The sequence below is a fragment of the Benincasa hispida genome, chromosome 9, assembly GCF_027475165.1.
Source record: "Benincasa hispida cultivar pf3 chromosome 9, pf3_genome.v1.1, whole genome shotgun sequence".
NCBI classification, from domain to species: domain Eukaryota; kingdom Viridiplantae; phylum Streptophyta; class Magnoliopsida; order Cucurbitales; family Cucurbitaceae; genus Benincasa; species Benincasa hispida.
This window is the reverse complement of record NC_143486.1, coordinates 13,952,938-14,021,180: the sequence shown is the minus strand read 5'-3', so window position 1 is coordinate 14,021,180 and position 68,243 is coordinate 13,952,938. Positions and strand designations below refer to the sequence as shown.

Sequence of the window (68,243 nt, the reverse complement as noted above, 5' to 3'; positions counted from 1 at the left end):
GATTGAAGTCGTGCCACCTATGGTCGTTTAGGTGAGATGCAAGTCTCTAGTATCAACAGCGCTATATACGGTCTAATCATCTCGTGGTCCAGGTCTTATACAAACTATTTGTATAGGACACCCCGCTCCATGTCTCCACACGAATGGTCAGGATTAACCATCTATAGTAGTTTACAATACTTGCAAACCTCTACAAAGCGGGCCGTATCTGTAGTGTCACCAGGATCAGGTATCCCACTTTAATCCTTATATTACAGACCGATTTAGGTTATCACTTAAGGCATGATCCACTTATATATCACATATACATGTTTAAGTTCACATAAGATAACCAAGAAGCTTTGTTTATTGGATATGAGTAGATGCCAAAATTAAATAACACTTATTTTATTCATTGAATAATGTGCATCTTTACAAAACAACGAGACTCCGGGAGAATTAGAGCATCAATCCCAACAATCTCCCACTTGTCCTAATGACTCGAGAGACTAATGTACAATACAATATAAAAATGTACAATATACAATAAACTAGGGCATACCTCAGTATCATCTCCCATTTGCCCTAGATAAGATGCCGCATGTCCCGCAGACCCAGACTCTCCAGGTGACCTTTGAACACTTTAGCCGTGCGGGTCTTTGTAAAAGGATCAACAACTTTGTGCTTCAATGCGATCTGCTCGACTATTACATCACCGCGACGCACAATCTCCCTCATCAAGTGATAGTTTCGTTCTATGTGCTTACCTCGACGATGACTCTGAGGCTCCTTCGAATTTACCACAGCCCCACTATTATCACAATAAAGAGTGATAGGCAAATCCATATTTGGTACAACTTCCAAATCTGTAAGGAACTTCCTCAGCCAAACAGCCTCTTTAGCTACTTCACAAGCCGCTATGTATTCGGCTTCCATAGTGGAGTCCACGATACATCCTTGCTTGATGCTTCTCTAAACTACAACCCCTCTATTCAAAGTAAACACTGACCTCGATGTCGATTTGCGAGAATCTCGATCGGTCTGAAAGTCAGAGTCTATGTATCCTGTAAGGATCAGATCCTTATCTCTATACACAAGCATGTAGTCCCTCATTCTCCGAAGATACTTGAGGATCATTTTGACTGCCGTCCAGTGATCAAATCCTGGATTGGATTGATACCGAATGACAATCCCTATTGCATAGCAAATGTCGGATCTGGTACACAACATAGCATAAATCAAGCTTCCTACAGCAGAAGCATAGGGAATCCATCTTATCTCTTCAACCTCTTGAGGTGTCTTAGGACATTGATCCTTAGACAGAACGATTCCTTGCCTGAAAGGTAATAAACCCCTCTTGGAATCTTGCCTCCTGTACCTGATCAATATTTGATCAATGTACAATGCTTAAGACAGGGCTAATCGTTTGTTCTTGCGATCCCGAATGATCTGGATCCCTAGAACATACTCTGCCTCGCCCAAATCTTTCATTTGGAACTGGGCAGCTAGCCAACTCTTAATGTCAGTCAGATATCCTACATCATTCCCATTGAGTAAGATATCATCCACATACAGTACCAGAAATGCTACTAAGCTATTGATGATCTTCTTGTAAACACAAGGCTCATTAACGTTCTAGTCAAAGCCAAGCAACTTGACAGTAGTGTCAAATCTGATGTTCCAAGATCGAAATGCTTGTTTCAGCCCATAAATGGACTTATTAAGCTTGCAGACTCTTTGCTCTTGATCTGGAACTACGAACCCCTCTGGTTGAGTCATATAGATGGTCTCCTCAAGATTACCATTAAGAAAGACAGTCTTGACGTCCATTTGCCATATTTCATAATCATAAAATGTGGCTATGGATAGAAGAATCCTAACAGACTTTATCATGACAACAGGTGAGAAAGTTTCCTCATAGTCAACTCCCTCAACCTGGGTATAACCCTTTGCCACGAGCCTAGCTTTAAAGGTTTGCACCTTTCCATCTACACCTCTCTTTCGCTTATAGATCCACTTACACCCAATAAGTCTTACCCTATCAGATGGATCAACAAGATCCCAGACGTTGTTGAAGTACATAGACTCCATTTCCTGGTTCATGGCCTTAGCCCATTCATCTTTGTCAAAATCCTCCATTGCTTTCTTAAAAGACAACGGATCCTCGACCCTATCATTCGTAATGAAGTTTTGGGCTTCAGTCAAACCCATGTAGTGATCCGGTGGGTTCAAAACCCTCCCACTATATCGAGGCAGTCTCAACTATTGAGCTGGTTGACTAGACGTCCTGACCTCAACAACTCTTGTTGATCCATCAGCCTGTTCAACAACTCTTGTTGAACCCTCAGCAGTCTCAGTCTCACTAGAGATCTCATGTAAAACGAGCTTACTTTGTGGCTTATGATCCCTCATGTGATCTTCTTCCAAGAAGATAGCATTAGTGGAAACAAACACTTTGTTCTCACTTGGATCATAGAAGTATCCTCCTCTCGTTTCCTTTGGATAGCCCACAAAGAGGAAAACCTTCGAACGTGGTTCCAACTTTTTTGGGTTAGTCACTAGCACATGTACCGGACAACCTCAAATCCTGAAGTGGCATAAACTACCTTTATGACCTCTCCACAATTCAATAGGTGTTTCAGAAACACTTTTCAAAGGAACGTTGTTCAAGATATAACATGCAGTCTGCACTGCATAACCCCAAAACGAGTCTGGAAGATGAGCATAACTCATCATAAACCGAACCATATCCAATAAGGTCCTATTTCTCCTTTTTGATACACCATTCTGCTGAGGTGTACCTGGGACCGAGAGTTGGGATGCAATCCCATGTTCTATCATATAGTTCTGGAATTGGAGGTCCATATACTCTCCATCCGATCAGATCGTAGTGTTTTTATCTTCTTACCTTACAAGTTTTCAACTTCAGCCTTATACTCCTTGAACTTGTCAAGAACTTCAGACTTATGTTGCATTAGGAAGAGATACCCAAACCTAGAATAATCATCTATGAAAGAGATGAAATATTCATACCCACCTCGAGCTCTAACATTCATCGGATCACAGAGATCTGAATGTACAAGCTCTAAGGCTTCCTTGGCTTTATAACCTTTTCCAGTAAAAGGTCGTTTGGTCATCTTACCTTTGAGGCATGATTCACATATCGGTAAGAAGTTTTCTTCTTAACTCTTTAGAAGTCCACTCTTCACCAATTTTCTAATCCTATTGAGGTTGATGTGACCTAACCTTAGATGCTAAAGATGGGCGTTTTCCTTTGGAGAAACCTTTTATCTTTTAGCTGTTGTTGCCGTACTGAACATTTCGGTGTTAAACAAGGCTTTTATGACTAACGACCTTAGTACATATAAATTATTTTCCATTGAACCAGAACCAATCTCCATTCCATTCTTGAAAATAAACTCTTTATTCTCAGAAAAAGAGACGGTATAGCCTTGTTCAATGAGACAAGAAACCGAGATTAAGTTCCTCTTAATATGAGGAACTACAAAAACATTATCCAGTAACAGATAACGTTTCTTGTCAACAAATAACTTCAGTCTGCCTACAACAATAGCTAAAACAACCTCTCCATTACTGACTTGAAGAGTCATCTCTCCCTGTGGCAACGTTTTCCAGGAACTAAATCCTTGGTAAGAGGAATTGACATGATTGATAGCACCTAAATCTAGGATCCAGGCAGAATCATCATTCTCTACTATACATGTTTCCAAGACCAATAAATCATATTTACTGTCTTGTCTCCTCTTTTGGAGAGTAGTGGGATGGTGGTCGTTTGCCACAAAATTTGTTTCACACGATTCTTTCCACTATAATAAATCAGTCATTTTTAAAAGCTTTATACGAAAATACTAACGAGTTGTTGAAAAGAAAATCACATTGACCTACATTATGTTTTAAGCAAATACCCATTGTAAAACAAAACAACATCCAATAACGTTTTAGCAAAACTAACATGAACCCAGTGTGACATATAGTTTTGCAATGACGCTTCAAAGATTTAGGACAAAAGCCACCGAAGGGAGGTCAATTATCCCTCCTCTGAATTGAGAAGTTCTCACCAGTCATTAATACTAGAACAACTCTTGTTCCTATAACGACAAGTCATCATTGATTTGGCCAAGAGATTATTAACTTACTTAACAATCTCCCGTAAATGTGACCTGCCATTTTAAGCCCTAGAGGTCCGTCCCAAAAGGCCAATCCGAAGGGAAAAAATCCGATAGGGACAAAACTTAAAGCGACCCTATCCATTTTTAGAGTTTACCTCGATATTGACCAACTGCACAAAACCCATCCGAAAGGGGCTGCATCGAAGGTGACACGAGGGCGTACAGAATGATCTCACGGTGTGAACCAATGACAGAGACCATAGGACGTGTTGGAACACACCTTTCACCCACTTACTATAAATACTCTCTCCGTCCACCTTGATATTGACCATGCAAACACCATCCGAAGGGGGATGCATCATGGGGCATCTCGAGGCCAAGCATGAATCTCACGGTGATAGACATATCTGATACGCCTCCTCCTCCCACTAAGTATTTTATAACCTAGGGTTTAGTTTACTTAGAAAAAACACGGCTAAGGATTTTAACTAAGTGACTTTTAGGTTTTTCCCAAGAGTAACTTTTACTTTGAATAGTTGAATTTTTTTTTTATCATCATCCATTAAACTCTTTAACGGAGTCTTTGACCAAATCGTGGCATGCTTGTTGAAAATCTATCTAATTTACCTTTTCAGATAGGTTCCCAGATAGGGGTGTTACGTTTCCGTCAACTTAAGAACCCTAGCCTAGCCAGAACCCGCCTTAGACAAAAGGTCTCTTATAGATAGGTTTACAACAAATTTAATCTTTTATTCCAACCAATTTAATCCTATTAAACCGATCTTAAAAGATTATCTAGGTTACTAAACTCTTTAGAACCACTTGAACTTAGGTCTATCTCAATCCAATTTTAAAACCCTTTTAAAAAAAACTTGAATTCACCCTAAGTCTGCATGCAACTTTGAATTATTGATTTTAGGTCTAATTTCCTTTATAATACTTATAAATGGAAATAACCACAATGCGAAGCTAACACATGCAAGGCATTCATAACGCTTATAAACGGCCTAAGTGTCATGCTCAATGCATTGTCCATTCATTGCTACTTCTTTTATATAACACTAATACAAAAGCTGCAATGAAACAAGCAAAACATACTTCCATTCACCCTTAAACTATAACATTTATAATAAAAGGATGATGCATGATAATGCTTAATGCATGCAAAATATAACTCTTATATTTCATGATGCATGCGCATGCTTTCAAGTAATTTCTTCATGCAATATTATAACATTTATAATACATGATGCATGAGTAATTTCACAATCTAAGGTGGGTATTTAATTATATGACAAAAATTTTGACATATGAGAACCATACATCACATGTATAAGCAATAAAAGTTGATGAACTGGGTTAAATTGCCTTAAAACACAAAAGGGAAAGCTAACTATTACAAAGACAAGGAGTCTCTAGTTCAAACAGGCGAACCGGGTCTTGAACCGTTCGACAAAGCATCGCTTCTTCAGCCATCCATCATGTACAAAGCACCCCGTGATCGTTTACACCATAAAACAAACCCTTCGTTCTATTGCTTACAGCACTCCCAAAGTTAAACGATCGTTTAGCATTACTATACGATCGTCTAGAAAAATCCAAACAATCGTTTAGCCATTACAACACGATCGTGTACCTTTACTAAGCGATGAAGCCTGAAGTACACGATCGCTTAGAGCACTCCGCACGACGCCTGCCTTCCGCGATCCTCTAAGCGACTACGATACCACGAAGCACCATCACCTAAGTGATCGCTTAGCTAGCATCTCCGTATCGCATACGTGCGATCGCATAGGTAGTAATAAAGCGATGAAGCTTGCTAACTACACGATCGTCTAACACGCGCCTTCTACTAAACGACGAGCATCGCATGCTCCCACTACGATCGCCTACCTCAAGTGCCTACGCGATCACACAACCAACGCTACACGATATGGTAAATGATTTACCCCATCGCTTAGCATTAGCTAAACGATCGTTTAGAAAATACTACACGATCGTCTAGAAAACTTATCTAAACGATCGCTTAGTTAAATCCCAACGAACATTTACCCGAGGCTACATGACCCCATCAGCACTTGATCTTCTTCTTCGTTGAGAACTGCATCGCCATGCGCCAAAGCTTCATCACGAACGACTCGACGAACTCGAACTTTTCGAATTATAGACTCGATTGTAAAGTTAATTTTGCCCAAAAACACAGGGGCCCTTACAATTAACACTTTGTAATAACGAAAGCTTTAACAAAAAGGCAATTTAAACCCGAAACATCCATCAATTCATCCACAAATACAGAAAACGGTTAACTACAAATGCAGAAAACCCACTGCGACTGTAAAAATCGTTCGATTCAAATCTGTAATTTGAAATATCAGAGAACCTGGCTCTGATACCAATTGAAGAAAATCGGAAACCCGATTTCTGTGAGCAGCGGAAGCAAGATTATTCCAAATTACAATCATGAATCAAAAAATCATTTACAGTCAACTTCAATACAAATAGTTATGCAAATATACGGAGAAATTACTGCATGACATCAAATGTTCAGAAGGAAAAACTGTTCTAACACAAGTAGAAGCGTCTCTATGCTCCGATGCGCACTTTGATTGATCACAGCAACCACAAGCGCTCGATCTACACGACCACAACACCGCAGAACACTTCGCGCTCGTCCTCAACGATCTCCTCGGTCACGAACTTCTCCGCAATAGCGAAGGCCTCCGCAGTACCACGAACCACCTCCGAAAAACCTCGATGGTGTTGAGTTGAGTCTGAGACCACCAACAAGGTGACCTTGGTATTCTCGTTATGAGAATCTAGTGGGTGGGCTCTATTCGGACTTAGTGTGAGGCAGACGAATGGAGGAAAAAACGATCGCGTACACGACTGAGTAAGTGGGAGAAGTCAGAGACATATCGTATAGGTCGATGCCCAATCGTTTAGATAAAATTATGCAATCGTCTAGCAAAAGCTATGCGATCGTTTAGCTTTATCGTTTAGCTCGGTCGATTCTACATGATCATTTACCTTGGGCCAGCGATCGTTTAGTAAACATTGCATGATCGTTTAGCTAGCACCTGCACGATTGTTTACCTAGCCCAGCTGTCATTTAGTAAATCTATATTTACTTGACGACTTCCGTGAGTTTCTTTTCGCCGGAGAGAAAACTCAAATTCTTTTCAAAATTTTGTAAAAAAATCTTTTTTTTTTTTTTTTTTTTCAAAATAGGAAACTGATTTCCTTTTAAAACCTCACGGTTACCATGATCAATATCCACCCACTACATTTGGTTATTTAAAAGAAAAAGTATTAATTATCTAATAATCAATATTATTATAAATATAAATGATAACCAACTTATCATACTATATTTATAACCTATAGTTTTAATATTTTATCTCATGAAACATATAAACCATAGTTCTTTTTCTATTCCATGGTACTTAATATAAATCTCATTTAGATCAATCCTCTACTAGATGTATCTCATACATCATACCGATTATATCACATATAATCAAAATACCTCTTGTCAATTTGAACATTTCAAATCAACACCAAGAACTTGATCCTTCAACATAAATCCAAGCTACCAAAGGGATTGGAACTGTAGATCTGAAGCTCTAACGGTACGTGAATAACTGACTAAACTCTTTAGTCACGGGATCCACCATCTGTTAATTACCAGGAACTCCGCTAAAGACCGACAGCTGAACTCTTCTCACTATAGATATATTATGTGTCCATCGTAACCAATCAGCAGTGCGACAACCCTTTACAGATCGCTCGTAAGTACAGTTGGGCCAATAACCGTTATGCCCTTATAGTTACATCTGTCTCCTTAAGTATCAATGATCCATCTAATGAACATAAATCATAGTCTTACTATAATTAAGTCTTCTCTTCCAAAGAGAAGTTGTGGCCACTATGTTCAAGCCTCGGAATCAGCTCTTAAGGGAGCAATCTCTCTACTTATCCCTGCTTCGAGAAAGAAGTGAATTCCATATTGTGGATTGAGTTCCCAGCTCCCTGATCAGACAAGTCTCCAAAAAGGTAGGCATGTTTAGTTGGCAATTTGGCCACTCTCACTCATACTAATCAAAGGATAGCCCTTAAAGACAGGAGTTCATAAAACACTCAGGATTGAGGTCGTGTCACCTATGGTCGTTTAGGTGAGATGAAACTCTCTATTATCAATGACGTTCTATATAGAGTCCCAGGTCTTATACAAACTCTTTGTATAGGACATTCCCGCTCCATGTCTCCACACGAATGGTCAGGATCAACCATTTGTAGTAGTTTACAACACTTGCAAACCTCTATAAAGCGGGTCGTACCCGTAGTGTCAACAGGATCAGGTATCCCACCTTAATCCTTATACTACAAACCAATTTAGGTTATCACTTAAGGCATGATCCACTTGTATATCACATATACATGCTTAAGTTCACATAAGATAACCAAGGAGCTTTGTTTATTGGATATGAGTAAATGTCAGAATTAAATAACACTTATTTTATTCATTGAACAATGTGCATCTTTACAAAACAACGAGACTCCGGGAGAATCAGGACACCAATCCCAATATCAACAGTACGATGACCCTTCACAAATTGCTTGTAAGTATAGTTGAGCCAAAATTACCATTTTGATCCTGTAGTTACATATCACTCCTTAAGTACCATTGATTCCTCTAATGAACAATAAATCATAGTCCAACTATGACTGAACCTCTCTCGAGCCAGGAAAAGGTGTGGCGTCACATTGTTCAAGTCCCAGAACCAGGCCTTAAGGGAGTAAGTTATCTATTTACCCCGACCTCGGGAAAGGAGTGAATTCCATCTTGTGTAGCTGCGTTCCCAACTCCCCATTTAGATGAATCCCCAAAATGGTAGACTTATTAAGTCGGCGATCTGGCCACTGTCACCCATACAAATCAAAGGACCGTCTTCATAGGTAGGAGTTCACAACTCACTCAGGATTCAGGTCATGTTACCTATAGTCATCCTGGTGAAACACGAGTCTCTATTATGAACGACGTTATATATTGAGATTAGACATTTCGTGGTCTGGTTTTATACAAACTCCTTTGTATAGAATATTCCAACTCACATGTCGATACATGAATGATCAGGATCAAATCATTTGTAGCACTTTACAAGAATTATAACACCTACAAAATGGGCCATACTCATAATGTCACAAGGATAAAGTACCCAACCTTATCCATCTACTACAGAACTTTTAGGTTATCACTTAAACATGATCCACCCGTATGTATCTTCATACATGTTTAAGCTACAAGATAACCTTGGATATTAGTTTGTTGGTTTATGGTTAATGAAACAAAAAATAGAGTAAAATATCATATATTTTATTAAACAAACAATGAGTTTGTACATTTACATTTATAAACTATAGGACCCTACGAGATTTAGGGCATCAACCCCAACAGTAGCATTATCATAAAATATTGGATTTATATTAGAAATTTAATAGATACTAAATATGTAAAATAACGTTAAAATTTACGACATATCTTTAGGACCAATCTTTAGCAAGGAAAATGATGAAAGTTCGTACTGATAACATGTTGTGAATTTGAGGAGCACAACGATGCACAATGAGAACACAGATGTGGAAAAAATATAATATAATAATAATAATATATAATAAAATAAATATATTATAATATATAAATATATTATAATATATAAATATATAAAACAAATAAATAACAAAAAGTAAAGAAAATAACAAAGAATAGATTTTTCCACTTTTTCCAATCTTTTTGGATTGATCACCTGTAAGCCCCTAAACCTATTTTACTAGTTATACATGTTTAAGTCCCCTTAATTAGTGTTTAGTTACTCTATTATATATTTAAATTCTTTAAGCATGTGGTTATAATGTTAGTGGTAGCTAAACTATTATGAAAGTTGTAATGAGTATGCGTGTGACGTAGAGGTGAGGAAAATTTTTCTAAGTCTTAAAATGGGTACTTTCGAGTAGTAAAGGGTAGTCAACACTTAGACAAATTTGGGGAAGTTAAGACATATGAAGGTAGGTGTGACGCCAGGTTGAAAGGGAGGTAGGATTTTGCCTCAGTATTGGAGGTTGTGCTCTCAGGTAAGATAAGAAAGCTAACACTTAGAATGAAATCAGACATGTAGAAGTGAGGAACGCATGAGCAATTGCAGGCTTAAGAGCCTAAGGGTGAAAATTGGCTAAGTCTAACAGAAGGTATGCGTCAAGGGCCATATGGAGGTTAGTAAAAGCCTAAGATGGATAGTATGCAGACATTTAAGGTTGCCTAAGTGAACGCATGGTAGTCGAGGAGTGCTGAGGCGTGTTGGAGGTAAGGAATACGTTTATGAGCAGCAGGCCTAAGCACAAGTGTCTAAAGGTAAAATCAATGTATGCATTGAATAGTGATGCATGAGCAAGGGAATGCAACATTAGCTGTGGTATGCGTTGGCTGAGGAAAAAGACTAGTGGGGATGCCAACCTGAGCGTTGGTAAAAGACTTAAGCATTTAGCTTAATCACCCAGTTTATGGCTATGTGGCGTGCTTAGAGGCTCTAAAGAGGGGTCATTGCGCCAGCTGTCAGTTTAAGGAAGTTTTACAACCATGCAACCTTAGTATAAAATGAGAGTTTGATTTTTAGTGCTTGGTTTGGGCATTCTACTCGAGCTAAGGAAAGGAAATTTTTGCCAACTTAATGCTTGGAGGTTGAAAGAGTTGAAACAAGGTTGCTAGAGGAAAAATTTCCATGGAATTGAGTTGAAGATTGAAGAATCTCTTTGAGTGTTCGAGGATCTTAGGCTACGCGGACGAGTTGTAAAGATTGGTGAATTCCAAGTTTGGGGAAAGGAATCAGAAGCTAGAATTATAAGGTAAGTTGGTTGAGATTTCTAGGAATAAGTTCTTAGAAGAAAATCTCATGATTTTAAGTCGGGAATTTAAGTCATTCAAGCTAAAAGTGAAATCTAGAATTTTGGTTAAATGAACAAGCAGACAACTGCAACCCACGCACAAGCAAGCAGCTGATCAGCAGATGCTAAGTGTGGGCGAGCGTCCATCACATGGGCGAAGCCAGCACGTTATGACGCCTAGGAGTATCTTGTACGAGTTTCCACACACTAGCTAGTTATAAGGTAAAAACTTGGTTAAGTGTGGTAATGCGTTAAATACCAATACTCTGAGAATGCGTCAAATAGAAAAGGCATGAGATGATGTGTTGAACTAGATTTAAGGTTTAGCATGCATTACCTTGAATAATAAGTTAAGCTCGAGAGAAAGCTAAGGCATTAACCAAAGGTTCTTATCATTTTTACAGGGCAAACACATATAGGGGAGACTTACAATCTTTTAAGGAAGTAACCCAAAGACAGTGAGTGAATAGTTTTTAAAATATTTGCTAAGTGTTTTACTTATGCATTTCCAACATGTAGTTACTTTTATCTTGATATTCCAATGCACGCTTTAAGTAATGGGAGTCAAGTATGAACACATGTTAATGATTTAAAGAGTCTTTTTTTACATGTAATTTCCATGCGCTCCACTAGAGTTTTATGCCATGACTTTGCATTAAAAATGAGCTATTTACTGATTCCTTTAAGCATGATAAGTATGATGTTTTATGATGTTAACATGTATGTTTGATATGTAAAACCTACTGCTAAGCTATGGTACCGAAGGTATGGTAAGGTATCCAGTTATATCACGATCCTTGCTATCAAAGGTATGGTAAGATAAGCAGGATCCTACTCAATTCTACATGTACGTAAGATCTATATTATTGACGTTGATGAGATCGAGAAAAAGGGCTCTCTCTCAATTAAGGTTTTTAGGAATTGAGCAAAAGGGCTCTCCCGCATGTTCATGCAAAGGAGTAGAGGAATTCTACAAGGAATGTTGATGAGTTTTAATCCAAGATTTTACATGTTATGAATTCATATTTTCTAATTTTATATCTGAACCTTGGAATGTGAATGTAAATGTTTTATTATAAACATGTTTATATCATGAGTTTATGAAAGTATGTTTCTTTTAAGGAAGTCACTCACTAGGCATTTTAAGCTCGCCCTTTCTAATATTTTCCTCCCCAGGTAGAGGTCGACGTCCCAAGACCTAGCAGTTCCAGTCAGTCACTTCTCAGAAACCTCATGGAATTTGAAGCTTAGGTGGCTCATTATGTCTTGTAAATTTGGATCTTATATTCAAACTGTGGGAAGTCAGAGTAGAGTTTTATGGTTGTTGTAATGAAACTTACTGGACGCTTAACTATGATATATGTGACTAAATGTTCTGATGTATGAGAATCTGTATGTTTAAGTTGTGTTATCTATTTGGTAATAGTCTGTTATAAGATGTAAACTATTTAGCAGGTACTAAGAGCATTGGTTCATGGAAGTATATTGGCAGTAATTGTCATAAGAAGATTGACAATCAGTGTCACTATCTTCACATTTTTCTCAAATTAGGAAGGAAATTCGGGAAGGGGTGTGACATCACCAATATGTGTATCTTTCAAAACCCACAAAATGCAATTATTTATAGGCAATTTGGCAAGTAGAATGTGAATTACATAGACATTAATAGTGTGGAGACACATGAGCAATACGTGAGCTGATGGATAAATGACACATGGCAAATGAACATTAATAATGGACATCTATATTACACCTAATTTCACATATTTATAATATCATGGATATTTTGAAATCTAAAAGCTTATTAGAGACCAAATATAAGGAAAAAAAGGTAAAAAAGTTGATCAAAGTCTCGAACTCATAATTTGCATTGTGTAATAAAAATAAACTTAATAATAAAACTTGTAATTTAACGCAGAGAAAAACAAATAAATAAATGCCTTTAATAAATAATATGCCTTGAAATACGAGCCCAAATCTTGAACTCCTCTCTTTCCCACAGCTCTCTGAGATTTTGTTCAGGCCATCGGGAAGAACTCGTCGCCATGGATTCACAGAACGACGGCGACGTTAGTTGCAGTCCTTCATGGAGCCCCGCCGCGAATTGGACGGTCGCTGGTGGCTGTTTGGAGAATACAGTTGCTTATGAATCCTTCTATTCTCCAATCAACGGCGATGAGACGGTCGAATCCGGCTCCAAGTCGCCTCTAGTTCTGCGCTGTCCCTCACCGGAGTCTGGTCCATGCGAGATCACTCGTGAGTTCCGAATTCATTGCATTCCTCTGATTGTTTGGTTTGATATTGAGTTTGAGTGATTTCAAGTGTTTTGAGTGTCGTGAACATTTCCTGAACAAATTAGGATCATAGAATGATACAAGGGAAATTTCAGTAAGAAATGATAAGTTTTTATTCATTTATGTGTAGGTTGTTTCACCTTCTGTTTTACTATAGCAAGAAAGTGACAATCAATCGATAATCTTAGGGCTGTAAGACTAAATAGAGAATCGATGATCATAAATCAAGATTAGTGATAGCTGAAACTTATCTAATATGATTTGGTTATCAAAGACGGGAATGATGACCTATATGTTGCTACAATTTCCGGTTTCTGGAAGTTGGGTGAATTTAGCAAATTCTTGTTTATCGAGTCACTTAGCTAAGTAACTTTAAAAGTGGTTTATTTTCGGAGTTGTTTATTTAAAGGAGATAGGCTATACATCATCAGTCCGTTTCCAGTTTGTTTGATCCCATATTTTTAATTAAAAATTGAGTTGGCCACATTGCGTTGAGCATTTCAGACTTTCAGTGATGCCTCTTGAGAGGGTAACTAAAGATCATGGTTTTGCAGTTCGTTTTGCGGAAAAGCACGAAATCCGACAGGTTTATGTTAGAAGCACTGCCCGAGTCTACGAGATGTACTACGCTACCAACTCTCAAAATGAAAATGAGTATTTTTGTACCGTTCGTTGTGGTGCTGCTTTGAGAGACGAAGAAGTGCTTCACACAAATGGAATTGAAGGTGTGTCTGCACATCTAAATGGGTCTAATGGAGTTGTGACTGAGGCAAATTCACAACGTGGCAGTAATCTGAACACGAATGAAGATGAATGGGTCGAAGTTAAAGCGCCTGATGGCCTGGCCCTTGATCATAAAAACAATTCTTCTACATCCAAGTCTGGTGCTGATTCAGTGAGGATTAAGCAGGTTGTTACATTGATCCCTGCCAATATTTTATTGACAAAAAGCTTTTATTTGGATTCTCATGTTTATGGTGTTCTCTCCTCAAGGTTCCTGGATATTAGTTTTCCAATCATTTTAATAAGCTGGATGAGAGATATAAGTTTTAGTGGAGCAAACTTGGACTAGTTTCAATTGACAATAATTGATCTTGTACAATTTTCCCTCTTAATGCATGGTTGTTGAATTGAAATATTTTATTTGAAGATAATAATGTAAATGACCAAAGTGTTTATTTAAGAATGTATCATTATCTCCTAGATTTGGTGAGTCTCCCAAATCTTGAAAGGGATGCTACCATTGGACTTGGAATGTCAGTGCCTGGTGATCTTTGATACATGTTTCTCTTTAATTTCATTCCATCCATTAATTTTGACATTGATGTGTACTGACTTTAGACCTGATCAGTGACTACTGAGGAGGAAGGAAACTAATTGTGTACATGGAGGAATTCTACCTAGGAAAGGAACGAAGGTTTAAAATTTAAACTGCAAAGTAGTTGGAAGAGGTCAGGATATTTAAACATGTCCCTTTATGGACGAAATCTACCAATGGAAGGAAGATTCACTGTGCAAATTAATAGGGACAAAAATAAAATCTGAATATCTAAATGGTGATCTGGATTCTGTTGTCTAATCTACGCAGTATTCTGACTAAATCTGTTTTTACTAATTCTTTACTGATGCCGACCTTTTCCCCAGGACTTTTATGAGGCTACCGCAGAAATAACGGATGCAAATCCTTGCACATCTCTTACAATCCGTCTTCTTTCACTTCAGAATAAAAGTCTTGTATATGTAGATGAAATCTATGTGTTTGCCAATCCTGTTGATTTAGAAGAAGAGAGCCCAGTGGAGAACTCAGTTCAAAGTTCTCAAAGTTCTTTGATGTCCATGCTTGTTCCAACCCTTCTGCAGTTATCTAAAACCACTGGCAGTAGTAAGAACAATGATGGTAGTAATTCTAATGCGGAGGGAATTCATGTATTACCCAAGATTGGGTCAGAAACTCTTAATTCAACCAATAGTGTAACTGGACTTCAGCAGCAAGAAAAATCTCGCGCAACCGATGATGATGAAGTGAAATTGCAAGAAGAAAAAGAGTCTGATAGACCTGTACGTCAGCCTGAGGTGCATCTACAAGTTCCTTTTGAAGATAGAATGCATGATGAAAATGAATCTCTTCATCGTATTGAAAACATTTTGGGCCAGCTTGTTTCTCGAATGGACAGAATAGAGAATTGTTTTCTAAGGTTTGAAGAAAATATGCTAAAACCCATTAACAGCATTGACGGAAGGCTAAAGCAGGTTGAGCAGCAACTTGAAATTTTAACTAAGGAGTCACATGGTTCAGAATGGCCATCTTGCTACAGAATGTCTGCTCCGAGCTTTTCTGCTAACGAATCAGGTTCTAACTCCTTCTATAACAGTGGGAACGATCATCCCAGTTGTGGACCAATTGCCCCGGATCAAAAGGAACTACATTCAGGTGCATCACCCATTGCACTGGATATATCCAACTCAGTGAGTTCTTCATTGTTGCGTCCAAGTCTTGTGGTGACTGCTCCTGAATTTTCAAACGGTGATGAAGACGATCAGGAGTGTGTTGTGGTTACTGCTCCTGAGTTTTCAAATGGAAATGGCGACGGCCAAGAGAATCAAGTCCCAGAGGTTCCAGTGGATGTGCCAAAGAATAAACCAAAACCATCCATTGATGATGTATTGGCATCTGCTCTCGCTCAATTCACGTTATCATCATCTTCAATCAGCACTCCGGAACATTCAAAAACTGTGGCTGTTAGATCTCCAGACCTTCCAAATGAAGCTGGAAACAACCACAAGAAATCTTTATCAAGTGATCTGTCTGAAAGTGAAATGGATCATTCAAGCTGTTCCCATGAAATTGATAACACACAATGCACAACAAATTCAGCTTCAGCCTCTCTGTACTCTGCCAATGGCTGGAACTTGAGCCCTTCTGCGCAAGATTATTCTTTCAAAATTGCTGATGGAGATGGAGAACAAGTTTTGGAGACATGGGAATCCAAGTGTGAGAGAGTTGATGCCGATGCTGATGTCAATGTCGGAGTTGCTTTGGATGAACACAATTTGGAAGGAATGGAGGAACTTGTAAATGTGGAAGTTATTGATGAAACAAGTGGAGATTCTGTTTCAGAGAAGAGGATTCCTATCCACCCTCTTTCCCATCATCCCGAAAACGAACCTGATAGAACTAATGCTGATGCGAACACCGATACCATAGAAGTTACAAAAGGAAGCTATGACATAGACATAGTCCACGATGTTCTTGGATTTTCTCGTGACACATCCATTGTTAATTTTGAGATTCCAATCCTAGACGTAAGCTTCACCACCACCATTGCAGATTCGTCTTCGGACGACACCCTCAAAGATTTTTTTGGGGGCACGGCAGAATCGAGCTACGGAGCTTCTTGTCTCAAAGAAATTTATGACGTTACTCCTGTTGACGAGCAATGTGAGCTCATTTTGGTTGAGGAAGAGAGCCAGGAGAATGCTACCTCAACAAATGGTCCCATATCGGTTGATATGAACTACTATACCATCATGAGCGACCCTCTAATTGCCACTGATGGCGAAAATCAGCGGGTCATCTGGAGTCTTATATGATTAATTTCTGGTATATTTCTTATTGTGGACGTGGATGTGAATTTGTAAATAAATCCTTTTTAGCCCATAAATAATTTTAGTTTAACTTAGTCTTTGTTTTTGTTCCTTTGTCCCTGGTTTATCTTTTGATTTTAAAATTTTCATAAAAATCTAAAATCGTTCATTTCATTTTCATTTTTTATCTTTTTATTCAGTAACATTTCTAAAATATTTTTGGTCATTTGTAAATTTGATATTGGATTTAATACGTGTACTATAAAACATCATAAGAATGTATGATAGCATGTAATCTTTTTATTATTAGGAATCAACTGATCAGGATCAACTTTCTTTATAAACTCTTCAAATGACATTTTAGAAAAAAAGGCCATTTTGATAAAAAGTTTGTGCATTTGGTTTAATTTTTCAAATGTTTTTTTTTTTTTTTTTTTTTTTTTTTTATAAAAAAAACTCATTTTGGAAAATATGTGTCATTGGAAACCACTTAAGATAGTTTTTGAAAAGATGAGTTTATGAAATAAGTTCGTTTAAGCGAATTACTTTATTGTTACAAATTTATAAACATTTGAAAAGTTAAACTAAATATTTGTTACATACTAAAGTTTAAGAATTAAATTATTAAAGAAAAGAAAAAGATAGTGAGTACAACAAACGTGGGGTACAGGAATTTGAACTTTTGACCTCAAGTGAAGGAGGCAATGAGTATATATCAATTACCAATAAGCTATATTCATGTTGACAAAAATTAAATCATTATATAGTAAAAATTAATTCTTGATTTTGATGAGATTTATTATAGTATGAACTAGATTGTTACACATTTAAAAGTATAGAGACCAAATTGTTACGTCCTAAAGTTCAAAGGTATTCTTTCACATATTTAAGTGCGAGGACTAAAACGTTATAAACTAAAGCTTATGGATTAAACTACTACTTCTATAAAAGTTCAAGAACCAAAATATTTTTAGATGATAATGAAATATTTAATATCAAAGACAAGGTACTTTCTTTTTTTTCAAAAAAATAATAATTGAGAGGATGAAGTATCAAACCTTCTACCTAAAAAAATGAAGTGTATGCTAGTTATTGTTGATTTAAGCTTAAAAATGCATTTTTAATCTCCAAGTTTTGGATCTAGTTTCAATTTAGTCTCAGGTTTCAAAATGTTACATATTTAGTCTTAAGTTTTGAGTTTGGTTTTAATTTAGTTTTTACAGTTCAAAATGCTATAATTTTACCCTTGACATTTGAGTTTTGCTTCAATTTGGTCATTATGTTTCAAGATTTACACTTTTAACCTCGATTTTTTTACTAAATATTCATTTTCTATCTTTAGAGTTTAATAAATTAAAAAACGTTAAAAAATTATAATTAATTAAGTTTCACTATTTTTTTTATCACTTTCAAAATTAAATTTAAAATTTCACTTCATAATTATTGTTGCGAAATCGACAATTAAAGAACACAAAAAGGAACGTAGAGTAGGGAAAGATCGACACACAAATATACGTGGTTCACTAACAGTGTGTTAGCTACCACGGGCACAGGGAGAACAATATTATTTCGAGAGAATGTTTTCAGAATTACATCAAAAACGACGCCTCTAGGTTAGAGAGTTTATATATCGTACTACTCTAAACCCTAGGGTCAAAATCGTAAATAACTGAAAATAAATAAATATGCTGAATACAAAATCTGAATAGGTTTCGGGGGCGTTGTCCCTGAACCCCCTCCAGGGTGCGCCACCCTTGGATCCTGGCTCGCTGACCGGTCAACGAGACCCCGTTACTAGATTGTTTGAAGCACCAACAAACAGATTCAAGGATTTCAACAATTATTTTTAACTAACTAAAAGAAATTGACGTAAATTATTGAAAGTGAATATTTGAAATTAAAAATATCAAATCTTGAAACTCATGAACCAAATTGAAACAAAATTCAAATCTCAAGGATAAAATAGTAACATTCCAAAACTTAGAGACTAAATTGAAACAAAACTCAAAATTTAAAGACTAAATACATAATATTTAAAAACCTAGAAACCACCTAGAAACTAAAGTCAAAATATAGGAATAAAAAATATATTATTATTTTATAAATATAATAAAATAGATGCCCAATGTTTAGTGTCTTAAAATCCATGTGTCATTTTTCATATTGTCCATGTGCCTTCTAATAATTCATGCTTGGTGTCCATGTAAGTCCACATCCTACTTAGCATTTTGTCTATGAATAATGGCATTTGATGGATCTCAATAGAATGCACATTGTTGAGAAATTCACTTCAAAATTCCATTAATTGTCATATTATCCAATTTTAAGATTTTTAGTTATTTTATTTTATTTTATATTATATTTATTTATTATTATGATATAAATATATTATTATATTATATTTTCTCTATATCCGTGTTCCCGCAGTGCTCCTCAATGTCACAATACGTTATTAGCACGAGCTCCTGTTGCTTCCATCGCTGAAGTATTGCCTTGACAAACCTTACAAAATTAGAATTTGCAACCCTTGACATTAATGACAATAATTATTTGTCATGGGTGCTCGATACCGAAATTCACCTGGATGCTATGAACTTGGGAGAATCAATTAAAGAATAAAATACAACATCCAGTCAAGACAAAACAAAAGCTATGATTTTCCTTCGCCATCATCTCCACGAAGGATTAAAAGTGAAATATCTTACAATAAATGATCCTCGTTTCTTGTGAAAAATTTTGAAAGAAAGGTATGATCATCAAAAGATAGTTATTCTTCCTAAAGCCCGTTATGAGTGGATATATTTGAGGCTACAAGATTTTAAATCAGTAAGTGATTACAATTCCTCATTATTTAAAACCACTTCAAAATTGTTGTTATGCGGAGAAAAAATTACTAATGTTGATATGTTAGAGAAGACATTTTCTACATTTCATGTCTCGAATATGCTCATGCAGCAGCAATATCGAGAGAAAGGTTTTAAATAATATTCTGAACTAATTTCATGTCTTGTCGTGGTCGAACAAATAACGAGTTATTGATGAAGAATCATGAATTTCGACCAACTGGAACAACACCATTCCCTGAAGTGAATGTTGTGAACATTAGTAATCGTGGTCGAGGTCATGACCGTAGTAAAGGAAGAGATAGTTATTATTTTCATGGTAGTCGTTCTAATAATTTAAATTTCGAAAGAACTACACAAAATGATGCTCTCACAGGAAAAACTCTACAAGATAAAAGTTCAAAGAGTGTTGAAAATAAATGCTTTCAATGCGAAATGACTGGGCATTGGTCATGTACTTGTCGTATGTCAAAATACTTAGTTGACCTCTATCAAGCCTCCCTGGAGGAAAAAGAGAAAAATGTGGAAACAAATTTTACATACCAGAATAATGACATATTTGACCCATCCCATATGACAAATTTAGATGTGGCAGACTTCTTTGAATCTCCTGAAGAAAAGATTGACACAGTTGGTGGAACATCAAGTGTTTCTTTTGACTTTGAGAATATCTAGACTTAATGTTGTTGTTTTCTTTTATCTATCTTCATGTTTTTTTAAAGTAACTTTTGTATATTTTAAGTGTTGCGTTTCTATTTTGTAATTATTTTCTTTTAATGAAGAAACATAGATCATTTCATATATTTGGTGTTTAAAAAATGAGTAAAGAAGATCTATGACTGGCAGACAGTGCAACTACATACACAATACTTACAAATAAAAAATACTTTTCCAAATTAACAATGTTGAAAGTAAAAGTAAATACAATATCAAGTTCTGTAAACTTAATCGAAAGTTTTGGAAACCAAATATTATTTTGCCTAAAGGAACAAAAATTACAATTGAGAATGCATTTCTCTAGTAAATCAAAGAGAAATCTTATAAGTTCTAAAGATATACGTTGCAATGGTTATCATATTGAGACTAGTAGTAAGAATAATGTGGAATATCTATATATTATCTATATTGTCTCAAATGAAAAATGTATATTGGAAAAATTGTCTGCTTTATCTTATGGATTGTATTATACTTATATACAAGTAATTGAAATATATGCAATAATGAACCTGGAGTTCATGAATCCATACATATTTACAATTTGGCATGATTGATTGGGTCATCCAAGATCTATAAGATGAGGAGAATTATCGAGAATTTAAATGGACACCCATTGAAGAATCTAATGAATTATCATGTGATACTTGCTCTCAAATAAAATTAATAATTAGACCATGACTAGCTAAAATGGGAATGAATCACCTGCATTTTTATAACGAATTCATGGTGATATATATGGACCTATTAACCCACCAAGTGGATCATTTAGATATTTTATGGTATTAATAGATGCATCTAGTAGATGGTCACACGTGTGCTTATTATCAAGTCGAAATATTGCATTTGCAAAATTACTTGCTCAAATACTTAAATAAGAGCATAATTTCTTGATTATACAATTAAATTTAAGACCATTTGTCTTGATAATGTTGGTGAAGTTACATCCTAAGCTTTTAATAATTATTGTATGTCAATTGTGATAAATGTTGAACATTTTGTAGCTCATGTTTATACACAAAATGGTTTAGTAGAATCATTGATGAAACGTTTACAATTAATTGCAAGACCATTACTTATGGGAGCTAAGCTTCCTTCATCTACATGGGGACATACTATTTTACATGCTATTTTACATGCATTAGGCCAGTAACTTATCATAAGTACTCGTCATTACAATTAGCTAATGGTTATGAGCCAAATGTTTTCCATTTGAGAATTTTTGGGTGTTCAGTATATGTTCCAATTGCTCCATCATAATGCACTAAAATGGATCCTCAAAGGAGATTAAGAATATATATTGGATATGATTCCCCATCAATTATTAAATATCTTGAACCCTTGACGGGTGATGTATTTACTGCACGATTTATTAATTGTCATTTTAATGAGACAAATTATCCAACATTCGGGAGAAGAAATTAAGAAATTGGAAAGAAATTACATGAAATGCATTGTCTCATTTAGATCCCTGTACAGATCAATGTGAACTTGAAGTTCAGAAAATAATTCATTTACAAAATATAGTAAATCAATTACCAGATGCATTTATAGATGCAAAGAAAGTAACTAAGTCACATATATGGATTAAAACAATCAAGACAGATGTGGTACAATCACCTAAGTGGATATTTATTGAAAGAAGAATATCAAAATAATCTAATATGTCAGTGTGTTTTTATAAAGAAATCACATTCAGGATTTGCTATTATAACTATATATGTTGATGACTTGAATATAATTGGAACTCCTGAAGAGTTTTCAAAGGCAATATAGTATCTTAAGAAAGAATTTGAGATGAAAGATCTCGAAAAAACAAAATTTTGTCTTGATTTACAAATTGAGCATTTAACAGATGAAATATTTATTCATCAATCAACTTATACAGGAAAATTTTGAAAAGATTTTATATGGACAAAATACATATATTAAATATTTCAATGGAAGTCCGTTCATTGGATATAAAGAAAGATATATTTCAACCTCGAGAAGATAAATGAAGAACTTAGTGGTCCTGAAATACTATATCTTAGTGCAATTGGTGCACTTATGTATCTTGCTAACAATACAAGACCAAATATTGTATTTTCTATAAATTTATTAGCTAGATATACTTTTTCTCCTACAATAAGACATTGGAACGGAATTAAGCATATACTCCGTTGTCTTTGAGGAACAATCGATATGAGTTTGTTTTATTCAAATAAATCAAATTTTGATTTAGTTGGTTATGCAGATTCTGGATATTTATCTGATCCACACAAAGCTAGATCTCAAAAAGGTTATTTGTTCACATGTGGATGAACTACTATATCATGGCGATCGGTGAAACAAACCATAATGACCACTTCATCAAATCATGCTGAAATTCTTGCAATTCACGAGTCTAGTCGAGAATGTATATGGCTAAAGTCAATGACTCAGCACATTCGTGAAATGTGTGGCTTGTCTTCTAATAAAAATCTTCCAACAATATTATACAAAGACAACCCAGTTTGTATAACCCAAATCAAAGGAGGATATATTAAACGAGATAGAACAAAGCATATTTCACCGAAGCTTTTCTACACTCATGATCTTGAAGAAAATGACGACATCACTGTATAACAAATTTGTTCAAATAATAACCTGACAGACTTATTTATAAAGGCATTACCAACCGCAACTTTTGAAAAATTGGTGCACAACATTGGAACGCGGCGACTCAGAGATCTTAAGTGATGTTTTCGTGAGGGGGAGTACATATATTGTATTCTTTTAGGAGTGTGTATTATATGAAATATGTACTATTTTTCCTTCACTAAGGTTTTTTCCCGTTAGTTTTTTTCTAATAAGGTTTTAACGGGACATATTTCACATATATATTTATGAGCATTTAAGGGGGAGTATAATAAATATCATAAAATAGATACCCAATACTTAGTGTCCTAAAAGCCACATGTCATTTTTCATATTGTCCATGTGTCTTGTAATAATCCATGGTTGATGTCCATATAAGTCCACATCCTACTTGCCACTATACCTATAAATAGTGGCATTTATGCATCTCAATGGAATACACTAGGTGAGAAATCCACTTCAAAATTCCATTAATTTTCATATTATCCAATTTTATGATTTTAATTATTTTATTTTATTTTATATTATATTTATTTATTATTATTATATAAATATATTATTATATTATTTTTTGTCCATATTCGTGTTCCACAATCATTATTCCGTATTTTAGAATACATATGGGGTATGAAAATTTGAACAACGTACCTCGAGAAACGTCTAGGCCAAATACCTAGCTAGGGAGGAAGTAGGAAAGTATAAGGTGTTTTCTCTCTCTCTCTTTTTTTTTTAAATTTTTTTAAACAATTTATTTATTAAAAAATTATAGAAATTAAGATATACTTCGAGTATATTGGAAATTTATTAAAAGATAATTCCAATATAATTTGAAAATATGGGTGAGAAAATGAATCAAACCGCGAAACACAAAGCTAAGGAAACTTGCGACGGCGAGCTGAGTGGAGAATTGAACTGCCGATCTCCTGCGGAGGCTAGGTCGCATCTCGAAGCTTTCTTGGAGCCATTTGGAAACACTGAATTCTTCTGATTTTACCTGAAGAAGAGAAGAAGACGCAAATGGAAGCGGCTGTGGTTGACCCTGGCTCCAAGCTTCTCAAAGCCGGACCTGCCATACCGGATCAGGCTCCCTCTATGGTATTTTGCTTCAATTGCTTTTCTGTTCTTTTCTATCTATTTGAGTTTGTATTTCTCCGCTGCGAGAACAGTTGAATGCAAGTTCCGCACTTCAGTTGCCGACGATTATTGAGAAATGTTATGATTCCTACCGTTTTTAGATCAGAATCAAATTATAGCTACTTCCCCGAGAAACGTTTTCCTCTTCATTAGACTAGCGGTATAGTGTAGGAACGTTGCTTTGGATTGAAGTTGAATTTGTACTCCTTGGTTATTTGCTAGGTTAGGGAAGTCTCAAGCCGAGTGTAGTAAACATAGAGTTTCCCACTCTTGGTACTAGTGTGGATTGTTATTATTATTATTTTTGAACTCGGTTTCTAGTTGGGGATTTTTCGCTTAATTCTTCTTAATTTCTCAGATTATTCCTACCCATATGAAACGTATGCCGGAGGATGGATCAGTTACTGATAATACACAATTTGAGGACGTGACTGTTGATCCGGTTGTTCGGGGCTTCATTAAGGATTGGGATGCCATGGAGGATTTGTTGCACCATGTTTTATATACGGGACTTGGATGGGAAATTGGCAATGAAGGACAGATATTGTTTACAGATCCACTTTCAACCCCCAAGGTCAGTCTCAGTTAATTTCATTATTTATTATTCATAATTCATAAGCAAATAATGGTTACCATTTCATTAAGAATCAATGGCCTGGCTCCTGCTTTCTATTGATCCTACGCACTGAAGAATGCTGTATGCTGTCTTATTCTTAGTAGTTGTATTATTATTATTATTACTACACGCACACTGACGATTTGAACATAGCTCAAGTAGTTAAGACATATGTCTTTTCGGAGGGCCCTCCCTTGGTTTGTTGACTAAAAAGAATAAATATGTGTGTGTGCGTGTCTGCATACAGGTATATACTTGCTGCAGATTTGATAAGTTATTTTTCCAAAAGTAGTGTCAGATGCGAATGATACCATTTGTAGTTGTTACCTGATTTTGTTGTGCATTCATTGTCTACTCAACTCCTCCAAAGATGTCTGTCTTTCTGTTAGGTAAACCACCACCTCTGTAGGCCTATGGCTACGATTGATTCATAGAGGCTAACAATAGAACATAGCTCCCCCTTGAACGTAGCTTACAAGTTACAACTTTCATGGTAATGGTACCATACTCTTCAAAGTGCAAGTTTTCTCAAAATTTTAATTTTCAATGGTAGTGAACTGTAATTCCATTCTAAGAATTCTTATGGTTCTGGAGAACCAACAGCCAAAATCTGTATGCGCCATATAGGAAGTATAGTTATGAACCTGTAGACCATCTATGCGAGGTGGTGAAGAAATGACATCAATTGATAGAAAAATACTTGCTGCCCCTTGGGGTTATCCCGAACTTGAAAGAATACATACATGCATGTACCATTCATATGTTTTCTTCTCTTCAAGGAAAATTAGAGGCTTTCTGTTTTCCAGGCTATCAGAGAGCAGTTGGTGCAATTGATGTTTGAGACATTCAACATCTCAGGATTTTATGCATCTGAACAAGCTGTATTGTCACTTTATGCTGTAGGGCGTATATCGGGATGCAGTGTTGATATTGGTCATGGAAAAATAGGTATACAAACTACATCTGAACAGTCCCTTACCAAAGCTATGGCCTGTATTTTGACAAATTTTTATTTTTTGTGGAATTCACATCCTTGCTTTTTTCAATGAATAGTTTTCCTATGGATGTCCAAAATTTATTTTACAAAATAAATAAAACAACTTATTAATTTGTTCCTTAATATCAAAATAGATATCATGCATTTATTTATTTTTTTGGGATAAGAAACAATCTCTATCGTGAAATTTCATGATAGAGATCATGGATTTTTAGAATTATATTTATAACTAACGAACATTACCTAGTTAGAATTAGTTGGTTTTAATGTTTTGTATTCATGCAAATAGAAAATTCAATGTTGTACCTGTTACTCTAATGTTATATAAACAGGGTATAACCTATGAGAATGTTCAAATAAAAGATTGAAAGACAGTGGTCAATGTTCCACGAGTATAATTATGAACATGGTATGAAGTGGCTTTGTGTTCCAATGCTTAGCCTTGCAGCAGATTCTCTGGTTATTCTAGCTACTGTACTGGCTCATCTCATCATGTTGGGGTTGTCTTGTTCGTTATTATTTCCTCAGCAGGACCCATAATTTCTTAAAAGGCACCCTTCTAAATTTTTATGTATCACTAAACAGCTTTCTTCTACCTTTACTTGAAGGTTCCAAGATTTGGTTTAAAATTATCATCGATAATATTCTCTAAAACCATTTCAAGCTCCCAATACAAGAAGCATAATTATTGTCTGTATTGCCTTGTGGCTTCATGACCAGATATTGCACCAGTAATTGAAGGAGCTGTTCATCACATTGCGTCACGAAGACTTGAAATTGGAGGCATTGACTTGACAAGGTTACTTGCACAAGAACTTGGAAAATCTCATCCAATGGCGAATATCAACACAGCTGATGTTGAGAAAATAAAAGAATTATATGCTTGTTGTGCTGAAGATGAGTTGGCTTATTCGAAAATTGGTGACTCATGCCAGCTTGAAACACACACCCTTCCCGATGGGCAGGTTTGTATTTGGATTTACATCTTAATGGTTGTTGATTTTCATTCTCTGTTTTTACTCCCCAAGCATGTCTTTATGCATGTACTGACAGTAACTGGTTGTTGAGCTGATTTTAGTTGGGGTAGGAAAGAGTTATGGACCTGATTTGAAATACAAGATAAAAGGAAATAAAAGAGATGATAACCTCATTTGAGGCAGTTTAAACTTCCCTTTAGGATTTTCGTGGAATCCCATCTTTCCAATTAACTCATAGAGTTCAATGTACAAGTCCTCTCCATCCCTTATTGACTTCCACAATTTAACAAAAACAACTCACTACCAAAGATCCCTAAACTAAGGAAACACTAACTATTATTATAGAGGATCACTACCTACTAATTGACTTAGTTGAAATACAAGGAATAAATACTAATTGATATCTTTTTATTTGAAATGCAAACAAGTCTCTTCATTGAAATAATGAAATGAGACTATTGCTCAAAGTACAATAAGAGAGACAAAGAGCGAAAGAAATCTAAGGATCAGGAGATGTACCCAGGAAATGCCAATTTAAACATATGTCTTGTATGGAGAAGTCTTCAAAAGGCTTGGATAAAGTGCACCAAGATGAAGCATTTAACCGAGCTACTTCAAAACAATCCATCACCCAAGTTGCTTGGCTTGATACACCCTCTGATTTCTTTCAAACCAAAGTTCAGCAAGCAATGCCTTAATCGCATTAGCCCAAATCAACCAAGGGCCTACTTTCAAACTGGATCTATTAGAAGTTGCCGAACATTATCCCGAAAATCATCACCAAACACCTGAGCAATTTGAAGAAAGAGATTATCTGCCACCAGCACTGAGCAGCATAGATGCAATCAAAGAAAAGGTGCTGTAAATCTTCACCAGCCGCTTCACACAGAGGTCAAATGGATGGAGACAAGCAATGTGAAGGTAACTTTCTTTGCATGACCGAGGAACAATTTAAGTGACCAAAAACTATGATTCATGCAAGGATTTTAACTTGCTGTGGACTTTTAGTCTTCCATAAAGCCTTAAGAACGACTTATCTCATCGTTGATTTCTATAACTTCAAAATCTATAAATTAAATATTAGTGATAATAAATAAAGTAGAATCTTTAGGATTTTAACATTCCTTTCCACCTAAAGGACACCTTTGTCTTCAAGAGTGAGAATGACTCTAACCATAGTGTGAATTCAGTACTTGATCGCTTTCTCTAGTGGGTCTTTCCACCAAGTAGGCCTCCAGTCATTGTATCTTCATTAATTATGAGCTTCACCCTCCATGAAGCACATCACTCTTTCACATCATGAAATTGTCCTCCATGAAGCATATCACTCTTCCACAATTATCAAAATCTCCTTCATGAACTAGCTTTGATACCAAATGTTATAGACCCGATTTCAAAAATACAATATAAAATATAAAAGTAAATGAAAAGAAAAACCGAAAATAAAAGGGATAATAAACTCATTCAAGGGAGTCTAAACCTCGATTTAGGATGTTTGAGGAATCCCAACCTCCCAATTAGCTCACAAAGTTCAATGATCAAGTTCTTTCGATCCCTTCTCGATTTCCACAACTTAACTTTAAAAAAAATTAAAACAACTCACTACTCTTATCCAGAAACAAAAACCTAAAATAACTTTCCACAATCTTTCTGATTACGATTTTGATGGAGATTTAGATGTTAGTGTGAGTAGTGAGGATATTATGGATTCTCGAGCACGAGATACTTTTGTTGAGGAGACTCCAAAGGTTTACTTTGCAGATGGTTTTGATACTTTGTTTGAGAAGGTGAAAATGTTCAAGCAAAATTGTCACCCATAATTCCTCCCAAGTTCTCTCTGCTTTGATTGAAAAACGTGGTTTTCAGATGAAATCAATTCCTCCTCGTTCTCCTTCAGTTAGTGCATAGCTTGGTGGTTTTGTCCAGGAATTGAACTAATTTTGTGGATTTCTTGTGTTTATGTGCCTAAGCCTTACTATTTTGTCCTTATAAAGTTACGTTTTTTCTCCTAGTAATTGTACACTTGGAAGTGACAGTTTAGAAGGTTTGATTTGTGGTTTGATTCTTACACTTTTGGCCTTATTGGACTTCTTACCTCGTTTGCACATTGGACTTATGTCGGCTCTGACTTTATAGTTTGTGTGCTCTCTAGTTTTGGTTTCTTTTTTGGAGCTGGTTTGTTAGGTTTTAAGTGTTTGTTTTTTTGATGTATTCTCCTCTTTGTATCTCAATAGTATTTCTTCTCCTTTTGTTTTTTTCGCAATTTCTGAATCCTCTGGAAGGTTATTGTATCTTTGAGCATTAGTCTCTTTTCATTTTAAAAGAACTAAAACAACTCACCACTCTTATAAAAAAAAAAACTAAAACAACTCACTACCAAAGATGGGTCCCTTCTCAAGTCATCAAATTCAATCTCACAAGTACCATGTTATTGCTAATAAAGAGCGACCTAATAATTAAAAATAACTCTACTTGGGTATGAAAAGGAACATGAGGATGGGTGACTCTGGCACAAGTTTATAGCAGAATAGGGGAATTAGACATGTTTCTCAAACCATTGTCTCTTCTTTCTTTTTTGTTGATTAAAGTTCAGTCTAAGAAGCATAGTACGTTAACAAGACTTGGATATGACACTACATGGACACAATGACATGTCATTTTGAAGAAACAACTATGACACAAACATGACAAGTGCACATATATTATATATACTTCTTTTAAAAGATGATTTTATTTTTATACAAGAAGGAATTTTAAAGGCAATGAATTTATGCATTTATATGCTTAAAAAAAGTTTAGTGTATTTCATTCTCAAAATATACTATTTTTCATCTATATTATTGTTAGTTTCTCTTTCGTATGCCTAACAAATGTTTAATATGTTGACTGATGTTAAATTATTTTCACTTTGTACAACTAGTGCCAAACATATGTCTATTGTGCAAACAAATGCCTGAGGAGTGTCCAACAAGTATTGGATTTGTCCAAGTGTTAGATATGGACACATTAATCAAACTAAAGTGTCAGTGCTTCTTAGGTCGCAACTAATTGTTTTATATTTTATGTTTTGCCTCATTACCTTCTATTGTTGTTGGTTGTGCTTGGCTTGAGTTGTGAATTTTGTATAATTATTTGGCGGAAGCTTTTAAAGTGCATGAAAAAAAAAAAAAATTTAGGGGCGGAGAACATCTGACCTTAAGAGAAGGAAATGATGTCCATTTTGCTCTTCAAAATAAAATTATAGATGAAGAATATTTGGATTTTATAATAACCTGATATTTGAAATGAGTACATACATGATTTTAAAACACTCTCAACTACTTAAACCTGTTACTTTAATGATCTTGCCGATACATTTATGGCAAGTAGTTTATTCTCATGTCTTTGGAATTGCTTTCTTGACTTCTGGTTTCCTCTGTCCTTTGCATTGCAATTTTTCCTCAACCACTAAGTATTCATTGTGATCTTTATAAATTAGACCTCTCTAAATCATGTTTGGCTGTTGATTCTTAGGTAATAACGATTGGAAGAGAGAGATATACTGTCGGTGAGGCATTGTTCCAGCCACAAATTTTGGGTTTGGACACACATGGAATTGTCGAGCAGCTAGTTCGGACTATTTCAACTGTATCATCCGATAACCACCGGCAGCTACTGGAAAACACTGTTCTATGTGGAGGCACTTCTTCAATGACTGGTAATGATTGACTTTAGCTGTCTCCCTTTTCTGTTGTATCATTTTCCTTCTGTTTACAACTACCATTACTTTGAGAGGGCACTGAACTCTGCCCATGCTATACACATGATTTTTTTTCCCAATTTTTTTTTTAGTTCTTGAAGAAAGCTATTCCTGTATATCATTATACATTTGGTAATTTGTTACCTTCTGCAGGATTTGAAGAGAGATTTCAGAAAGAAGCAAGTCTTTGTTCATCTGCCGTTCGTCCCGCTCTTGTGAAGGTAATATAATGCTTAACAAAATAGAAGGAAGCAATTAATGTTTTACTTTATAATCTGAATTCGTGTTTTCTTTGTTGCAAGGAACTGGACATGTTTGCTTGATTGATTATGCGGTAATGTCCTTTTCTTTTTACAGGCTCCAGAATACATGCCAGAGAATTTGTCCTTGTATTCAGCATGGATTGGAGGTGCTATACTTGCCAAGGTTGTCTTTCCCCAAAATCAACATATAACCAAGGCAGACTATGATGAAAATGGGCCTTCAATTGTTCATCGGAAGTGCTTCTAATGCCTTCTCAAATACATATCTTTCAGTATTTGTTTATCTTCCTACTTTTAGAATATTATATAGATGTACAATGGTAGGAAACTAGTTATGTACTATGGAGGCTTGATAGCTGTATGAGTATGGACCTGTATTTAGCCTAAATGTAAGCCATCACATCTATTAACTATGTGACGTAATAGGAGTGGATCCTATTAGTGTAAGTCATATTTAACAATATCATGCTAGGGAAGTAGGGATGGGATTTTGGATCCTTTCATTTAGAACTTAAATGAATCAATTGAAAAATTAAGGCCATATGGTTTTGACATTTGAACAGTTTAGTAAATTATGTGACAATTGAAAAGTCTAGCTTTTAAGAGTACAATTATTCAAATCAAGATGGCCAACAAAAGCAGTGTCGATAAGAGAGGTTACAGCTAGAGCAGCAGGGGGTGCAATTCCCAGTATCTCCTCACCAATTGTGTTGAGCTTAAAAACACGTCTCTAGTTATGGATATTTGATGCTCAAATCTCTTTGGGCGGTTTAGAAATGGGAAAAATAACCAAGTTTAATTGAACCCCAAACATTTAAAGAAGAGAATACAAGATCAGAAAGCTTTAGAAAGCACATTTTATACTAGTGCATAAATATTCTAAAATGCTAAAAAGATTTCCAAAAAAAAAAAAAAAAAAAAAAAAAAAGGGAAAGGAAACAGCAGAAAAATCTGAAAATGGGAGTGAAATTGAAAGATTTGGAAGTTGACAAACCATGGAGTATAAATGAAGTAACTTGTATGTATATAAACAATGACCTTTGTTTAGAGTCCTCTCACTTAGCAAAGATATAGTGCATATGTCAACATCACAATTGAACAAAAGCTTAAAACTCCATGTATCTTTTTTCTTGTATGTGATTCCTTTTCCATGGGTATATTTGTATTATATCTAAGAAATATATCTAATATCTATATCTATACTATATTAAAAGAGGCAATAAAGAGAAAATTTTTCTCTTCCCTTTTTGCCCTTACAACTTTTTGTAATTCCCATTTTGTCTCTATTACATCGCTTCAGTTAAAACCTTCGTGGTAGACACCTCATCAATCAAACCCTTTCATTGAAACACCCTCCTGCAAAGACTCCATCCCTTTTACGATAACCACCCTAACATTTTTTTTTAATTTATTTAAGACTTTGTAGGATTTTATTTTTGTCCATTGTTCATAAGTAACAATTTCGAAATTACAAGAGATTGAGATGGGATTGGAGCACACAAGACTCTAAAGTCCACGCCACCATTGATACGATCGAGTGACAAATGCAAGATGATAATTTCAGGTATAATTTCAAAACTATAATTCCGAGTTCTTTTTTCATCTCTTTTGTTTTTGTTCTAATTACTTTTTGGAGAAAATGGTAATGGTCATGAAATTTTTACTTTGGTTATTTGGACGAATTTTCGTGACTTACGTTGTATAGGTGTAGAGAGAGAATGGTTATATTTTTTGAGAAAAAAATATATTTCACACCTACTTGTTGTTTGTTTTTTTAGATGCACATTTTTGTGTTTTTTGTTTAGCAATTTTCATTTGATTATATTTTTTTGAGAAATAATTTTCATTTTCATTTGATTCTATGTAGAATCAATATATTTGGATAAGATTCTTCTAGGCATTCTCAAGACACTACAACAAGGTATATGCATTGTTTTGTTAAGATTCATATTTACTTTTTTAAAAAAATATATTCTATATATAAAAGGTACTATAAGGGGATAATTTTTATATTCTTATTTTGTCCTTTTATTTTTAGTAAATTCCTATGTTGTCCTTTGTCGACAGAGCCTTCTCGAGTGTAGGTGTCCATTCAAAAGACAATAGATGTGACCTTTCTAATTTTTAATTTACAAAATATATTTATATATTTCAAAATTAAAGTTTTATGTAGAATAAGTGAAACTGATGTTGGCGGGACGTAACTCTTCGAGTATATGTTTTTGATGAACACTAATTATGCAAATGATGCCAATGGGATGTGACTATTCCGAGGGTGGTGGTTACACATCGGACATATGCTTCTTTACATGTAGGTGTGAAATGCATATATATATAAAAAGATAAATTAAAGTGTTTGATTATGTTCTTAATTAAAAAAAATATTTCATATACCTAAAATTTAGAAAAAAAAAATACAAACTCTTATAAAGAGACAAGTCTGAAAGTAAATGAAGCAAACTTATATATAAAAAAGTTTGAAGACTTAAACTATACACGTGCATAAATTAGTTAAGAATATTGAATTTGTACTTAAAAATTAGAATAAAAGTTTCAAAACAATTAAGAAAATTAAAATCTTACATGCGTTTCATTGGTTTTTTAAAATTATAATATAATCTTTAATTTTTAAATTAGATTGTATTAATTTGTTTCATAAATTTCATGGAGATTAAAACAAACTTCAAATAATATTTAATTATGTAAAAATGATCTTTAAACAAAAACTAAACATCTTTTTGCTACTATAAATTAAAACTACAAGATTTTATGGGGCTATAGAGGAGAATACTTGTCTTACTATTTATTTCTTAATTTTTCTCATAAAATCATCTTTTGTCATTCTCTTCAAGTAATTACTAACCAAAAAAAAAAAAAAAAATGTTTAATTCTCTACAACATAGAATAATTTGTTTATGAAAAAAGGATAATATAAAAAACGAAAAATAAAAATGGTTACATTTCCTGGCTGTCAAAAGTTTATGGTAATTAAAACAAAAAACAAGATTTATTTATTATAGGTTAAAAAATCACCACATTTTAATTTTTTTTAATAAATGTTGAATGAGAAATTTTGGACCAATCACAAGTCACCACGTCGTTTCCTAAATTGACGACGAATTTCTAAATCATTGACTTTGGGTCCAATTAGAAGTTGACACATGTCCCGAATTGAATTGAAGACAAGTTTCGTTGACGTCATGCGGATGAATCAGATGAGATTAAATTGGTCCAATTTGATATTACTATTTGAGCTTAAAGTCCAAACTACAAAAAAAAGTTGAATTGGACCTAAATTCCAGATAGGCCCAAAACCAACTAATTGGGCCAAAGGGTCAGGCCCATGGACCAACCAAGCCCATGAATCCCACCTAAGAACTCTATAAATAGAGAAGTTCTCTTCATTTGTAAGGGCAACATTTTCTACACTCAGAAGACCCAGAGAGAATTCACTAACAAGCAGGGGACTCCAAAGACTCCTGAAGCTGCACTCCTATAAGGCAGAAGACCTTTGAAAACACAAATACTCTTCCAAGACTTCTACTTCAAGCTTCCAAGACTCCTGAAGCTGCACTCCTATAAGGCAGAAGACCTTTGAAGACACAAATACTCTTCCAAGACTTCTATTTCAAGCTTCCAAGACTCCTGAAGCTGCACTCCTATAAGGCAGAAGACCTTTGAAGATACAAATACTCTTCCAAGACTTCTACTCCAAGCTTCCAAGACTCCTGAAGTTGCACTTCTATAAGGCAGAAGACCTTTGAAGACACAAATACTCTTCCAAGACTTCTACTTCAAACTTCCAAGACTCCTGAAGCTGCACTTCTATAAGGAAGAAGACCTTTTAAGACACAAATACTCTTCCAAGAATTCTACTTCAAGCTTCCAAGACTTCTACTTCATAAATGTTCGGTGCTTTCCTTTTCCAAGTCAAGCATATTCACCCAGCTGAGAGAGAATCAGAGGATCAAATATTAGAGATCGAACCACATCGCATCAAATCAACTCCAACATCAACACCAACTCAAGTTCAACTCCACGAAACACGTTTCTCCGGAAACCTCATGTGAACAAATTGGCACGTCCAGTGGGACCTCTCCACCTCTCATCTCTCTCTCGTCATCTGAGTCAACAAATCTATAAATGGTACCAAAGAAAGTTGCATCCAAAGCTACCGTCATAAGCAATACTTACATAAGCTTTGTCATCACGGAGGAAATCTGGGACCAGCTAGTGGAATTTCCTAAAGGTAGGATCGCCATCAGAGAAAATCCCTTGTTTGAAAACTATGCTTCTGGTACTGATCTATCAGAGGAAAAAATCACATTTTGATGTAGTGTCTGTCATGATGACTGACGTAACAATTGAGTCGACCACAGCAGAGATGGAGGTAAAGATAAATCTCCTAATGAAGGCTATAGAGGAGCGAGATCATGAAATCGCTGCTTTAAGAGATCAGATACAGGCTCGAGATACTGTTGAGTCAAGTCAATCTCCAGCTACAAAAGCCAATGACAAAGGAAAGACTGTCTTGCAGGAAAGTCAACCCCTACAATCCACTTCTGTTGCCTCCCTGTCAGTTCAACAGCTTCAGGATATGATCACAAACTTTCATAAGAGCTCAGTACGAAGGACTGTTGCAAACCTCATTTTTGTACTCCAAGCCATACACCAAGAGAATAGACAACCTGAGAATGCCAGCTGGGTATCAACCTCCAAAGTTTCAGCAGTTCGATGGAAAGGGCAATCCAAAACAACATATTGCACACTTCATTGAAACCTGTGAAAATGCAGGAACCAGAGGAGACCAACTAGTCAAGCAGTTCGTCCGTAGCTTGAAAGGAAATGATTTCGATTGGTATACTGATTTGGAGCCAGAAGTGATTGACAGTTGGGAACAACTAGAAAGGGAGTTTCTTAACCGCTTCTATAATACAAGGCGTACTGTTAGCATGATGGAGCTGACAAACACCAAACAGTGGAAGGGAGAGACAGTCATCGATTACATCAACCGATGGAGAGCTTTAAGTCTGGATTTCAAAGATAGACTTATTGAATTATCTGCAGTGGAGATGTGCACTCAAGGCATGCACTGGGAACTTCTCTACATCCTACAAGGGATAAAACCTCATACGTTTGAGGAGCTGGCAACACACGCTCATGATATGGAGCTGAGCATTGCCAATAGGGGAACTAAAGATTTCCTAGTCTCTGAAAGGAGAAAATACAAAAATGATGCCAAGGGCACTGAAAAGATCATGGGTAGTGCCACAAAAGAATCTATGGTCGTTCATGTGACCCTGCTGAAATTTTCCTCCAAAGAAAAACAAACAAAATTTGAAAGAAGGCACAATGAGGGCGAGAGGCGTCGTCCAACTCTTAAAGAACGACAAGAGAAGGTTTATCCATTCCCTGACTCTGATATGGCAGATATGTTGAAGCAACTACTAGAGAAGCAACTTATTCAGCTACCGGAATGCAAGCGGCCGGAACAAGAAGGAAAAATAGATGATTCTAACTACTGCAAGTATCATCGGGTCATTAGTCACCCAGTTGAAAGATGCTTCATGCTGAAGGAACGAATTATGAAGTTGGCTCGTGAAAAGAAGATTGAGCTAGATTTGGATGAAGTAGCTCAGACAAATCACGCTACTGTAGCAGCGACTTCAAATGTTCCATTACTATCTGTGTCCCATGCTCAAAGACAAAGCCAATCCAGTTTGGAGAATTCGAGCCTATAGTTGTTCGGTTCCAACAAGAAATTCAAACAGAAAATTCTGAAAAGAAAGATGAGCTTGTTGAAGATGATAACGAAGGTAGATAATAGTGACTCATTGAAAGAGAAGATAACCAAACTCTACCCAAAAAGAGTTGCGTTCCTATCGAAGCTATAGAAGAAGAAACAAGACTCACAAAAAGAAAGGCAAAAAGATGACATGGAAGCCTAAGCCTGCTAAGAAAGAAGACAAGGACTTCCCTCAATTCCAACGGCCGGCAACTTCGGCAGAATTTCTCCCAAGAAGCTTTCTCAATAACCATCAAGAGAAAATATCAGAAGTTCTTGCATGTCACACTATCGACATAGTGGAAGTCGACAACTATCATGTGACTGCTGAAGAAGTCAACGACTCAGAAGAAATAAAGCAAAGAACTTCTGTCTTCGATCGTATTAAGCCTTTAAATGCTCGATCTTCAGTCTTTCAAAGATTGAGTATGGCCACTGTAGGAGAAGAAGACGAATGTCCAACGATTACTTCTGCTCAAACTTCAGCCTTCAAAAGGCTAAGTATATCCACATCAAAGAAAGATCAACCTTCAACATCTACTTTTGATCGTCTCAAGAAAACAAGCGATCAACGTAAAAAAAGGATGAAAATATTGAAGCTAACGTCATTCCATGAAGAAAACAACGACGAAAAGATTCATAGTCGTGTCCCTTCACGCATGAAGAGGAAATTTTCTGTTGACATAAATACAGAAGATTCCTTGATAGTAAAGCCAAAACTCATCATATCGACGAATCCTACGAATGAAGAGGATGATCAAAACTATGATGAAATAAGAGCTTCTAAAGTTTAAATGAAGAAGCTCCTCATCGCACGAGCTTAAACTGCATGATGCTCCTAGCCCACATGAGCTTAAAATGTGAACGGCCCAAAAAAAAAAATTGTATGAACTATGTTACGACTTGTTCCCTTTCATTATAAAGGGTACGTAGGCAACTTAAAGAAATTTAAGTTTAGTCGCGCATAAAAAGAAAAAAAATTCTCTTCGAACTACATTATGACTTGATCCCTATCATTAAGAAGGGTATGTAGGCAGCTTGAAAGAAACCTCAAGTTCAGTCTAGTTAAAAAAAAAAAAAAAACTTGAACTACGTCATGATTCGATCTCTTTCTTTAAAGGTACGAAGGAAACTTAAAGAAATTTAAGTTTAGTCCATCAGAAGAGGTACCACAACCACCTAAGTATAATACTACAAGATTGATGTTGATCATCCCCGTTAAAGAATGACACTTCAGATTGAGGATGTTCATCCCTATTGGGGGCAACACAATGGGTTGAAGATGTTCATCCCTTGTAAGGAGCCAACACAGTAAATAAAAGGCACACACGTGGAATGCGCTTTGCTTCCTCTTTAAAAGTAAACTTATACGCTCCTCCATCTTCAAGTTTAGAGGCTCCATCGATGCTTCATCTTCATGCTCAAAGTCACAAAGTCAAGCCTACTGCCAAAGCTTCATGCTTCATCAAACTCAAATGCGAAGAATTTGTCGATGCTTTGTCAAACTCAAGTGCGAAGGTCTTGTCGATGCTTCTCCATATTTAAGTTCAAAGGCTTCATCGATGCTTCTCCATCTTTAAGTTCAAAGGCTTCGTTGATGCCTCTCCATCTTTAAGTTTAAGATTAGCATGCACGACCCCACTTCTATCTTCAAGTTAAAGGTCGGAGTGCATGACTCCGCTCCATCTTCAAGTTCAAGGTCGATGTGCATGGCTCAGCTCCATTTTCAATGACTCGGTCTACAAAATCATGACGCAACTTCGCTTCATCTCCAAACTAATGACACGGCTTCACTGGATCTTCAAAGTCGTGGTGTGGCTTCATTTCATCTCCAAACTAATGACGCGGCTTCGCTTCATCTCCAAGTTGTGGCGTGGCTTTGTTTCATCTCCAAACTGATGACGCGACTTCACTCCATCTTCAAAGTCGTGGTACGGTTTCGTTTCCTCTCCAAAATATTGGTACAACTTCACCTCTTCTCTAAAATTTGTTAGCTTTGCTTCCTCTAAAAAAATGTGGGTGTGGTTCCACCTCATATGCGAGATCAAGTTTGGTTTATCTAGCTCTACCTCATATGCGAGGACGACTCTAGTCCATCCGGCTCTACCTCATATGCGAGGACAACTGTTCGTCTAGCTCCGCCTTATACGCGAGATCGACTCTAGCCAACCTAACTCCATTCAAAATCTTGATGGCACATTCTTCTCATCTTCAAGGTTTGATGGCATATCCGCCTTATCTTCAAATACTCAATGGCTTATTTCCCTTATCTTCAAATTTTGATTAAGGAGTAACATAACAAGACAAACCTTTCGAGGATCCTCCCTAGGGTGATCAAATGGGAGAGTTGTATGCCTTTGTGGAGCCCCTTCCCATGACGATCAGGATACACGAGTAGCGCTACAAGGTAGACCTTTCCGAGATCCTCCCTAGGGTGATCGAATGGGAGAGTTGTAAGCCTTTGCGGGGTCCCTCCCATGACGATCAGGATACACGAGCAGCACTACAAGGTAAAGCTTTCCGAGATCCTCCATAGGGCAATAGAATTGGAGAGTTGTAAGTCTTTGCGGGGCCGCTCTCATGACGATCAGATACACGAGCACACCAAAGACGGGTCGATGAGATTAAAAAAAACTTATTTTGTTGTGCTCCTTTGGTTTCACTGTAACTTCTACAAAAAAATAGTGGGGGGCAAGTTAGTAAAAAAATAAAATAATAATAATAATAATAAAAAAGAGAGAGCAAAAAAAAGAAAAAAAAAGAAAAAAAGAGGGAAGCCCTAATTCCCCATCCTTCCTTCTTTCTCCCTTCTCCTCACTTACAGCTTCCTATTGCAATCCAAGTCTGATTGACAAAGGATGGAAAGGACGTAAGAACGAAGAAGATCACACTACAAGATGAAGAAGAGCATGTGTCCTGCCAGTATTTATATAGCTAAGTTTGATGAGATTTTTTTCTACTAATCAGTTGAAATCTGATAAAATCACGGGTTACTCGAACTGAATACTGTTTATTTTGTTGTGGAACTCCGATTCTTGCTGAAATTAGTTAAGAGTCAACAAAAAAGATCATGCTTGATTGGAGGCTGCCTGAATTAGGGGTCACGGTGGAGTTTTGGATTCCCAGATTCAACGACGAGGAGTTTTGAGCTTAAGACTTGAGAGAATCTGGCATAAGCCAACAGTATGGAGAAGGAAATCTTGCTAAGGCTGGTATCGCTAGCCACAAAGCAGACGGCTGCCTAGAAAAAAAAATTATTATTAATAAAAAAATAATAATAATAAAAAGGAAGAATCTCGCTCGAAATCCTCTCGCTGGTGTCGCTCTCTCCCACAATCTCGCTCGAAATGCTCTCGCTGATCTCATTCTGTCCCAGGATCTCGCTCTCTCCAGTGTCGCTCTCTCCCGCAATCTCGCTCGAAATGCTCTCGCTGATCTCGCTCTCTCCCACGATCTCGCTCGAAATTCTCTTGCTGATCTCGCTCTCTCCCACAATCTCGCTCGAAATGCTTTCGCTGATCTCGCTCTCTCCCACGATCTCGCTTTCTCTAGTGTCACTCTCTTCCAAAATCTCGCTCTCTCCAGAGTCGTTCTCTCCTAAAATCTCGCTCTCTCTCACTTTCTTGCTCAAAATCTCGCTCTCTCCAACAAACTTCACGTGCTAATTGCAAGCACTGCAAATAGAAGATTATGAAAGAAGAGGAACTTGTGAACTTAGTCACCACCTTGGTGCCTTCAGAGACAACGTGTTTGGCCAATTCTCGAAGATATCGTTGATGAAGCTGTTCATGATACCCATGGCCTTACTCGAAATACCGATGTCTGGATGAACTTGCTTTAGCACCTTGAATATGTAGTAGATCTTCTACATTTCTACACTCTTCTTCATCCTCTTCTTCTTCTTGTCTCCAGCAGTAAAGTATCATTCCTTCTTCAGCTGTTAAACGAATCGAATTCGATTCTCAAATTAAGTTCCTGGTGAAGTTGGTAGGGTATCACCATGAAGTTGGTAGGGTATCACTGGTAATGGCCTGGTATCGCTAGTAATGGCTTGGTATCGCTGGTAAAGGCCTGATCTCACTAGTGATAGCCTGGTATCACTAGTAATGGCTTAGTATCGCTGGTAATGGCCTGATCTCGCTAGTAAGGCTGTCTTACAATACGTTGGCTCTCCAAAATCTCTTCCATTTAAGTTCAAATTCATATTCCATTCAAATTGGAATTAAAATCAACTGTTAGTCCAAATCTCAGTCTAAAGCCTCTAATCCAAATTTTTATTCTAAATTCAAGCCAGCCAAATCGGGTGAGATAAATGTCAAATCCGTCCCAAATTAAAATTTAGCCATATGCCAAATTTTATCAATATTCGAATGGTTAACCTTGATATTGAGTTATGAATAAAATGCTGAGTCAAAATTTGGCTATATTCCAAATTTTATCTCAAATTTAAATCAACCTTAGTTTCTATACTCATTTCCAAGTAAAATTGAGTATATCCCAAATTTTTATCTTAAACCAAAATTGATCAAGATTCAATTTCACCCCAAATTCTATTCCGAATTCGAATTAAATTAAATTTGCAATTAAAGTGGAACATAAATTCTACTTTAATTCAAATTAAAATTTATTTAGCGAAAGTATGTCAAACGAACAAGATTTCAAATCAAAATTTTAAGCTAAATTCTCATATTTTGATCATGATGATGCATCAAATTGAAAAAGTCAAAAAATCGTACTTTGATCTCAAATTGCATTTTTTTTCGAGATTCATCCACCCATATACGTGCATAAATCTCGAAAAGGGGGCATTTGTTGAATGAGGAATTTTGGACCAATCACAAGTCACCACGTCGTTTGCTAAATTAACTACGAATTTCTAAATCATTGACTTTGGGTCCAATTAGAAGTTGACACATTTCCTGAATTGAATTGAAGACAAATTTCGATGACATCACACGGATGAATCAGATGAGATTAAATTGGTCCAATTTAATATTACTATTTGAGCTTAAAGTTCAAACTACAAAAAAAGTTGAATTGGACCCAAATTCCAGATCAGACCCAAAACCAACTAATTGGGCTCAAGGGTCAGGCCCATGGACCAACCAAGCCCACGAAGCCCACCTGAGAACTCTATAAATAGAGAAGTTTTCTTCATTTGTAAGGGCAGCATTTTCTACACTCAGAAGAACCAGAGAAAATTCACTAACAAGTAGAGGACTTCCAAGACTCTTGAAGCTGCACTCCTATAAGGCAGAAGACCTTTGAAGACACAAATACTCTTCCAAGACTTCTACTTCAAGCTTCCAAGACTCCTGAAGCTGCACTCCTATAAGGCAAATTTTTTTTGAAGACACAAATACTCTTCCAAGATTTCTATTTCAAGCTTCCAAGACTCCTGAAGCTGCACTCCTATAAGGCAGAAGACCTTTGAAGATACAAATACTTTTCCAAGACTTCTATTTCAAGCTTCCAAGACTCTTGAAGCTGCACTTCTATAAGGCAGAAGACCTTTGAAGACACAAATACCAAGACGTCTACTTCAAGCTTCCAAGACTCCTGAAGCTGCACTCCTATAAGGCAGAAGACCTTTGAAGACACAAATACTCTTCCAAGACTTCTACTCCAAGCTTCCAAGACTCCTGAAGCTACACTCCTATAAGGCAGAAGACCTTTGAAGACACAAATACTCTTCCAAGACTTCTACTTCAAACTTCTAAGACCCCTGAAGCTGCACTCCTATAAGGTAGAAGATGTTTGAAGACACAAATACTCTTCCAAGACTTCTATTCCAAGCTTCCAAGACTTCTACTTCAAGAACGTTCGGTGCTTTTCTTCTCCAAGTCAAGCATATTCACCCAACTGAGAGAGAATCAGAGGATCAAATATTAGAGATCGAACCATATCGCATCAAATCAACTCCAACATCAATACCAACTCAAGTTCAACTCCACGAAACACGTTTCTCCAGAAACCTCGTGTGAACAATAAAGACTACAAGATTTATTTTTGACTATTATATATATTTGATACCAATATTATGAGGCTAGGGAAAAATTTGAGCATAAACTAATCTCTCTTCTCCCTTTAAAAACAAGCGTACATAAAAGATTGAAGTGACTTTATATATATGTTTGTGTGTGTATATTTCTTTGTTCTTACTTCTTACGATCCACCTTTTATGGGTTAAGTGGGTTGGGAATATAACAAAATTCAGTGTGGTAACTTAGCATTTTTCATCACTTATTCCAATCTTCATTATTGTCTTTCTTAATAATCTGAAAAATGAAATTTATTTTGCAGGGTTTCCCAACAAATAAAAAATGAATGAATTTGATAATTAGAGGTATTAGAATTACACGAGGAATGAATTTCATCGTTAATTGTGTAGCTGCTCTTTTGTTTTAAACCATTGAATTTATTGTTAGGCTATAATTTTTGTTATAGTTGGAGAAGAAGATCCTAACTTGTTTTGCAATTTTTCCCATGTCATCACTTCTTGATAGCGAACCTCGACAGAGAATTTATCAACCGCATCCTCTGTATCATAAAGAACATGTCTCAAGTTTTCTAACCAATTTAATTTGCTCCAGTGTTTAAGCCAGTTGGCAAGTTTTGCGCATCGATAAGTGTAGCCCGAATCATTGGAACATTGCTCTCAATTTTGTTAAGGTCATCCTTGAGTTCCCTTAGTGTTCCAAATTGTTCATAGAGTATAGAGGTCCGTTTTGTCAAGATCTCCGCAGCAAGTGATCTATATTTGACCTTCCTAATTCACACTTAAAAAGGAAATCAAAAAATCAAAAAGGTCAGTTGTTTAGGAGACTAGAGGTATGTTTGGATTACATTTTCAAGTGTTTAATTTTAAAAATAAGTTAGTTTGGAAGAAATTGGAGTGTTTGACGACCACTCATAATAACTTTTCAAGTGTATTTTAATCGTTTTTATCAAAAGTGTTTAAATAAAAATGAGTTTTTTCTTTTAAAAAATAATTTTTTCTTAAGTCAATCCAAACGGATCGTAGGACTATGAAGAATATATAGGAAAAATTAACTTAACTATTGAAGTTATAATTTGAAATCCATTTGATTGTATTACTTGGAAAATTTAAGTTAATATTATTTTCGTTGGTTAGTTGTGCTAGTAACTATTATTTGCATTTTTCAAATTTATAGTTGTGCTATTTGGTATTATTTTTAATTTTTAATTTATATATTCATGAGAATTTTTATATTAGAGATTTAGAATATATATATCCAATTGAAAGGGAAATTATTTTAAATGATAAAATTACTAAAAATATTTATACTTAATAACAAAATATCACCTATAATATATTGCGATAAATAATGATAGATTATTATTTGTGTCTATTTATAGTAGTTTATCACTATCTATCACGGTCTATCATAGATAGACGGTGATATTTTGTTATCATTTGTAAATATTTTAGTTTATTTTTTTATATTTAAAAATAGTTCCAATTGTGATGGTTAATTTTTTCTTACAAACAAGATTTGGAATATATATACTTCCAAAAGGGATCAGTTTAAAAAAAAAAAATAAAATCCTTAGTTTTGAATAAAAAAAAAACTTGTCTCAAGAATAAGAAGAAAATCGTTGGCTTAAACTCTATTTGAATTTACTTATTTAAATTTGCTTGAATTAACTTGTCTTGACTTGGTTTTAATGAGAAAAACTATAATGGGCTAATTTGACTTGAAGTACTGTTGGGCCCAAGCCCATAAAGCCTCATTAGGCCTTCACCTTTAAGGTAAAAGGAACCTCTCGAGGGTTGGGTCATCAACTAGGATTTTTTAATACAACAATTACATGAAATAATTATAATGAAGGAAAGATTTAATGTATTAAATGAAGAGAGATAAATGGAAATACGATTAAATTGGTTCGAAAAATCAACTAAAATTTAGTTATGAAATAATTCTAATTTTTGGATATTTTTGAAATAAAGATGGTACATTAGACTATCTGGCTAAATGTTTCCTAGAAAAAAGAGATCAATCCAGCAAAATATTGTCTATAGAATAGTTTAAATATATATATAAACTTTGAAGTCTAAGCCCAAAGAGAAACATGAATCCTAATAAGAGTCCAAACATCCCTAGGCTCTTTTTCTTTGTTCCTTTCCTCTCCCACCAACCAAAGAATCCACGTGATAACACACTCCAACCACCCATAAATCTCGCAAAAGGAAGGATGAAAGAAGAACTCTCCGATCATATCTCACATACCCCTACTACAGGAAATAGTCACACCAAACAAAGCATACAAAATCACATCGATCAAGATCTTTCTCTGCTCTTCGACAAAGAACGAACAAAGTGGCCATCACAATTAACTATAGGTTACATTACCATTTTCATCCCTTATATCGGGTCTCGCTCCACATATTTAAAAGTTTTCTTCACCTCTTCGTAGAATTTGATTAGAGAATTCAAAAGTGTTAATAATTGTATAGTTTGTTGGTATTGTTAAGTTGTTTTTGTTGGGTTTTATGTCCTAAAACTCGTGATATGTAAACAATGAAGCTTATTCTGAAAATTCAATAAAGGTGTTATTGAATAGATCTATTACTTGAATAGAAATCAAATAAACCTAAAAGTCACTTAACTATTGGATGAATACTTGAACTTTATGTGGAGACATAAAGGTGGATTAGGTTCGAGTAAATAATCAAAATGATCTATAGTACATAGATAAGGTTGGGTACCTTATTCTGGTAACACTATTGGATATGGTCTGCTCTGTAGTTGTTACAAGGAGTTGTAAAGTGCTATAAACGAAGTGATCCTAATTCGTTCATGTTGGACATGAGGAGTGGGGGTGTCCTTGTGCAAAAGAGTTTGTACAAGATCGGACCACGAAATGAGTCATTCTTACTTTATAGCGCTGTTTATTGTTTAAGACTGACTATTTCAAAGCGATGACCTAGGTAACTTGACCTTAATCCTGAGCTAACTATGAACTCCTGTTTGTCTGGGATTGCCCTTAGATTTGCATAGGTGAGGGTTGGCTCAACAGCGTCGGCTCAATATGATGTCATTTCAGAGGTGAGACAGATAGATAGCTGGGGACATAGGGAGCAAGAGGGAATTCACTTGAGTATCGTGATAAGTTAATTTGGGGACATAAAGTGCAAGAGGGAATTCCTTAGCCTATTAATCTTGGATCGTTGGAGCCCATGATCTGTAGGTTCATGAGGTCCCCTACTAGCTCGAAAATGGAATAGCTTTAGAGTAGCGTGATAAGTTAATTTGAAATGTTCAAATTAGAATCAAACAAAATTGGAGAAAATATATTTAAATATGATTTAAATATATGAAGATGAATTTGTGTAAAAATTAATTTAATATTGGATATTAAATTAATTGGAATTATTTAAATTGTTTAAATAATTATTTATTAATTTTATTAGAAAATTAATTTTTAAAATTAATAATTTTTTTGATTTTAGAAATAAAATATGATTTTAAAATCAAAATAGTTTTTGGAAATTGAGAAATTACACAAAATTGAAAATGAGTTTTTCATCTTCAACTAGCTTACAAGGAACCCACCTTCTCCTTTGGTTTACTCTAAGCATGAGTTGCATCCCATGCAGTACATCTCTTTGCATGATAGTCTGCAATATATTGAAGAGATTGGAGTGAAAAAAGTAGGGAGAACCGACTGAATTTTTGCTAAAAAATTCGGATGAAGAAGGTGTTCTTCAATGGGTTATGTTCAGTGAGTTTTCTCTATATTCCCTTTGATTCCAGCTTATTTTGAGTCCCACAACTCAATTTAGAGCACCAAGAGGATAGTAGGGAAGATCTGGTGGTGGTCTACACAAGGATTCGGAGGATTTTGCAACTAGAAATGGAGATTTTGTTGGTTCGGCCAAGGTATGTTCATGAAACCCATTATACTCTGTTTTTAGCATGTTTCTTTTCAACCAAAATTAATGAATTAGAGTGCTTATGGATCCTGTTCCCTTTCACTGCATGCTTATGTCAATCCAACAGTTATGAGATTGTAGGTTAGAATATGTAGGTTGTTGGGGTTCTCAGTATCTAATTTTGGATATTCTTTTATATATAAATATCTCTTGTATTTTACCTATGATGCACAATGAAATACTGAAATATAATGATATTTTGCACATGGTATCAGGGCCTTAAAAGGAAAAATTAGGGCAATCTGTTAACGACGCTGCTGCTCCGTGTTAGAGAAATCCATGTTAGCAACTCAGTCAACATTACACATACACAAAGGGCACCTCCAAGTCAGCTGCATCATTGCCAAATCACCTCCCTTCTAGAAGAGTAATTGGTTAGAAGGAATATTTCATTTAACCAATCAAAAGTATACATTTGTATTAAAAATATTCCATTCATTTTTTTATTCTTCTTCTCCAATGGCTATATAAGATGTGTATCATTTTTACCACAATATACAGTGAAATACAGAGGAAAAATTCATCCCAGTGCCTTCTCTCTCCTTTATGTTTTCTTACTTGGTATCAGAGCCATCAATGGCCAATGCCCTTTCCACCGGTTCGTCGTCTTCATCCACCACCACCTTCAGTAATCCACCATTAAACCAGCTGCTGAATCAAATCACTATAATCAAACTTGACCAGAGCAATTACCTGTTATGGAAAACTCTTGCACTACTAATTTTAAGAAGCTACAAGTTGGAAGGCCATCTCACAGGTGAAAAACCCTGTCTCTCAAAGTTCATCTCTGCAACAATTGAAGAATCAGGTCTCTAACAAGGTAGAGGCACTACCGAAAGCACCAATGAAGCATCGTCGAGCTTCGCTCGCTCCAAAACAATCAAGCCTCTCTTTGAACAATGGGTCACAACAGACCTTTTGCTCCTCAGATGGTTGTACAACTCGATGACCCCTGAAGTGACTCTGCAACTGTTGGGCTTCAACAATGCAAAGAACCTATGGAAATCCACTCAAGACCTCTTCGATGTGCAGTCGAGAGCAGAGGAGGACTTCCTCTGTCACATTTTCCAGATGAAAAAGAAAGGTAACTCCAAAACGGAGGATTATTTGCGTATTATGAAAACTAACGTAGATAACTTAGGACAGGCCGACAACCCTATACCTAGATGATCTTTGATTTCTCAGGTCTTTCTCGGTTTGGAAGAAGTCTACAACCCGGTGATTGTAGTCATACAAGGAAAACCAAACATTTCATGGCTGGATATGCAATCCGAGCTCCTCATCTTTGAAAAATGTCTGGAACACCAAAACTCTCAAAGGAATCTAGGCAACATTGTACCTACTGTGAATGTAGCCCAAAGTCGAAATCCCAATGATGCTAGACAAATGAACAACTACCACCAGCCAAACTCTTGACCTCAATTTAATCAGCAACGAGGATGAGGTAATGGTAACTCTAACTCCGGTCGAGGACGAGGTCGTGGACGTGGAAACAAACCCACATGCCAAGTTTGTGGTAAATATGGTCACTCAACCCTTGTCCGCTTTAATTGTTTTAACAAAGAGTTCGTTGGAAATTTTGGGCAAAACAGAGGTGGACAGAACACAAGTACTAGAAATAATACCGGACCCAATCCCGCTGCCTTTGTAGCAACTCAGAACTCGAACCCCTTTGTCGGACTTAAAACCATTATGGATCCAAACTGGTATGTGGATAGTGGAGCCACAAATCATGTTACAGCTGACTATGCAAATCTAAACAACCCAGTTGAATACTCAGGTAATGAGAATGTCATGATGGAAATGGTGATAAACTACAAATCTCTTATATTGGTAACACCTCTCTGTCTAATGGAAACAACACTGTTCTGCTTGAAAATGTATTGTGTGTGCCTGAAGTTACAAAAAATTTGGTGAATGTGTCTAAGTTAGCTCAAGATAACAACATTTATTTTGAGTTTCATGATGCTCATTGCTTTATTAAGGACAAGGGTATGGGTCTAACTCTTCTGAAAGGAAATCTTAAGGATGGGTTGTATCATCTAGATCGGGTGGCTGTGAAGATGAATGAGGAGTTGAAGCATCATTATCTTGAACACAGAAGGCTTATGGATAAAAATAAGAACACCTCTGCATTAATTTTGTCTGGAAAAACAACAAGTATTAATGTAGCAGTATCTAAAGCCATATGGCATAGACGTTTAGGACATCTTTCACAAAAATTTTGAATTTTGTCATTAGTGATTGTAATCTTCCAATTAAACATAATGAAGAGTCTCTATTTTGTGAATCTTGTCCAATGGGTAAAGCTCATAATCTTCCGTTTCTTACGTCTGAAAGCCATGCAACAAAACCGTTTGATTTGATTCACTTTGATTTATAGGGACCAGCCCCAGTTGTTTCATCAGATGGCCACAGATATTACATTTTTTTTTATTGATGATTATAGCAGATATACCTGGATCTATCCATTAAAACAAAAGAATGGTGCCTTTGAAGCTTTTCACCATTTTCTAGTATATGTTCAGAATCAGTTTAACAAAACAATAAAAGTGCTTCAATTTGAGAACGGAGGGGAATATGCTAAAATCCATCAGCTATGCAACTCAAAGGGTATTATAACCAGACTATCGTGCCACTACACCTCTGCTCAAAACGGCCGAGCAGAAAGAAAACACAGACATGTAGTAGAAACCGGTCTCACATTGTTAGCCCAGGTCAGTTTACCATTGAGGTTTTGGTGGGATGCTTTCCTCACAGCCACGATGCCTATAAATGGATTACCAATAGAAGTACTACAAGGTAAATCCCTTGTCTCTGTTCTCTTTAACAAGAAACTAAACTTTTTAGAGGTCATAGTTTTTGGCTGCGCCTGCTTTCCATATCTCCGCCCCTTTCAGCACAACAAGTTCAATTTCCACTTAGAAAAATGTGTATATCTGGGTCCTAGTCCACTGCACAAAGGTTTCAAATGCCTAACCAAAGCAAGCCGTGTCATTATCTCTCGACATGTCTCCTTTAGTAAAGATGGGTTTTCCTTCACCCAATTATCTCAAGAAAATCCCAAACACCAGTACATTCCCTCACCTAACTTCACCCTGCCTGTCCCTCCACCTTCGACCGCCCCAAACACTCCAAATCCTTGCCCATAGAACGACCTCATACCTGATCGTTTACCTCAACCCCATCACTCATCAACTTTATCTTTAAACGATTGCTCACCTAATGCCCATTGCTTATCAAATTCACTACTCGATCGCTTACCTAATGCCCATCGCTTACCCTCACTTAATCGCCTACCCGATTATATACCAAATTCATCCCTAAATGATCGTTCACCCATTGCCTATCGCCTACCAACTTTTCTACCCGATTGCCCACCAAACTCATCATTAAACGATCGCTTATCTAATGCTCATCGCATACCCTTACTTGATCGTCTACTCGATCGCCCACCAAATTCATCCCTAAACGATCATTCACCTCATACCGATCGCTTACCTACTACCCATCGCCTACATTCACTTGATCGTCTACCCGATCGTCTACCAAATTCATCTCTAAATGATCATTCACCTAATGCCTGTCGTTTATCCACACCCAGTCGTATACCTATATCAACTGCATCTGATCATTTACCTATTCATTCATCACCCGGTCGTCTACTAAACTCATCTCTAAAAGATCGCTCACCTAATGCTTGTCGTCTACCTACACCCAATCGTTTACACGATCATATACCTATATCAACTTCATCTGATTGTTTACCTATCCCTTCCTCACCCGCTCGTCTATCAAACTCATCTCTAAACAATCGCTCATCTAATGCCTGTTATTTACCTACACCCGATCGCTTACACGATCGTATACCAATATCAACACCATCCGATCGTGTACATATGGCTTCTTGCACCAGACCTCTTCAACCTGATAGCTCAAATCCTCCAATCAAACCTCTCACCTTACCCACCCATCTGATGATAACCCGAGGGAAAGCTAGTATCTTTAAACCAAAAATTCTCATTACTTCCTCCCCAGTTGACTGGTCTGTAACCAAACCCACTCGGACTCAAGACGCCATTGCTTCTCCTCCTTGAAAGTAAGCCATGGACGCTGAATATACTGCTCTAATGCGGAATCATACTTGGCATCTTGTGCCTTCCACACCGGAGATGAATATTGTGGGACACAAATGGGTATTCAGAATCAAGCGAAACTCTGATACAACGCTACAAAAAAAGGCTTGTAGCAAAAGGATTTCACCAGAGCCCGGACATCGATTTGTTTGAGACCTGCAGTTCGGTTGTCAAGCCTTCGACGATTTGAGTTATTCTTAGTATTGCTGCCTCTCACGGGTGGAGTCTTTGGTAACTTGACTTTGACAATGCTTTCTTGAATGGAACTCTAGAAGAAAACGTGTACATGACACAACCCTCTAGGTACCTAAATCCGTCTTGTCCACACCATGTATGCAAGCTTGACAAATCCAAACCCACCACGTCACCATTTGCACAGTCCTAGATCCACACTTGGTCGGATCTAGATTCACGCTACCGTTGATCTGCCACGCTGCTTGTTCAAATCCAGACCCACGCTTGCCTGTACGATTCCATGCCGCCGCTATTTCTACTCTAACCAGTGTGCTCATGATTCATTCAAGCACTTCAGATTCGACCATTTGCTCAGCATAGTGAGCCAATCAGTTTGAATCCATATTTTCTAACCCGATCCACCCATCTGACCCTACGTTAGTCTGCCCCGATCCGACCAACCCATCTTGACCCGATCCGACACATCTGATCCAATACATCGCTTGTCTGCTTTAGATCCGACCCCTGTTTTCCCCAACCCGGTGTGCTGATCTCCAACTCGCTCTGACCCAATTCGTTTTTGACCCTTAAATCTAGAAGTTGTTCATCCTCGTGTCCGCACCCAAACAATTCCTTTCCCCTATATTCATTCTTCTTTATAATGGAAAAAATTGACATATTTCTATTGAGGTTGATGCCTTAAAGTCTCGTGTCCTGTAGTTTGTAAACAATATATACGAACAGATGTGTTGTTAATATATGATATTTACTTCACATCTTGTTTTTTGCTCGGTTATTTGTTTTATTTGCTTTACCACAAACCAATAAACATAAATTCCTTGGTTATCTGTATATAACTCAAGCATGTATGTGGTGACATACAAGTGGATCATGTCTTGAGTGATAACCAAAATGGTTTGTAGTAAATGGATAAAGGAAGGAAACCTTATCCTGGTAACGCTATAGACGCGGCCCGCTTTGTGGAATGGTCACAAGTGTTGTGACTTGTCACAGATGGTCTGATCCTGATCATTCGTGTTGAGAACATACGAGCAGGGGTATTCTATACAAAGAGTTTGTATAAGACCTGACCATGAAGTGTTAATGTCTCGTTACATAACACCGTTCATGACAGAGACTTCACTTCACTAGGATGACCATAGGTAACATGACCTCAATCCTAAATGAGTTGGGAACTCCTGCCATTGAGGACGGTCCTTTGATTTGTATGGGTGCGAGTGGCCAGGTCACCGATTCAAACCTACTATTTTGGGGATTCGTCTGATTTGGGAGCTGGGAACTCAATTACACAAGATGGAATTCACTTCTTCCCTGAGGCAGGGGTAAGTAGATAGATGGCTTCCTTAAGGGCTGATTCCGGGGCTTGAATGATGTGGCGCCACACACCTTCTCTTGGCTCGAGAGGTGTTCACACATAGTTGGACTATGTTGTATTTTTCATTAGAGGAATCAGTGGTACTTAAGGAGTGAGATGTAACTACAGGGGTAAAACGGTAAATTGGCCTAGTTGTACTTACGAGCATCTCTGAAGGGTCATCATACTCATGATTGATTATATCCGATGGACACAGAAATATATCTGTGGTAAGAAGAGTTCAGCTGTTGGTCTTTAGTGGAATTACTGACAGTTAACGGATGGTGGATCTCGTGGCTAAAGAGTTTAGTCAGCTATTGGAGCTTCGACAGTTACCATTGGAGCTTCGAGCCACAGGTCCATTAGGTCACCTGGGTAGCATGGATAAAGTCAGAACCAGTGTTTGGGTTAATTTGAAATGTTCAAATTGACAAGAGGAAGTTCAATTAAATATGATATAATTGGACTGGTTAATTATATATGATATAATTGGCTAAATGTATGAGGTACATTATTTTGGAGGAAATTAGATATAAATATGATTTATATCAAGTAGAGGAGAAAATACTATAGTAGATATATGATGTCAAACTATAGGATATAAATATAATATGATTATATTTATTAATTAAATTAATTGATTAGTTATTTGATAATTAACGAATTTATCCACGTTCGGATGTGGGAAATGGGCTACGTAGGTTATGGTAACCCACAGATTAAAAATGAAAATCATTTTCATTTTTCACGATTGTGCATCCGTATTATCGTCCGGGCCCAAAAGAATTTGTGAAAGCGATCGCGAGAGCCTATACGATAGAAGCTCATCCGTCTAAACGATCGTCTGCCTCACATTTTCTCTAAACGATCGTATACGTTTTTCCTAAACGATCGTTTAGCTTTTCATACACGATCGTGTAGCTCTACTATACGATAAGCATTTCCGCTATATGATAGCAGTGTTTCATCTCCCACTTTCTTATCATCTACACGACGTGTTCTTCTCCATCCTCTTCCAAACTCACCAAAGCCCACTCTTTGAGTTTTTGACGCCGAGGATACACGGCTTTCTTTGGTGGTAGTGTCGTCCCCGCTGCATTATTCATGTACGTTCTGATCGTGCTGTTGTAGTCGACATACTCGCTGGGTGCCAGTAGATCTATTGGAGGTTTTCCGCTACTTAGGGTTCAGATGTTCGAAGAGTGTCTTCATCTGGTATGAACCCTTTCCTTGTTAATTATTGTATTCTGAGCATGTCGATAATGAGGTTTATATGCATAACTGTATGTGTTGAATGTATGTCATTTGTGTTTCGGTCACTGTGAAATCGGAGCGTTCTAAACCTGCTCATGGAACTCTCGGTATGAGATCATTCAATTGGTATCAGAGCCAGGTTTCTGATACTCTGATTTCATCTGTTGTAACGAAATAACATATACATTCATGGTGGGTGCATTTCTACGCTATTTTAAATGTTAAATCTGCTGTGGATGTGCCAGATTAATAAATATTTTCGGGATGAATTGTCTTGGTTTGTTTAATTCCTTTTACATTTGCGGTTGTTTGTAAAGGCCCTTACATTTTTGGGCGTAAATAATCGTTATTGAGTTTTTATTCAAATTTTGTTTGAAGGCTTGAGTCGTTCGTCGAAATTCTGGGCAAAGGTTGTGGCTTTTCGAGGAAGGAGATGATCTAGGGTTGATCGCATTGTGCAGAAGAGGTTCTATGCAGTCGCTGTCCATCACATCGTAAAGATGAAGGAGTATGCGATCGTGGTTGAACACATCGGTAAACGATGGGGTATGCGATCAAGAGTTGGTCGTATCGGGTTGACGAACGAGCATGCGATCACTGAGTATCGTTTAATACGTGCACGCGCTAGACGATCATTTAGGTCAGTAAGCTTCATCGCTTAGTAACTGAGTAAACGATCGCTTAGTATCGCAAGGCAAATTGTTTACCAAGTTGCACGCATCGATTAGACGATGAGACCCTTGCGTATTGTTTAAAGTGCGCTAGATGATCGTTTAGGTCAGCAAGCTTCATCGCTTAGTAACTGACTAAACGATCGCTTAGTAACTCAAGGTAAATCGTTTACCTGTCGTCGCACTGCACGATCGCATGGACGATCAGGCTTCGTAGCCTCGTTGTCTACGTGATCGTTTGCTAATGCTTCTATTGTCTAGTGCGTGCTAAACGATCGTCTAATGCTTCTATTGTCTAGTGCGTGCTAAACGATCGTCTACCTGCTGGAGTTTGCTACATGATGAAGACCTCCTGGCGATTCAAGACCCAGTTCGCCTGTGAACCAGTTTGCTCGATGAAAAAAATGTAATAGATAGGGTTTATCATTCCGATTTTTTTTAAGGCTCATCCCGATCCATTAATCTCTTTGTTTATTACATGCAATGTATGTTTTATATGTCATATGGTATACACATATAGTAAATCCCACCTTAGGTTATGCAATGATCATGCATCATCTCTTTATTGTAATTGTTATAATTTAGAGAAGCATGATTTTAATTATGTAAGAGCATGCTCATGCATCATATAATATAAGAGTTATATTTATGCATGCATAAAAGCATTGACATGCATCATCTTTATATTATAATTGTTATAGTATAAGGGTGAATGATAGCATGTTTGCTTGGTTATTACGTGTAATATAAAAGTTATATAGTAATGACCGGACATTGCATGAAGCATGACACATAGGTTATTTTATAAATGTTATAAACACCTCGTTATGCACAATGATTTTTAGTTGTTTCTTTTTAAGAGTTAAAAAGAAATTAGAACTAAAAGAAATAAGAAAGACATGCATGCTCACTTAGGTTTAATTCATGGTTTGAAAATGTTTAAAACTTGGATCACATAAACCTAAGATCACGATTCTAATATGATTAGCAACCCTAAGGCTTTAATCTTTTAATCAATTTAATAGGATTAAATTGGCTAATAGAAGATTAAAGTGTAGCAAATCTATCTATAAGGGACCTTTTATCTAAGGCAGGTTCTGTCTAGGATGGGGTATTTAAGAGTTGACGGAAATGTAACACCCTTACCTAGGAATTTACCTAGAAAGGTGAATTAGATAGATTTGATGCATGAATGCAGGTTAAGGACAGTCCATTAAAGCATTTAAATGTGACTACTTGAACTTGTTCATATTTCTTGGACAAACGTTGTTTATGAGCAGACTTTAAAAAAACTACTTAGACTAAAATCAGTAGCCGGATTGTCTAGGTTAATGAATCCCTAGGAAGAACATTCAGTGGAAGGTACTTGGAGCATAAGATGCTTCACTTAAACCTTTCACTTTTCTCCTAAATAGTCCACACCGTGAGATCTATCCTTGGTCTCATGACACCTTTGGCATGTCCCCCCAACGGATGGTGTTTGGTTAGGTCAATATCAAGGTGGATGGAGAGAATGTTCATAGTAAGTGGGAGCGGGAAGTGTGACAGCATATCCCTCGGTCTCTCTCGTTCGGTTGAATAAAGTTTCTGCGCATCGCCTTGAGGCACCCTAGGAGTGTCCCCCTAAAGGATGGCAATTACGCGCGTTTCTTTATTTGATCTTCTGTAAGAAGATAAGGTAACTTAGTCTATTGTACTAATCTGTCTTTTCCCTACAGTAAGCGCATTAGAACGGGACTCTGACACCGAAAACGAGGGGTTACACTTACACGAAATAGTTAAAGGTTAACGATTCTGGACCGAAAAATGGTGGTTGTTAGGTTCACTTACACGGAATAGTTAAAGGTTAACAATTCTGGACCGAAAAATGGTGGTTGTTAGGTTTAGTTCTAAGAGTTGGTTTTGCCTAATGGTTGAAAATGTCTCATCCCAGTGAAAGGGCAACTGATCATCCCCATCGGTGGCATTTGTCCTTGACTCATTAGAGCATCATTGCAAAATAGAAGTCTATAACTTAGGGTACTTGAAACTGTTTTGCAAAACAAATTGGTTTAAAACTGGTTTAGCAAAATCTAATAAAGATTTGTTCGTATTTTCAGCGACTTTTTCTAATGGCTACAGCCACCTTATCGTTGTTAAGGCCAAAAAATTAACTAGCGACAATTTTTCAACATGGAAACACATGATCACGACGATTCTAATCATCGAGGATCTCATGTTTGCTCTTACGGAGGATTGTCCTCCTATTCCAGCTCCAAATGCTGCTCGAAATGTTTGGGAGGCATAACGACTGATGGACAAGGGCGAATGAGAAGGCTCGAGTCTATATCTTGGCAAGTCTTTCTAACGTCTTAGGCCAAGAGCATGAGCCTATGGTCTCAGCTCCGTGAGATCATGGAGTCCCTGCGGGGGATGTTTGAACAACCGTCTGAACAGCTTATGCATGAGGCTCTTAAATACATATTCAACTCCAAAATGCAAGAAGGCACCTCTATTCGTGAACATGTGCTAAATATGATGGTCCATTTCAATGTGGCGGAGTTGAATTGGTCTATCATCGATGAGAGCAGCCAAGTTAGCATAATCCTTCATTCTTTGCCGGAGAGCTTCCTGCACTTTGTTAGCAATGTAATTCTTAACAAAGTGAAGTATAACCTTATAACTCTCCTCAATGAGTTGCAGACATACCAATATTTACTGAAAAGTAAGGAGAGGCAGAAGGGTGAGGCAAATGTTGTTTCATCCTCAAGGACGTTCCATAGAGGTTCAACCTTCAGAATGAAGTTTGCACTTCCTCTTCTAACTCTGCAAAGAGGAAGAAGAAGAAGGGTGGTAAGGGAAAAGGAAGGCACCTGCTAACCCACTGCCTGTCGCCCCGAGGAAGCGTCCATTAGTTGCTAAGAGAAAGTGTTTCCATTGCAACCAAGATGGAGGAACTGTCCTCAGTATCTGAAGGAGAAGAAAGCAGCCAAGGCTAAGGCCAAGGCGGATAAAGGTAAATATGATTTACTTGTGCTCGAAACTTGTTTAGTGGAGAATGATGATTCTGCCTTGATAATTGATTCAAGTGCCACTAACCGTGTTTGTTCTTATTTTCAGGGGATTAGATCTTTGTGACAGCTGGAGACTGGTGAGATGATGATGCGAGTAGGCACCGGGCACATCATTTCAGATGTGGCAGTGAGAGGACTCCAGTTAGCTTTACAGAATAGGTTTCTAATTTTAAATGATGTATATATTGTTCCTGAACTAAAAAGGAACCTTATTTCTGTAAAGTGTTTATTGCAATGTAAATACACCGTTTCTTTCAAGTTGAATAAAGCATTTATTCATAAATATAGTGTCTTTATTTGCACAGCAAATCTGGAATCGAATTTATATGTGCTAAGGCCGTTAGCCATTAATTCCCTCCATAATATTGAAATGTTCAAAACTGCTGTAACTTAATCAAAACGTCGACGAATTTCTCCAAAAGAAAATGCCCAACTTTGGCATCTATGTTTAGGGCACATCAATCTCAATAGGATTTAATGATTGGTGAAAAATGGACTTCTAAGTGAGTTAGAAGAAAATTCTTTACCTGTGTGTGAATCTTGCCTTGAAGGTAAGATGACTAATCGACCTTTTACTGGAAAAGGTTCTAGAGCCAAGGAGCCTCTTGAGTTAGTACATTCTGACCTTTGTGGTCCTATGAATGTGCGAGCCCGAGGTGGCTATGAGTATTTTATCAGTTTTACTGATGATTACTCTAGGTATGGGTATGTTTATCTTATGCAACAGAAGTTCGAATCGTTCGAAAAGTTTAAAGAGTTCAAGGCTGAAGTTGAAAACGCATTAGATAGATGGATTAAAACACTTAGATCAGATAAAGGTGGAGAGTTTTTGGACTCGACATTCCAGGCCTATGTGATAGAACATGGAATAGTTTCCCAACTCTCAGTGTCGGGTACACCTCAGCAGAATGGTGTATCAGAGAGGAGAAATAGGACCTTGTTAGACATGGTTCACTCGATGATGAGTTATGTTTCCTTGCCGAACTTGTTTTGGGGTTTCGCAGTGGAGACTGCGGTATACATACTCAACTGTCTTCCCTCCAAGAGTGTTGTAAGAACACCTCTGGAGTTGTGGAACGATTGTAAAGCTAGTTTACGTCACTTTCGCATTTGGGGTTGCCCTACACATGTGTTTGAGGCTAATCCCAAGAAGTTGAAACCATGGTCGAGATTGTGCCTCTTTGTAGGCTACCCAAAGGTACACGAGGGGGTTATTTTTATGATCCGATGGAAAATAGGGTGTTTGTTTCAATAAACCTACTTTCCTAGAGAAGGATCATATAAGGGAGCATAGTCCACGAAGCAAAGTCGTGTTGCGTGAGCTTTCCAATGAAACTACTGAATCTTCAACAAGAATTGTTGAAGAGCCCGCTACATCAACAAGAGTTGTTGATTGGAGTTCATCCAGTAGGTCGGTTCCACCTCAAGAGTTGAGGGAACCTCGATATAGTGGGAGGGTTACGAACCCACCCGTTTGCTATCTGAGTTTCACGGAAATCCTGGCTATGGTAGCAGATGGGGACGTTGAAGATCTATTGTCTTATAAGAAGGGAATGGAGGATGTTGACCGGGATGAATGGATCAAGGCCATGGATCTCGAGATGGAGTCGATGTACTTTAACTCAGTATGGGATCTTGTAGATCAGTTTGATGGGGTTTTCCCTATAGGTTGTAAATGGATCTACAAGCGCAAACGGGGTGCTGATGGGAAGGTACAGACCTTCAAGGCATGACTTGTGGCAAAGAGTTATACCCAGGTAGAGGGAGTCGACTATGAGGAGACTTTCTCGCCTGTTGCCATGTTAAAGTCGATCCACATCCTCCTATCCATTGCAACTCATTATAATTATGAGATATGGAAAATGGATGTTAAGACGACCTTTTTGAATGGCAATCTTGAGGAGACCATTTATATGGTGCAGCCTGAGGGATTCATAGCCAAGGTCAAGATCAAAAGGTTTGCAAACTGAATCGGTCCATTTATGGATTGAAATAGGCGTCTCGATCTTGGAACATACGATTTGATGCTGCGATCAAGTCGTATGGCTTTGACCAAAACGTTGATGAACCTTGTGCCTACAAAAAGATCATCAACGCTTCAGTAGTTTTCTTAGTGTTGTATGTAGACGATATCCTACTCATTGGGAATGATGTAGGTCTACTGACTGCAGTTAAGAACTGGCTAGCGACCCAATTCCAAATGATAGATTTGGGAGAGGCTTAGTTTGTTCTAGATATCCAGATCTTTCGGGATTGTAAGAAAAAAGTGCTAGCACTATCTCAAGTACCATACATTGACAAGATGTTGCTCAAGTACTCGATGCAGGACTCCAAAAGGGGCCTATTACTGTTCAGGCATGGAGTCACTTTGTTTAAGGAAATGTGTCCTAAGACGCCTCAAGAGGTTGAGGAGATGAGACGGGTCCCATATGTGTCTGCCGTTGGCAGTTTGATGTACGCGATGCTTTATACTCATCCAAACATCTGCTACACTGTGGGCATAGTCAGTAGGTATCAGTCTAACCCAGGCCAAGGTCACTGGACCGCAGTGAAGAACATCCTCCAGTATCTTCAGAGAACGAGGGACTATATGCTCGTGTATGGTTCGAGGGATTTGATCTTTACAGGATACACAGATTCTAACTTTCAGACTGATAAGGACTTTCGCAAGTCCACATCAGGGTGAGTCTTTACTCTTAATGGAGGAGCTGTAGTGTGGCGAAGCACTAAGTAGGGGTGCATCGCAGACTCCACTATGGAGGTGGAGTACGTAGCGGCTTGCGATGCTGCTAAGGAGGCTGTCTAGCTCAGAAAGTTCTTGACAAACCTGGAAGTTGTTCCAGATATGTCTAGGCCCATTACCCTCGATTGTGATAATAGTGGGGCAGTGGTGAATTCCAAGAAGCCAAGGAGTCACCGACGCGGTAAACACATAGAGCGGAAGTATCATCTGATCCACGAGATAGTGCATTGAGGGGACATGATCATCACGGAGATCGCTTCGGAGCACAATGTTGCTGACCCGTTTACTAAGGCTCTCACAACTACAATGTTTGTGGGTCACCTACGGAGCATGGGTCTATAGGATCGCTTGCAGCTAAACTAGGGCAAGTGGGAGATTTTATTGTACTGGGCTTTTATGCCGTAGTTTATTGTTTTGTACTAAGTTTTTTGTACACCCCACTTCGCTTTAGGACAAGTGGGAGATTGTTTGGGTTGATGTCCTAAAGTCTCGTGTCATGTAGTTTGTAAATAGTATATACGAACACCTATGTTGTTAATATATGATATTTACTTCAAATCTTGTTTTTTACTCGGTTATTTTTTTATTTGCTTTACCACAAACCAATAAACATAAAATCCCTAGTTATCTGTATGTGACTCAAGCATGTATGTGGTGACATACAAGTGGATCATGTCTTGAGTGATAAACAAAATGGTCTGTAGTAAATAGATAAAAGAGGGAAACCTTATCCTGGTAACGCTACGGACGTGGCCCGCTTTGTGGAATGGTCACAAGTGTTGTGACTTGTCACAGATGGTCTGATCCTGATCATTCGTGTTGGGGAAATGCGAGCAGGGGCGTCCTATACAAAGAGTTTTTATAAGACCTGACCACCGTCTGAGTGAGTTGGGAACTCCTGCCATTGAGGATGGTCCTTTGATTTGTATGGGTGCGAGTGGCCAGGTTGCCAATTGAAACCTACCATTTTTGGGGATTCATCTGATTTGAAAGTTGGGAACTCAGCTACACAAGATGGAATTCACTCCTTCCCCGAAGTAGGGGTAAGTAGATAGATGGCTCCTTTAAGGGCTAATTTCGGGGCTTGAACGATGTGGTGCCACACACTTTCTCTTGGCCCGAGAGGTGTTCACACATAGTTGGACTATGTTGTATTGTTCATTAAAGGAATCAGTGGTACTTAAGGAGTGAGATGTAACTGCAGGGGAAAAATGGTAAATTGGCCCAGCTGTACTTACGAGCATCTGTGAAGGGTCATCGTACTCATGATTGATTATATCCAATGGACACAGAAATATATCTGTGGTAAGAAGAGTTTAGCTGTTCGTCTTTAGTGGAATCACTGACAGTTAACGGATGGTGGATCGTGTGGCTCAAGAGTCAGCTATTGGAGCTTCGACAGTTACCATTGGAGCTTCGAGCCACAGGTTCATTAGGTCACCTGGGTAGCTTGGATAAAGTCAGAACCAGTGTTTGGGTTAATTTGAAATGTTCAAATTGACAAGAGGAAGTTCAATTAAATATGATATAATTGGACTGGTTAATTATATATGATATAATTGGCTAAATGTATGAGATACATTATTTTGGAGGAAATTAGATATAAATATGATTTATATCAAGTAGAGGAGAAAATACTATAGTAGATATATGATATCAAACTATAGGATATAAATATAATATGATTATATTTATTAATTAAATTAATTGATTAGTTATTTGATAATTAACGAATTTATCCATGTTCAGACGTGGGAAATGGGCTACGTAGGTTATGGTAACCGGCAGATTAAAAATGAAAATTGTTTTCATTTTTCATGATTGTGCACTCGTAGTATCGTCCGCGCCCAAAAGAATCCATGAAAGCGATCACGAGAGCCTATACGATAGAAGTTCGTCCGTCTAAACGATCGTCTACCTCACGTTTTCTCTAAACAATCGTACATGTTTTTCCTAAACGATCGTTTAGCCTTCCATAAACGATCGTGTAGCTCTACTATACGATAAGCATTTTTGCTATACGACAACAGAGTTTCATCTCCCACTTGCTTATCATCTACACGACACGTTCTCCTCCATCCTTTACCAAACTCACCAAAGCCCACTCTTTGGGTTTTTGATGCCGAGGATAATCGGGTTTCTCTTGTGGTGGTGTCGTCCCCACTGTAGTGTTTGTGTACGTTCTGATCGTACTGTTGCAGTCGACATACTCACCGGGTGCTGGTAGATCTGTTGGAGGTTTTCCACTGCTTAGGGTTCAGACGTTCGAAGAGTGTCTTCATCTTGTATGAACCCTTTCCTTGTTAATTACTGTATTCTGAGCATGCCGATAATTAGGTTTATATGTATAACTGTATGTGTTGAATGTATGTCATTTGTGTTTCAGTCACTGTGAAATCGGAGTGATCTAAACCCGCTCATGAAACTCTCGGTATGAGATCCTTCAATTTCATCCTATTAGTACCATGCTTAATGGCACTAACCACATTACTTGGGCCTATCAAATGAAGAGTTTCTTGATTAGTTGCAGGCTATGTCAAATTGTTATCGGGAATATTGCACAACTTGTCCAAAGTGCTACTAAAGACGATATCAAGTTTGTTGAGAGATTAGAAGATTGGGATAACAAAAATCACTGGATAATCATCTGGCTGGGTAACACAACCATCCTAGCCATTCATACCCAATTTGATGTATTTAGTAATGCTAAAGAATTTTGGGATTTTCTATCTACACGGTTTTAGACTATTGGTCTCGCTCACTACTATCTGTTGCACTCTACTCTGGTCAGCACTAATCAAGAGGTCGAGCAATCTATGAAGCAGTACTTGACTATTCTTCAGCCCATTTGGACCCAGCTAGATCAGACACAGAATTAGTACTATTCTTCTGCCCATTTGGACCCAACTATATCAGACACAAAATTAGTCCAGATCATCTGCGACTCATCAAGGTTCTTATGGGGCTCCAACCAGAATATGATTTTTTTTTTTTTTGTGCTGCCTTATAACATCGCAGTCTTTCCCATCTCTCAATACTGCAATTCAGGAAATTCTCTTTGTGGAAAAATGACTTAGGATGGTCTCCTCTCTATCGTATGATGTTGCTCTTGCCACCACTTTTTCACGCTCCTCAGCTGAGTCATTGTTTTGCAAAAATTGCAAATCGCACAGTCACAAGTTTACTAATTGCCTTACCACTCAGTATAGGCATTGCCACAAGTGTGGTCATATTTTAGACAACTATCCTACTTGACTACTTTGTCCCCTAGGTTACACCACTAAGTTGAAGAAATTTTCTAAGCTTGGCCCTTCATCTGTCGTTGCTGCTACGTTATCATCTGATGTAACATCTTCCACTTCTCTAAATCTCCAGATCAGTGATCTTCAAGACTTGCTTAAACAGGTATAATCTTTTAATTCTCCTGCTCTTGTTGTCACACCAGGTACATCTTAGCTCTTTGATTCGGTTTATTGCAATCATATGATCTTTAATATTACTTTTTTGTCTTCCTCCACCCCTATCAATTCCCTTCCTTCAGTTTACTTAGCTCATGGTAACAATATGAATATTTCTCGTATTGGTACTATTAATACACCAACCATACACCTTTCCTATACTTCCCTTGTTCATAATCTGACCTCTATCGTGCTTTTGTTGGTCAACTGTAAGACCTTAGACTCCTGTTTTCTTTTCCTCTCATTGTTGTCAGGTTCATGATCCACGGATGGGTTAGACGATTGGTATGGGTTGCAAGGTGGGAAGATTATTTGAGCTCACCTTCTTTTAGCCACTAGCTCTCCCACCTATTTCTGTTGCTGCTGTTGATACCGGTATATATCATTGCCATCTATGTCTTGGTCATGCATCCCCTGACAAGCTTCGTAATTTAATTTCTGTTGGTAGTTTGAATAATGTTCCGCAATTCAGTTCATTTGACTGTTTACATTGCAAACTTATGAAGGAACTTGCTTTATCTTTTTCTCCTTCAGCTTTTATATGGTACCCCATTTAGTCTATTTCATTCCTCTGTTTGGGATCCTGCACCTACTTCTACTATCAATGATTTTAGATATTTTGTGTTGTTTATTGATGACTACTCCCGGCTTACCTAGATATTCTTTCTTAAACATTGTTCTTCCTTCAAATCTACATTGAGTTTGCCAAAATGATCCACACTCAGTTTTCATGTACCATCAAAATTCTTCACACAGATAATGCAATGGAGTATAAGGACTTTCGCCTACTCTCTTTCCTAGCCCAATAAAGAACTTTTTTCCAACGTTTGTGTCCTTATACTTCTCAACAAAATAATCAAGCTGAGTGAAAACACCATCATATCCTAGATTTTGTTCGTGCTCAGCTTCTTTTTGTGTCTTTTTCTGAGAAGTTTTAGGGAGAGGCTGCTCTTACGTCTGTTTACGTCATCAATCGCTTACATTTGTAGTTATTCATAACCTATCTCCTTTTGAATGGTTCTTAGTACCTTTCCTTCTTACTCTCATCCTAAAGTTTTTAAGCATGTGTGCTTTGTTCTTTTTCATTCTCATGAACATACAAAACTTGAACCTCGAGCTCTTCTGTGTTGTTTTCTTGGTTATGGAACTGAACATAAAGGATTTCGATGTTGGGATCCTATTTTTAAAAGGCTTTGTATCTCTTGTCATGTCACATTTTGGGAACATTATATGTTCTCTAGTCTTTTTTCTTTTCATGATTCTTGTAACGCAAAAAGTGTAATGCAATGTCACACAACGCATGGATGCATATAATGCAAGTTCATGTCCTCGTAACCAGTTCCCCGGCAGCGGCGTCATAAACTTGTTGACGCAAAAATTGATGCTATGATGTTTCTATCTTAGGCACACGATAGATGCACGCAAGATACAAATCCATGTGATACTACTTCTAGATATGCGTTAATTAACAATGTTCTTGTAGTATGCTGTACGTTGTCACATGTTTCCTTGCGTTGAAACCAAGTATAATTTCACTGCAAGTTTCTCAGTGTGATCTGAGGTCGAACATAGGGACTGTTTGAGGTTATTGCATTATGCTTGTGATACATGCGACCAGGGGTTTTTCAATTTAATAAAAGTTATTGTGTGCAAGAATATAAACATGCGATAAAGTTACGATAATAAAATAAATTGCGATAAAGTAAATCTAACCTAAGATGATACAAGATACTGAGGTCAAGGCTGGCTTTGAAGATTATGCAAAGATCGTGTAATGCGGTGACAAGTCTTATGTATGAAGCAGAAACAGAAAAGATAACTAATACAAACATCGCAAGTTTCTTAATTGCGATAAAGATATAAGTACGGTTCCGCTTTTCCCTTGACATACACCTCTCGGTGATCGGCCACAAGGGATGAACGTAATGAACACAAGGGTGCTTCCATCTCTGGAAGTACTACTCACTTTAGTTAACACATTCTTCTCCTTCTCTCGACAGATTAGAATGACATCTTCACTTCTGCTCTTACAGGTGTCTAGCATGCTTTAGCTAAACATTCTTATTTCTTTAGCCCAGATTAAGTTACTTGTTTAATCCATATTAATTAACAAGGTATTAATAAAACTTCATGGAGAAAACGATAAACGGAGGAGCGGAAATAGACAGGAAGGGGCTATGAAAACGATCGAGACATTCAATATTTCTATTCGGCGTCTGATACATGATTTTTGAATGAAGAGATTAAGAAGATGAAATACAGTGATGAATAGGGTTAGAAACAAATACAAATAAGCGCTAACATCTTGGCGCCGATCTGGATAGAGATTTTCTTGCCAATGTGGATGGATCGTGTGGAAGGATGAGCTTCCCTCTCAGGTTTGCTCAACTGGTAGTAGGGATCTAAGCACAGAGCTTCATGGCGGAGATCTGGCAGAATAGCACTGAGACTCACCTCTCGGCCTTGTCTTTTTTCTTCCCGAATTTCTTCCGATCAGTACTCAGCTCAGCCTCTCTCTCAGTAATTTAGTAGTAATTAGCCCTCGTATCAATTATACCCATATCAAATATATCTTCTCTGAATTCTATGGGGGTATTTATAGGTGAAAAGCTTTGACTCTTGGCTTGTGAACCCCACTTCTTGTTATGAAAATTTCGGAGATGGAGGAATAAATATTCCTTCTGTTATGTAATCAGACCATTAAATTTGCACAATGGTTAGTTGTACACGTGTCACAATCTTCCGCCTTTGCGTTGCTCAGCTGCATCTTTCGATCGGTTGCTCGCATGTGGTGTTGTTTTTATTACCGCATGCGGTTAAAATTCAGCTCTGGATCGACTGTCGCATTGTGTCGTCATTGCATTAATCGTCTCTTCATTGTGTATTGACGGGCGCAATGTAACATAGATGTGTTGTTCAGTTTCTCATTGAACCTTGATCGCAAGCGGTGACTTGGTTTCCTGCAAAACAGAGTAAAAATATCCTCTTCTACCATCTTGACAAAGTTAGTGGGCGTAATTGCGTTAATTCATAATTATTGTATTTCTGAGCTAATTTTCATACAATCAATGCTTATTCCTTCTCTTTTGGCCGCAATATCTAGATAAGGCAGCATAAATAACTTGTATTTCTACAAGTTATCAATTCCCTAACTAGCCTCCACCCGTTCTTCATTGATTCCTCTACTGATCTCGTTCCTTTGCCTAACCTTTCCACCCTGCCCGTCTCTAAGCTCAATCCATCTTCTCCCACTACTGCACTTCTGGATCAATCCTCTGTCCCTACTGCAGTATCAGAACTTGCACCTATTTGCTGATCTACATGGATAAGAGAACCTCATCGTCATCTCGATGACTATCATTTTTTTTTCTACTGTTATATCTTTGGTTAAGCCTTCCTCTTGTCATGAGATCTGTACTAGCCCTCTTTGACAGCAAGTGATGCATGAAGAACTTCAGGCTTTGGAGAAAACTCATACCTAGGACTTTGTTGAATTACCTCCTGGAAAGAAACTTATTAGATCAAGACTCGCTCTGATGGGTTTGTTAAACATTATAAGGCTCATCTGATAGCCAAAAGATATTCTCAGAAGTATGTATTGACCATGAGAAAAATTTTCCTTTTGTGCCCGAATGACATCTGTTCGTAGTTTGTTGGCAGTGGTCGCTGCTAAATAGTGGCCTCTTTTTCAAATGGATGTCAATAATGCTTTCCTCACTAATACTCTATTAGAAGTAGTATATATGAAGCATCCATTTGGTGTCTCTTTTCCTCCTCAAACAACTTGTCTTCTTCATCGTGCTTTGTATAGGCTAAAACAAGCGCCCCACATCTGGTTTGCAACATTCAGTACCACTGTCACCTAACTTAGGTTTGTCTCCAGTGCTCATGATTCAACTCTCTTTACTCGTAATACTCCGCATGACATTGTCCTTCTGCTTTTATAGATGCCATGATTATCACTAGTGATGATCCTCATGCTATATCTGATGTACAATGTTATCTGGGAGAAAACTTTGAGATGAAAGATCTGGAACCCCTAAATTATTTTCTTGATCTTCAGGACTCATCATGTTCTGCAGTACTTATTTTAGGCGAAATATGTGTTTTACCTTTTGGTGCGTTCGGGTAACATTGATGCTGCAACTGCTCCAACACCGTTGGATTCAAATATTCACATGACTTCTTGTGATGGTGTTTCTCTTGAGGATCCCACTCTATATAGGCAACTTGTTGGCAGTCTCATCTACTTAACCGTGATACGTCTAGACATTCCCTATGCAGTCTATATTGTCAGTCAATTCATGTCTGCTCCTTGCACTATTCATTTAACTATTGTACTTCGTGTTCTACGGTATGGTAAAGGTGTTGGGTTTTATGCCCTAAAACTCATAGATAGTGAATGTAATTAAATGATTGTCATTAATAAATAGTTATTATATTTTTCTCAATAAGTGTTATTGATGTTTTATTTAATTTTGTCTTATTAACCCTAAAATCCAATAAACTAACATCCTAGGCTGTCTTATGAGTCTGGAATTGTAGTAGAGACATATAAGGATCAATGTTCAAGATACAACCTAAAAGGTCTATAGTATAAGGGTAAGGTTGGGTAACTTATCCTGGTAACACTATGAATACGACCCACTTTGTATTTGATACCAATGCAGTGATCCAATGTGTTCACGTAGGAGACATGCGAGTGGGGGTATTTTGGAAAATGAGTTTGCACAAGACCGGACCGTGAAATAGTAACCACTTGATGTAATTCAGTTGATTGGTTAGGTTTCTATTTCAATAGGATGACCTA

General features: G+C 37.1%; 2 protein-coding genes and 2 pseudogenes across 2 annotated transcripts; all 4 read left to right on the top strand.

The window, feature by feature from the left end:
- Nucleotides 1–12,983: 12,983 nt before the first annotated feature.
- Nucleotides 12,984–17,019, top strand: LOC120086241 (40S ribosomal protein S27). Its single transcript, XM_039042787.2, has 3 exons — nucleotides 12,984–13,301; nucleotides 13,894–14,249; nucleotides 14,984–17,019. The coding sequence occupies exons 1-3, from the start codon at nucleotides 13,091–13,093 to the stop codon at nucleotides 16,928–16,930; spliced, it is 2,514 nt and encodes an 837-aa protein (XP_038898715.1). The 5' UTR covers nucleotides 12,984–13,090; the 3' UTR covers nucleotides 16,931–17,019.
- A 6,905-nt stretch (nucleotides 17,020–23,924) lies between these two features.
- Nucleotides 23,925–31,380, top strand: ARP7 (actin-related protein 7). The gene is made up of 7 exons (XM_039040235.2): nucleotides 23,925–24,195; nucleotides 24,593–24,808; nucleotides 25,657–25,798; nucleotides 26,568–26,812; nucleotides 30,338–30,521; nucleotides 30,717–30,784; nucleotides 30,921–31,380. The coding sequence occupies exons 1-7, from the start codon at nucleotides 24,118–24,120 to the stop codon at nucleotides 31,071–31,073; spliced, it is 1,086 nt and encodes a 361-aa protein (XP_038896163.1). The 5' UTR covers nucleotides 23,925–24,117; the 3' UTR covers nucleotides 31,074–31,380.
- A 3,589-nt stretch (nucleotides 31,381–34,969) lies between these two features.
- Nucleotides 34,970–40,452, top strand: LOC150033648 (uncharacterized; annotated as a pseudogene).
- Nucleotides 40,453–47,145: 6,693 nt separating this feature from the next.
- Nucleotides 47,146–47,985, top strand: LOC150033647 (uncharacterized; annotated as a pseudogene).
- Nucleotides 47,986–68,243: the final 20,258 nt, after the last annotated feature.

What these genes read in the sequence shown, in the direction of transcription:
- ARP7 (XM_039040235.2), top strand. Translation starts at nt 24,118, where the DNA reads ATGGAAGCGGCTGTGGTTGACCCTGGCTCCAAGCTTCTCAAAGCCGGA. An exon ending in ATCCACTTTCAACCCCCAAG is followed by an intron (nt 24,809 to 25,656) that starts GTCAGTCTCAGT and finishes TCTGTTTTCCAG; the next exon opens with GCTATCAGAGAGCAGTTGGT. An exon ending in AGGCACTTCTTCAATGACTG is followed by an intron (nt 30,522 to 30,716) that starts GTAATGATTGAC and finishes TACCTTCTGCAG; the next exon opens with GATTTGAAGAGAGATTTCAG.
- LOC120086241 (XM_039042787.2), top strand. Translation starts at nt 13,091, where the DNA reads ATGGATTCACAGAACGACGGCGACGTTAGTTGCAGTCCTTCATGGAGC. An exon ending in TGGTCCATGCGAGATCACTC is followed by an intron (nt 13,302 to 13,893) that starts GTGAGTTCCGAA and finishes ATGGTTTTGCAG; the next exon opens with TTCGTTTTGCGGAAAAGCAC. An exon ending in ATTCAGTGAGGATTAAGCAG is followed by an intron (nt 14,250 to 14,983) that starts GTTGTTACATTG and finishes CCTTTTCCCCAG; the next exon opens with GACTTTTATGAGGCTACCGC.